The sequence below is a fragment of the Lactuca serriola genome, chromosome 3 (assembly GCF_051521515.1).
Source record: "Lactuca serriola cultivar US96UC23 chromosome 3, Lser_US96UC23_V15, whole genome shotgun sequence".
NCBI lineage: Eukaryota > Viridiplantae > Streptophyta > Magnoliopsida > Asterales > Asteraceae > Lactuca > Lactuca serriola.
This window is the reverse complement of record NC_136410.1, coordinates 98,260,703-98,332,791: the sequence shown is the minus strand read 5'-3', so window position 1 is coordinate 98,332,791 and position 72,089 is coordinate 98,260,703. Positions and strand designations below refer to the sequence as shown.

General features: G+C 39.2%; 2 protein-coding genes across 2 annotated transcripts; both read right to left on the bottom strand.

The window, feature by feature from the left end:
* Nucleotides 1-29,852: 29,852 nt before the first annotated feature.
* LOC145092921 (uncharacterized) lies at nt 29,853-33,492 on the bottom strand. Its single transcript, XM_079030919.1, has 4 exons — nt 31,108-33,492; nt 30,717-30,946; nt 30,453-30,593; nt 29,853-30,352 (listed from the first exon to the last, which is right to left on the bottom strand). Exons 1-4 carry the CDS (start codon nt 33,467-33,469, stop codon nt 30,080-30,082), a joined length of 3,006 nt encoding a protein of 1,001 aa, XP_078887045.1. The 5' UTR covers nt 33,470-33,492; the 3' UTR covers nt 29,853-30,079.
* A 4,610-nt stretch (nt 33,493-38,102) lies between these two features.
* LOC145092920 (thioredoxin reductase NTRB-like) lies at nt 38,103-40,345 on the bottom strand. Its single transcript, XM_079030918.1, has 2 exons — nt 39,150-40,345; nt 38,103-38,392 (listed from the first exon to the last, which is right to left on the bottom strand). Exons 1-2 carry the CDS (start codon nt 40,219-40,221, stop codon nt 38,322-38,324), a joined length of 1,143 nt encoding a protein of 380 aa, XP_078887044.1. The 5' UTR covers nt 40,222-40,345; the 3' UTR covers nt 38,103-38,321.
* Nucleotides 40,346-72,089: the final 31,744 nt, after the last annotated feature.

The following is a 72,089-nucleotide window of genomic DNA, read 5'->3' as shown; positions in this document are numbered from 1 at the left end:
TATGTTGCTTCGTTCTGTTTACACCTATGGATTATGTCTAAAATATGCTCCAGGCAAGCCGTGGAGAACAAGTGTTTTTCATCAAGATAGAACACAAACTTCTGACCTTCTGCTCGTGTAAACATAACACCACGATACTTAGAATCAATCTTACCCATCTTCATCTTGGAAGCATCACATGATGTCCTAATAGGTTTGACTATTGGGCTTTTCCTCAAAACAAAAGCAATTTCCTGATCCATCTTAGCAACATCATGAATGTAGGAAGCTAGAATTCTCTTGATATGATCAATAATGGGCTTGTACTGTTGTGGATTGGAAAGCAGAATGTTGTTCATAAGGATCCAATCATGGTGATTCAGGTTCGGTAGATCGGCCAATAAGATCACATAAACCGAATCAGCTGTGCCTCGGGTCACCCTGAAACTCACGTTGACGAACGCCCCTACCGAAGTAGGCTTTAATACTTTGACGAATGTAATCTTCTGAGCACTCCACATCAAATATTGTGATTGAGAATATTTCAGATAAAAATCAATAAGATCTCGATCAACCTTTGGGTCTGGCGAAGGAATATTCACTATCGCATCAAAACAGTGAAACACAAATGCCTTTCGGGTGATAGGCATATCAAATTGTGATTCCTTGGTATTATCACAATCAAAAGATGTAATTGGTTCCAGCCAATGAGTGTTGGGAGACTCAATCTCTTCTTTGATCAGCTTCTCTAGAGTCCATAAACGAAATAGAGCTTTCCTGCACTCCAACGTATCATGAGCCTCTTTTTTTCCTTTTCTCTCTTTCTTCTTCTTCTCTTGCCACTTTGATAGTTTCATCAAGCTCTTTATCTCCCTTCTTTCTTTTCAATAATTCTTCCTTAGTTTCTTCTTCCTCATCACTTTGACCCATTAGACCCTTTTTCTTATCCAACACACTAGAACCCGAAGCTTCATTACCATTCGGTTTAGTGGTGACTTTCGGCTAATTTGTTGTGTTGCCAGCAGACTCTTTTGTAGGAGGTTGAATGGGAGGATCTTGACTAACATCTCCCCCTTGTTGCGGAGTAGCAATTGGCTCCGTAACACCCTCAATCCGACTTAACATCTCCAGAGCTGGAAGAAGTTTATCCGTTAGATGGCGTCGAACAGAAATAGTAGGATCCGAATCATGTGCCTCTAAAAGATTCGAAAGAAGAGAGTGCACATCGTTCACACAACTTTTGATGATTGCGCGTTCGGTCCGGGGGGATTCAATTTCCTTATTCACTTGGAAAAATCCAAGGAAAGAGTGGAAAATTGGGTTTGTGATAGATCGAGATCTTCCCTGACCTTGTTATCCAAGGCAAGATCGGTTTTTAAGTTGGTGAGACTTGTATTAACAGAAAAAAGAAGAATAGTTCTGTCAGCTTGTAGACTTTGGAGAATCACTTCAAATTTTTCCCTCTCAGCCTTAAGAGATTTAGAAAAAGATGCAATGGCTTCATTTGATTTGTTGGTATTACCGTCTGCAGTGTTTTGAAAAGATTCCATGAAAAGCTATGAATCGGAAATGATAGATTTGACCTCACCAATGGCATTGTTGCAAGAGAGAGTGGAGGCGTCCACAGCTTGATTTGCTTTGTAAATGGATTGATTGTGTTGTTTGATCAAAGTTTCAATTAGAGCCTTCGTGGCAGCATCAAAATATGCTGAAGTGGAGGGAGTAGCAGAAGAAGCAAGTAAGTGATCAAGCTTGGCATTGAGATCCTTCAAGTGACGCTGGGTGATTGGAGCATCATCATCTTCTTCACTTTGAACTTGATAAGGACTATAGTAGAATCACTCAAAGTCTATGTTAGCTCCATCGAGAATAGGGCCAGATTTGGTTGAGGGTGATGGTGAAGGAGGTGGATTGGTAACAACAGTGTTGGTTCCTGAGGTAAGTGCCCCCGTATCAGATACGTTGACACGAACCAAAGGTTCGGTGGTGGTGGTGGTTGTTGAAGTTTCTTGAGTAATGATACCACGATCTTCTGAAACGGCGCCTAAAAAAGCACGATTTGACAGTTGTGTTTCCCTATGAAGACGTCATTAGGCGCGATGGTAGTTACCGCTTCAAATTCACGCGCCCAATTCAATTCTTATCCGGTGAGTCGGTTTGAATTCTTATCTAGTTACCGCCTCTGTAACTCTGAAAACTGTTCAAATTCTTTGACCAACTGTGACCCAGCCATTCACATTAATTAAGGTTCATAGCATTCGGTCTTTAAGAAAATACACCATGATAGCATATGTAACTGAACCAGCAAATCTGAAAATAGCCATTAGTACCACGAACTAGACTTGTAAGAATCACGGGGATTCTCGTGCAAGAGGGGGACAATAAAAAGAAATAAAGCAATGTATTTGTGGGATTTAAGTGATGTCTATTTAGACACGAAACCATGGACCCCGGGCACGAATCTCTTCCTTCAAAGTCAAGAGAGACTTAGAAGTGTCTGTGTGGTTTCCTGATGAAGTACGATCAAAAGTTTGTTAAGAAACATTTAAAAGGCAATTCTCAAAATAAGGCTTTAATGGGTAGGTTTGCTTCAACCGAATTTCAGTACTTAATATAAGACCGAAAGTTAGATGAAGTACTTGTGGGATCAGTGTAGCCTATTAAACAAGTAGGTATGATAGGATATTTAGTGAGTTGATGAGATTCATTTGGAAATCCAAAAAAAATTAAAATATGGATCTTTTGGGAAGAAACGTCTTCGTGTTAGACAATTTCATAAAGACCACGCAAAAATAAGAAGGATTTCACCGTCAAACTGGCTTCGTTAATTCATGGGTGAAATGCTAGAGCTTTTGATTGTTCACCGTCAATTCATTTAAGGTCTTGGATTGCGGGTATCACTTAGCACGTGGTAAAACGAAACTAAGATCATCGACGCAGGTGTTGTATGACCATAAACCTCAGTGGTTGATGCTGAGAGTCTTAAGGGTTACGATTGTGAACCGAAAGGAGATGGAGGAATGAGTATAGGTGGTTAAAGAGCCGAAAGTACCTCTGCTGAAAAATTTGGACCAAGCAGATAACTCTTAACTTAATGTGAGAAGTGTAAGGTAGCTCATAACTTTAGTGATTTTGACAGCCTACTTGGGAAGAACCAATGGGTATAAATCGGATCATTAAGGCTTCACTCAGAGTTAAGGAGGCTTCAGTCTACATACAACAACATGCTTCTAGGGACACCTAACTAGTACTAAGATAAAGAGATATATACTGATAAGTTAAAAACTAACTTGAAGATCGATTAGATTTTTATGACAGGTAAAATAATAAACAAGAAAACGTAAGAATACAAGAATGGATCAAAGTGTGTCGAATGATTGATTCAACAATCCTCAGCAGAGCTTGATAAAGAACTTCCGCTGTAGAGGATTTAGGGTTTACAAGAACGATGATAAAACTTCTAAATTATTCTCTGATCAGATCTGCTCAATTGTTAACCTAATATGCATGCAAGCATATATATTTATACTAAACCCTATCAGCTCTCGGTTGGACAGGCCCAAACCGGAGTAACAAAACATGGACTAATAAACGAGCCCAATAGACGCAATACATAACAAAACCGCTACTCAACAATCTCCCCCTTTGCGTCAAATTGGAGCGAGATTACTTCTTCTTCTTGCTTGGGCCAGCAGCGGGAACTTTCTTCTTTACAGTTTCAAACAGACGTGAGATAAGCGCCAGGATCGTCTGTCTGAACCGAATGTACCATTGTATCATATCGTCAAAATACTTGATATCATCCGCTGTATTTTCGTTGCACCTATGGATGATCCCCAACACATGCTCTAGGCAAGCAGTGGTATACAAATGTTTATCAGCTAAGGCAAAAAGACATTTCTGTCCTTCATTCCTAGTGAACATGACTGAGTTTCGCCTCGCGTCAATTTTGCCCATCTGCATTTGGTTCAGATCACTGGCCGAGCCAATAGGAGAGATCGTTGGTTTCTTCTTGAAGACGCTTGCAATCTCCTGATCCATCAGTGCAACTTCCATGATGTAGCACACCAGCATCCTCTTGAGATGGTCGATGATCGAACCATATTCAGCTTCGTTGGTCAATAGGATGTTGTGCAAGATGATCCAGTCATGGGGATTGAGGTTCGGTAGATCTGCTAAAGAAATGGCATGTTCGGTTTTGGCAGATCCCCTGAGCACCTTGAACCGAACGTTGATAAACTTCCCTTCAGTGTACGGTTTCAAGACCCGAACGTTGATGATCTTCTGAGCGCTCCAGGTTTGATATTGAGGTTGAGCAGCCTTCAGATAGAAATCAATCAATTCCCGATCAACCTGCGGATGAGGATGAGGGAACTCGGCAACGTTAGAGAAGGCGTGAAAGATGAACGCCTTTCGGGTCAGTGGCATGTCGAACTGAGAGTCGACAGTATTGGAGCAGTCGAAAGAAATAACTGGTTCCAGCCACAAGATGCTCGGAGTGTCAATTGCTTCCTTTATCATCCTCTCGAGAGTCTAAGAAGGAAAAAGAGTTTTCCTACTCTCGAGAAGGTCGTGGGCTTCCTTCTGTCTTCGTTCAGCTTCTTCAGCTTCTCTTGCCACACGAGCACTATCATCAGCCTCATTACGTCGACTTTTACGTTTCAACAAGTCGGCAATGGTTTCTTTGTCTTCTTCCTCTTCTTCCTCAGCAAGCTTCTTGCCTTTATCCTTCACACCCGAACCGGAGGCTTGGCCTACATGAGGAGGTTCGGTTGTGTGAGTTGCCTTTGAGGAATGAGGTGGTTGAGATCCAAACTCCTTTTCTCCCCCTTGTTTCGGAATGGACACGAAATCGGGTAGCCCTTCAATTTTGCTTAACAGGTCTAGGGCAGGAGCAAGCTTCTCTGCAAGGGTACGCCTCACAGAATGGTTAAGAATCGGATCATGTGCTTCGAGGATGTTGGAGATGGCTGAGTGGACATCCAAAACACACGATTTAATGACCTCCCATTCGGACCGAAGAGTGTCAATCTGTTGTTGAGAATGGGAAAGTTGAGCACTCTTGACCTTCAGGGCAGTGGTCTTCTTTGCCAAGACATCCATCAACGAGTTCTCAGCAGCCAAATCTTCTTGGAGTTTTGAGAGACGCTCGTCAATAGAAGCACGGAAGGCTGAGTTGTCGTCTGTGAGCGATTGACGAAGTGAAGCAAAAGACTTCAACTCAGTAGAGACAAACGTGGCCAACTATTGAACAATTGGTTCCAACGTAGTCTTGGTTGCATCAGCACTCTCCTGTAAAGACTGTAACAGGGCAGAGGCATCAGAAAATAGTTTATCGACTTTTTCGGTCGCAGCCTGGCAGGCTTTTGTTGAGGCATCGATGACGGAGGTTGCAGAAGCGATAGAGTCTTGCTGAGCCCTTGAGAAAGCATCAACAATCTTCTGAATAGCAGCTTCAGAGAGTGATGATTGAGACACAGAAGAAGAGGCAATGAGCAAGTCGACCTTGTCATGGAGCTCCTTAAGATGTTTCTTTGTGACCGGAGCGTCATCATCATCATCGCTCTGTACTTGAAACGGACTGTAGTAGACCGAATCAAACGTCATGTTTTCCCCGCCAAGGAAAGTGTCGTCTCCGTTAGAGGCATGACCGGGAGATGGTGGTGGTGGTGAAGCTGGTGGTTCAGTGGTAGGGGTAGGTTCGGGTTGGGTTGTTTCGGGTGTAGGTGTAGGGGTAGGTTCGGTGGTGTTTATGGTTTCGGGTGCTTGTGGAGGTTCGGTTGCATCAGTATGAACCCCCGTATCAGATATGTTGGTTGTAACTTTTGCAGTGGATTTTGTTGTTGCATCGGTGAAGATGGGTGGTGGCATTGGGATTGAAGTGTTTGGAATGTGGGTAAAGGGGTTTATGGTGGGAATGGAAGTAGGAATAGTTTGAGGAGGAGAGGGAATTGGAGAAGGAGGGATTTGAATCTCAGGGGTAGGAGATCTGGGTGGTGTGTTGCCTCTTGGAGACTCGTCAGAATCCGAACTCTCACCCTCTGACTCGCTGGAGGAGGAAGCGATAATCAGCTTTCTCCTGGGTTGTGTCTTTCGCCTCTTCTGCTACGGAGACTGAGCAGCTTTTGTGGGTTTCCTCTTCTTAGGAGAAGGGCCTTTAGCCCCTTTGGCCACCTGTTTCCCTTTGTCAGCCTTCTTGCCTCTTGGAGCAGGCTTGTCGGCGTCGTGAATCGATTTCAACATCTCCGGTGTGAGATCCCTCGGACCAGAACGCTTGAATTCTTTGTAGGTTCTGATAATCCGGCTGTCAGCTGGAACGTCGGCATACATGGATTCCGGAATGGAACCATTGAAGGGGAATTTGGAAGCATCTGAGACGATGATCTTCGTGGTATGGAATGTACCAATCGAAGACATCGGTGCACCGGCGACAATGGGGATGTTGTACTTGTCCATCACCCACTTCGTAATCAGGGTCCAAAACCTAGCATAAGATACCTTTGAATTCCGTGAAGAAGAGGAGAGACTCTGGATGAGTTGTTGCCAAAGAACAAACCCATAATCGACATTGATGCCATTGTAGACACCATACAAGATCGATAGAAACAGCCGACTGGAGCCATCAGAGCCAGAACTCCGTTCAGAAAGGCCTTTGAATAACACAGTGAACATCCCGTTCCACTGTGGCGGCAAGCACGACTTCTTGAATTTGGCGACGGAAGTAAGCACCTCCGTATAACCCATATTGTAAAACATATTGAACAGGTGCCCCATAGGAATCGTCTCTGGATTAACCCTCGTAGGGTCAGCTTCAAACCCTAACAGGGAGCAAAATCGTTGCTTGGAGATGGACGCTTTGTGATGAAGAACGTCAAAGAATATCCTGTCAACCACTTTGTCGTAATGAGCAGTCGCATAGATTTGCGACAGGAACTCCATTGGAACGGATTCCGCCCTTGAAAGTGCAGGAGCAATCGGCGAAAACTTCAAACACTCGATAATTGGGAACATGTAGGAATCATAAGCATGAGGAGTTAAATCAATGATGAGGCATTGTTGAGGGCGAATGGGAAGTATGTGGGATGTTGCGTGAACAGAAGATGAATCTGCCATTGTTGAAGAGAGTAAAGAAGATGATGAACAGTTAGGGTTCAAGGATTTCTTGCGCTCTGGGAATTTTGATTGCAGTAAAGGGGTAAATGCTAGATGATGTCACCTTTTATACTGGGGTTTAAGGAGAGAGAAAGATCTTCCCAAATCTTCTATCGAAATACGAAGGGTTTTCTGGAGTTTGACTGATGCGTGACAGTTAGGGTAACCGATGATCACGCATGAGAGAGAGTGTCAAATCCCGAAGAACACGCCTCCCATCAAGCGCCGTTTGAAGATAAACCGTTTCAGATTCACACGCGCCCTTTCTACGCCATTTGGAGAAGAACCGTTTCAAATTCACACACGCGTCTGCAACGTCATTTGGAGATTAGACGTTTCAAAACCGCACGCGTTCCCTTTTACGCCGTTTGAAATCAAATCAATTAGACTCCCGCCTGAGTCAGCAACTCTTCATCTTATCCCTTTAAAGTGTAACGGCATCTTTTGAATAATACGCCCACGTGGATTAAAATTGACCACAGCTTATAATCAACCACCAATCCAATGAAAAAGCCTGTAATTATTAGAACCAGAATTTTGGAAAATCAAAGATTTTCGTGCTAAGGGTGTAAAAGAAAAGAAATAAAGAAATCCTTTTTAGGAAAAATTGTGATGTCAATAAAGATATGAAAAAAATGATCCCGGGCACGAATCTCTTCCTTCAAAGTCAAAAGAGACCTTAAAGTGTCAGTGTGGTTTCCCGTTGAATAACGATCAAACACTTATTAAGAAGTGTTGAAAGGATTCTTTTAATTAGGCTTCTTAGGGTGGCTTTTGCTTTGATTCAACAGTTTTAATCTTGAAATAAGATAGAAAGTGAACAAAGTACCTGTGAGACCGGTGTAGTCTGTTGAACAAGTAGGTTGGTAATAATTTTAAAGTGGCTGGGAAATATAAAATCTCAACAAAAATTAAAAACTGGATCCCAAGGGAAGAAATGTTATGGTTTTTAACAATTTCATAGGAATCACACAAAATAAAAATTTGAGATTTCATGAAGATACGTCCGTCAATTCATTAGTGAAAACTAGAGCAAATTAATTGTTCACCGTCAATTCAGATTGGGTATTGAATTTTGGGTTTCACTCAGCTCGTAGTGGCACGAAACTAAGATCATGAACACAATTTTTGAGTAACTATAAACCTCAGTGGTAATATCTGAGAGTCTCAAGGGTTACGTTTGTGAAACAAATTTAATGGAGAAATGCAATAGAGATGGTGGAAGAAATCAAAGTACATCTGCTGTGAAAAATAGGACCAAGCAGAAAACTCTTATCTCATGTGAGAAGAGAGTTAGGTAGCTCACGATTAGAATAAATGTGATAGCCTAACTGGGAAGACAAGGTTTGTGTATACCAAGTCATTAAGGCTATTATTCAGAATCTGATGATGCTTTGGGCACATACAGCAGCATGCTTCTAGGGACACTTAACTAATTCAACAATTTTCCCATAAACCCACAAATAAAATTAAAGCCAAAAAGTAAATAAAGAACAAAATATTTTTGGAGTTTTTGATATTTAGAAGAAAAGAAATATTTTTGGAATTTTTGATATAAAAAAAATAAATGATAAAAAATAATAATAAAAGTAAAAAATAAAAATAAAAAATAAGACTGAGAAAGAAAATAAAAAGATAAAAAAAAAAAAAAACTTTGGAACCGAACCCGAGCATTCGGTCTATTTCGGTTGAGAAAAATTTTGAAAAACTGAACCCGAGCGTTCGGTTGATTTCGGTTTTGAAAAATTTTGAAAAACCGAACCCGAGCGTTCGGCTGATTTCGGTTTTGAAAAACCGAACCCGAGCGTTCGGTTGGTTTCGGTTTTGAAAATTTTTGGAAAACCGAACCCGAGCGTTCGGTTGATTTCGGTTTTGAAAAATTTTGAAAAACCGAACCCAAGCGTTCGGTTGATTTCGGTTTTGAAAAATTTTGAAAAACCGAACCCGAGCGTTCGGTTGATTTCGGTTTTGAAAAATTTTGGAAAACCGAAGAAATTAGATTTTCAAAAAGGAAATACTTTTGACACTAAGATAAATTATTTTGGAACAAATGTACATGAAATTTACAACCAAGAAAACTACCTTTAATTGATGAGCGAAAGGCATATTATCCAACCGAACCCGAACGTTCGGTCTATTTCGCTTCTTACGTTTGAGTTTGAGAGGTAGTTTGTGGTACTGACTCTGATTCCATCATACCTAGCCCTTGTAGAATTTTGTTGAACAGCGCTTCAGGAAGGGCTTTGGTGAAGACATCAACCAGTTGATCAGTGGTTCTAACATAGTGAATTTCAACGTTTCCATCTTCCACATGATCTTTAATGAAGTGATACCTCAGTGCTATGTGCTTAGTCTTGGAGTGTTGCACTGGGTTATGACAGATCCTAATTGCACTTTCAGAGTCACAATATAGTGAGATCTTTTTTCATATTGAGTCCATAGTCTCGGAGTTGACTCTGGATCCAAATCACTTGAGAAGTGCAGGAGGCAGCTGCAATGTATTCTGCTTCAGCTGTAGACAAAGACACACAGGTTTGTTTCTTTAATTGCCAGCTAACCAACTTCCCGTCAAGGAATTGGCAGCCGCTGGTGGTGCTTTTCCTGTCTAGTCCACAACCTCCAAGGTCTGCATCTGAGTAGGCTTGAACAAAGAAGCCTGAGTTGGAAGGATACCATAGACCTAAAGAGGTAGTTCGCTTGAGATATCGTAGAATGTTCTTCACTGCAAGCATATGAGGTTCGCGTGGGTTCGCCTGAAATCTACCATAGTAACAAACGGAGAACATTATGTCAGGCCTGCTAGCAGTAAGATACATCAGAGAACCAATCATCTGGCGATATTGCGTAATATCAACTGCCAATTTATCCAAGGATGGAGTGAGCTTGGTGCCGAATGCCATGGGAACTTTGACTTTTGAATCTCCCATCATGCCAAATTTTGCAAGGAGAGTCTTCGTGTAATCTTCCTGATTAATAAAGATGCCTTCGGGTCCCTGTCTAATATTTAAACCAAGGAAAAAGTTAATTGGACCCATTGAGCTCATTTCAAATGTAGTCTCCATCAGCTTTCTGAATTCAGCCGTTAAGCTAGGATTCGTTGAGCCAAAGATGATATCATCGACGTAAATTTGAACAATCATAAGGTGGTTACCTTCCTTCTTTCGAAAGAAGGTTGGGTCAACCGAACCATGTTTGAATTTGGACATCTTTAAAAACTTTGTCAGCGTTTCATATTAGGCCCTCGGAGCTTGTTTCAGTCCATACACGACTTTGTCCAAAATATAACAATGATTAGGATACCTTTCATTTACGAATCCAGGAGGTTGCTCCACGTACACTGTTTCTTCAAGTTCTCCATTGAGAAATGCACACTTGACGTCCATTTGGTAGACTTCAAAGTTTTTGTGTGCAGCATAGGCGAGAAATATTCTAACTGATTCCAGCCTAGCTACAGGAGCGAAAGTCTCTTCATAGTCAATTCCTTCCTCCTGACAGTATCCTTTCACTACCAGACGTGCTTTGTTTCGAATCACGTTCCCTTCCTTGTCCATTTTGTTCCTGAAGACCCATTTGAGACCAACAACAGAGGCATCTGGAGGAGTTGGAATGAGTCGCCAAACTTTGTTCCTTTCGAATTCATTCAGTTCGTCTTGCATAGCTTGAACCCAATCGGAGTGATCAAGAGTAGTGTTAATTGTCTTTGGTTCAACTTTTGAGACGAAGGAGTTAAACATACAGAATTCTACTTTTGAAAACAAGGAAGTCTGTTTTGCCTTGAGTTGTGATCGGGTCAGAACTTTTTCAGATACATCACCAACAACTTGAGAGACTGGATGATCTCTGGTCCATTTGACGAGAGGAGGGTAGTTTGGATCAAAGGTTGGATCCAATTCAGCGTTTACCATCTCTTTTAGTTCAGATTGGCTTTCATAGTCGTAAGACATATCAGCATGCTCCCCCTCGACAGATAAGCTTTCAGGAATGTCTTGAGTTTCTTGCGCTACAGAGGTTTCTGGTGGTGCTGAGCTTTCGGGTGTTGATACACCTTCGGGTGGTGAGGCACTTTCGGTTGGTGTGGTACTTTCGGTTGGTGAAGTGCGTTCGGGAGCAGTTTGAGAACTGTTCTCCCCCTCAACATGTGAGCTCGGCTGTGATGATGATGACGGATCCTCCCCCTCGACTGAAGCATTGTGCTGTGGAGTGTCGTCAGAACTTGATCCTCCTTCATTCATTCTCTTTGCAGCATCTTCCACCAGTTGCTTCAGATGATCTACCTTGTTGTCAGCTGTGCTGGCTTCTGAGAGAGTGGCCTTCTCTGGTTCATCAAATAGCTCAACAAACTTCTCAAATAGATTAGTGATTGAGGCTGTGACTTGGCCGGTTTGAGGAAAGATTTCTCCAGCTGTGTCTTCGTTGGCCTTTAGCTTTTTGACATAGCTATCATCAAAAGTCATGTAATAAGTTTCTTCTATTTTCCTCGAACGCTTGTTTAATACCCTGTATGCTTTAGAAGTAAGAGAATAGCCCAGAAATATCCCTTCGTCGGCTTTAACATCAAACTTGTTGCGGTGTTCTTTAGAATTGAAGATGAAACACCGTGAACCGAACACATGGAAAAACTTGACATTTGGCTTCCTGTTGTTGATGATCTCATAAAGAGTGAGAGTGAAGCGCTTATTGAGATATGACCTGTTCTGTGTAAAACAAGCAGCAGAAATAGCATCAGCCCAAAAATATAAAGGTAAGGAAGCGAAACTTAGCATGGTTTGGGCCGCTTCACACAAAGATCGGTTCCGTCTTTTGACAATTCCGTTTTGTTGAGGTGTGTAGGGAGCTGAGAAGTTGTGACTAACTCCTTTTTCTGCCAGGAAATCTTCAAATTCTTTATTTTTGAACTCCAGTCCATTGTCGCTCCTGATGTTGCGAACGACTTTCTTCAGCTGTACTTCAACCTGCTTGATGAACACCTTTAGCTTGTGAGTCGCTTCAGATTTAAGCTTCAGGAAGAACACCCATGTAAAACGCGAAAAGTCATCAACAATAACAAGAATGTACTTGCTACCACCGATACTTTCAATAGATGATGGACCACACAAATCAATATGAAGTAATTCTAGTGGTTCAACAACTTTAGTGTTTATTATAGATGGATGACTTTGACAACTCTGCTTCCCCATTTCACATGCAGCACACAAATGTTCTCTATCGTACTTGAGCAATGAAAGACCTCGAACATGACCTCCAGTGACAAGTTTGTTGATATCCTTAAAGTTGAGATGAGAGAGCCTTCGGTGCCACAACCAGCTTTCGTCAGATTGTGCCTTGGATAACAGGCAGATAGCTGGGTTCCCTTTGATAGGTTTGACGTTTAGGGGAAACATTTCACCTTTACGCTCCGATTTGAGAATAACTCTTTTCGTCTTCTTCTCAATAATTTCAGAACCCTCATCGTCGAATAAAACCTTGAGACCGGTACCTCCAACAAGTTGAGATACACTGATGAGGTTATGTTGTAGTCCTTCCATGTATGCAACCTTCCTTATCGTGAAATCACCGTTTGTAATCATTCCATAGCCTTTTATGGTGCCAAAGGAGTTGTTCCCGAACTTGACATTTCCACCGTTTGAAAGAGACCTGTATTCCCTTAGCTCTTCCTTCCTTCTTGTCATGTGACGCGAGCAGCCAACTGTCAATGTACCATTCTTCGTCAAACTGCTCGTCACTGATAACCTGCAAAAATTAAGCAGATTTAGTAACCCAAAGTTTCTTGGGTCCTCGTGAGCCTTTCACAGGAACAGGAATAGTAAGAGAGATGTCAACAAGGTATGTTCTTTTTATTAGTGTTGTTTCATCTTTCTTTTTGATGGTGAAAACCTTAATTTTATTGGGATTCGTTGCTTTTGGTTTGGACTCTGGTTTAACTGATGAAACCTTCAGTTTTCCTTTTTGTTCAGTTAATGATTGAGATTTTTGAGAGGGAACAGAATTGATTTTAGAATGGGGTTGAGAGGAATTAGAAGAGTTTGAAGAATTAGAAGAGTTAGAATGAGAGAGCTTAGACTGAGATGATTTCTTGGCTGGAGATTCTAGGTGACCCTTTTGCTTTTGATCATTAGTGTGACCGAACCTAGAATTTTGATCTCTTTTGTTCTCTGAACCGAACCTCTGCTTTCGGTTGATGTTGTTCTCTGAACCGAACCTCTGCTTTCGGTTGATGTTATTCTCTGAACCGAACCTCTGCTTTCGGTTGTTATTGCTCTCTTGTGATTCAACAGAACTTTTCTCTGACTTAAGTTCCTGTCACGATATGAGAAATAGGCATTTTGAGATTGCCAAAACTGTTTTCTTTCAGAGAGATTCTTCTTGTATCTCTGATTCCTTTGTTGTTTCTGATTTATCATCTACTTCGGTTGATGATGGATATTGGCTTTTGGTTTCTGTTTTCCTTTAGCTGGTTCACTCTGAACTGATGATGTTTCGCTTAAAGGAGTAACTTCTTTAGCAGGAATTCCTTTTTCTTGAGGAATATCTTTTGTACCACTAGTACTTGGCACATCGAAGCTATCAGGCTTATTCAAGGGTTCTGGCACATATCTGCCTTTGCTTTTCCATGAAGTCCTTTCAGATAAACCTACCGTTTCGTCAGCATTGTCGATGGGAGCTGACCAGAAGAACTCGTCGCAGCCATCAGCATTGTCTTCGTTTACAATGGCTGTGAGTTCAGCAGTCTGATGTTCGGTTACGCCTGTGACCTTATACACCTGATTTGGAGTGGTTCTTACCTTTTGGTATACTACTGCCTCTTCTGCAAGAATCAGGGACTTTTGTTGGGACAAACAAGCAAACTCCACTGAATTTTCTGAAATGAGATTCTTGTGGTTTTCGGGTTCACTCTTGACAAATTCTGAACAATCAACTGTGTCCTCTACAGAAATTTCACTCATATTGTCATCCTCATTAAGCTCATATGCATTTTCAACATCAATTTTATTTTCTGAGCTCAAGTTGGCATTCAATGAGTCAAATTTTTGTATGGTTTCGGTTCTCAGTTTCAGTTTATCATTTTCATCCAAAAGGTTTTTAAGCATGTCCTTATGGTCCTTGGACTTTATGAAAGATTCGATTTTGTCTAGTCCATACATATATGTCGGATTAACATCCTCAGATGAAATAACACTCTCACAATTATATGCTTCAGCATCAATTTCATCCTCCTTAAACTCAAGGAAGGGTAAAATCATGCGATGAATCTTTTGTCCTATTTCACAATCCAAATGAAGCTGAGTGATATTAGTGTAAAGACGTTTAGCAATCAAACAAAAAACATTTCTCTTTTTTAAAAGCTTTAAATTGTCTCTTTGCAAATAAATGTTTTCATTTTTGGTTTTGATTAACTCCGACTCCTTCAGTTCGATCCACATCCTCCGTTCCTCACTCTTCGAAGACACCCTGCTTATTTGGTCAGTTAGGTTAGAATTGGTGACTCGAGTTTGAGTTAAACTGCTGTCTAGATGAGAGATTCTTGAATTAACATTTTTTAATTCTTTTTCGTATGAGCATTGTGGGACTTTGAATGAAACAAAAACGGATTGTACCTTCTTGATCAGTTCATCAAGCTCGTTGAACTGCACGCTGAGCGGTTTAGCTGTAAAGCACATATCCTGTTGCTCCTTCGTGTCTTCATTCCCACCATCTGTGTTGTATCCCCTCATCTGAGATACATCAGATACCATCAAGCATTTTCCCCCGCTATTCTCATCTTTCGCCACATAAGCCTTTCCGTGAGAAGGCTTCTTTACTTCATCATTTTCAGAGTCGGTTGACCAGATCTCCACGCCACCGAACTCATCATTCGCTACCGAACCCTGCACAATTAAAGCATTCATAGAAGGGTTAGCAGCAGATTTCTTCTTCCTGATCTCATCCAGCTTTTTCATCAACAAAGCTTCTTCATCTTTCTCCTCATCTTTTTCTGCCATTTTCTTGAGGACACAATCTTTTGCATAGTGGTTCTTTCCTCCACAGTAATAGCAGCTCACTCCTGAATCTCCTTCATCTTTCGGTTCCTTCTTTGATTCTTCTGCCTTCGGTTCATCTTTGACCTTTTCAAAACTATAACTCCCCTGCCAATTTCGGTTCTTATTGGTGGGAAATCTTTTCTTGATGAACCTCTTGGGGTTTGACACCATCATAGCATAGTCTTCAGAAGTAAGGTCATAGTCCTCCAAGTTGAGGTCTTCTTCTTCCATCACCGCTTTGCTTTTGGACAAAAGGGCCAACGAACCCAAGCTTGAGACCATATTTTTCTACTGTAACACGATCTTTTCTTGAGATTTCAGGATGCCCACCAGTTTCGCCAAAGAGTAGGATTTGAATTGCTCATGCGCTTTAACTGTGGACACTACAGCTCTCCACTCAGACCTAAGGCCGTTCAAAAACGTAACCTTCTGCTCAATTAGCTTCCTTTCAATGTCATGTTTGATCATCTTGCTAAGAAGATGATTGAAGCGATCGAACGTTTGAGTCACGGTTTCTTCGGCTCCTTGCTTGAATTCACCAAACTCGGACAAGAGTAAGGTTTGAATGGAGTGTTCAAGATCTTCGTCCGTAGAATATAATTCTCGTAGTCTGTCCCATATTTCTTTTGCAGTTGTTCATGAACTCACCAGCCTGAAAGTATCAGATTGAAGAGCAAATCTGATTAATCTCAATGCTTTGATATTGCACTGAAATTTATCTTTTTCGTCTTGAGCAATATCTTTAACGTCTTTCAAAAGATCATTATACTCCTTCTGAGTTTTAATAATCCTTGAAGTTGCTGAATGAGCGAATGGTCCAGAAATGATTGCTTCCCAGATGAGGTATCCATTGTCCTCAAATCCTATAACATAATCTTCAAAGTGATGTGCCCAGACTTCATAATCATGGGTGTAAAGGATGGGAATCTACGTTGTTGATCCAATGTTGTTCGAAATATTAATGGGATTGGATTGCGACTCGTCCATGCTTGATCGAATAACCTGTTAAAAGATCAGACTTGTAATGTATTAAATTAGGGCAAAACAATAAATGCTGAGTTACGTCAATTATGGGATGATGGCTCAATAAATATTGATCAATGCGGAATAACCCTAATCGCAACCTTTTTCATAGAAAAGATGTGTATCAATTACACAACATCCTGCTCTGATACCAATTGATAAGTTAAAAACTAACTTGAAGATCGATTAGATCTTTATAACAGGTAAAATAATAAACAAGAAAACGTAAGAATACAAGAATGGATCAAAGTGTGTCGAATGATTGATTCAACAATCCTCAGCAGAGCTCAATAAAGAACTTCCACTGTAGAGGATTTAGGGTTTACAAGAACGATGATAAAACTTCTAAATTATTCTTTGATCAGATCTGCTTAATCGTTAACCTAATATGCATGCAAGCATATATATTTATACTAAACCCTATCAGCTCTCGGTTGGACAGGCCCAAACCGGAGTAACAAAACATGGACTAATAAACGAGCCCAATAGACGCAATACATAACAAAACCGCTACTCAACATATACCTTCCCCAGCTCAATCGTGAAAATTCCTATGTGATAAACTATTAAAACAACAAAAAAAAAAATTTTGAGTTTTGTAATTTTTCTGAAAAAGAATAATAAAAAAAAACATACTTTTCAGATAAAACATTTAGTAGGCTAAACTAAAAACTTATCAGTAAAAGGTTTAATTCGTTTTATTAAACTAGCATAACTTAAAGGACCTTTAGTGGTTAATTCTATAATACCTTAGTTTATACATCAAGGTTCTATATAATTAATATCCAATAGGCAGTTGGATGTGTGCTTTTCGCCTTACTTCCTGTTCTTTATTTGGTTGTGGGCTTAGGGCAGATTCACCCATTTAAATTGTCTGTTCGATATTAGATTATAAATAGCTAGTATAAACTAAGTGATTATAGAAAGAATTATTGTGGTTACCATTTTTACTAAAAGAAATATATGATTTACTTAAAGAATGTTTTCATCAAATATAATGAACTATTACAGTTAACTTCGTAAGTACCAAAGGAATACACTAGGGTTATATAAAATAATGATCTAACAAACAATGCGACGTGTGCTTTCTGCCTTACTTCCTGTTCCTAGTTTGGTTGTGGGCTTATGGGCAGATTCGCACAATCGATTGTCTTTTTACTCTTGATTGGATATAACTTATATCCTTTTAGTACTCATAGAAGGAATTGTAGAGTCATTTTTTCTTATCATTCACCATCATAAAATATAGGATTTTCTGGAGGAACAGGCGAAATTTTCAAAAGAACTTGCAGTTTACTTTCATAACTAAAATACTTATGAAGTCACCTGCTTAAATGCTGATCTACTCTTTCAAAATAACTTGTATTCTCAGGAAACTAGTAGACAGGTATGCGCACTGGGACGCGGAAGATGAAGTATAGTAGCTTCATGTCTTGTTTCGTTATTTACTTTTGGAGTCAATCTTTTGTGAATCATATACTTTGTAAACACTTTAATATTTATGCAATGGTTGTTTATTACTTTGATTACTATGATGCATGTGTTTTGATATTAAACATGACGTCCTATGCCCCCGAATGTTTCTGCCATTCCGGTTTGGGGTGTGACACAAATCGTCCAACCCTTCAGGTAGTACTAGAATCGGGGCCTCACATAACCTTTGCGTCAAGGTCTCGAAAGCCGACTGCTAGTCCGGGCCCCACCGAAAAGTCACATTCTTCTTGGTCAAATGGGTCAATGGCACAACAATCTTGGAGAAATCCTGGATAAATCTCCAATAATATCCTGCTAAACCCAAGAAGCTATGGATCTCAGATGCATTCTTCAGTACTTCCCACCACATTACTACCTCAACCTTGGCTAGATCAACCGAAATACCCTCCTGGTTGATAGTGTGCCCCAAAAATTGCACCTCTCGCAACCAGAAATCACACTTTGAGAACTTGGCGTATAGCTTTTCTATCCGCAGTGTCTACAGTACCTCCCTCAGATGTTGTCCATGCTGCTCCTTGGTCTTAGAATAGACCAAGATATCATCAATGAACACGATCACCGACCGATCCAGCATCGGTCTACACACCATGTTCATGAGATCCATGAATGTTGTTGGGGCATTGGTGAGCCCGAATGGCATCACCACTAACTCATAGTGCCCGTACCATGTCCTGAAAGCTATCTTTGGTATATCCTCATCCCGAATCTTCATTTGATGGTACCCTGACCAAAGATCAATCTTGGAAAACCAAGATGCATCTTGTAGCTAATCGAACAAATCATCGATCCTCAGGAGCGGATAACGATTTTCACTGTTAACTTGTTCAGCTCCCGATAATCAATACACATCCTGTGTGACCTGTCCTTATTTTTCACGAACAAGATCGGTGCTCCCCACGGGGAACTAGTTGGATGGATAAACCCTCGGTCTAGTAGCTCCTGAAGTTGCGTAGACAGCTCCTGCATTTTGGACGGAGCTAGCTGATATGGTGCTTTGGCTATCGGAGCAGAACCTGGTACCAAATCAATGTGAAACTCTACCTGCCTCGCCGTAGGCACCCCTGGAAACTCTTCGAGAAAGACATCCCGGAAATCTCGTACAAGTGGCACACTACCCAAATCTGTCGTAGGCTTAACCCTCGTATCTGATGTACGCCAAAAATCCCGAACAACCCTGATAGAGAAGTCTCCTAGCCCTCCCAGCTGAACAAAGGGTTGGCCCCTACGAGGCCCTCTCTCCATGAATAACCATTTCTCACCCACTTGGGGTTCGAACCCTCACTACCTGGCGCTCGTAATCGATAATGGCCCCATTGGCCCCCAACCAGTCCATTCTGACGATCACCTTCAGCCCTCGCAACGGTATCAAGACTAGATCAACACAAAATCTCTCCCCAAGCACATTCAGGACACAATCCCGATACACCCTCATAGCACTCACATCACAGTCATCCACAATCTCAACCTCAAGCGGGGAATCCAAAGTCCCCAGCACATCCCAGAACTTCTTGCTAAATGCAAGAGATATAAACGATCTGGTAGCACCCGAATCGAATAGAATGTGAGCCGACATACCTTTGACCAAAAAGGTCCCTATATGTGAGCACATACATACACATAATTAATACAAATCAATATCAAGCAGGAAAGATAACACACGTACCAACCACAACGTATGGCGCTGCCCGAGCCTCCTCGGTAGTCAACTGAAATGTGCGGCTCTTCACCGCTGGAGCATCAGCCTTGGCAGGGTGGCCATCTGTGATCCTAATCGTGGCGGGCATAGGCACCACCACCACTCCTCCCCCTCCCTACAACCTCGAACAACCGGCCTTTTATGGCCGGTCTGGGTGCATTGGAAACAAATCAAGCCCTTCTAGGGGCAATCCATGCTCGTGTGGCCCGGGTGACCACATATATAACATACCGGGCCCATTCCCCCAACAAGCTTCACCATGAGATCTACCACACTTGGCACACCGGCTACGGCCCTGATGTCCCTTACCGGAAGAATCCAAAGTCTTAGGCTTTTTAGCCTGACCTACTACTGTCTGTGCCTGCTCTGGTTTCCACTTGGTGCGGAACTCCAATTGCATTTCTCACTCACGGGCCTTCTCCACCATCTCGTTCAGGGTTTTGCACCCTGTAAATCTCACAAACGCCTAGATATAATCCCTTAACATGGAATAATACCTCTTCGTCTACATGTCCTCATATGTAGCATACTGTGGGATCAACAATGCGCATTCCCAAAACTTGGCGGTGATCTCTGCCACAGTCTCGGTGGTCTGCTGGAGCTCCTGGAACTCCCTCACTAATCGTTGCACCTTAATAGGTGGTGCAAACTCCAAATCAAAGAGTCTAACGAACTATGCCCATGTCATCTTTGTTGGATAAGGTTTCTAAGTCCATAACTATTTCGGGTGTGTACTTGACCCGACCCGGCATGGTCCATTTGGGTTGCATGGCACCATGCAATTGGATAGACAAAATGAGAGAAATAACACTTGGAGGTTATTAATATATTATAAGTTCTAATATATTAATAATATTATTTGATTAGTTTGATCAAAGAATTAATTTGGAATTAATTAAGTGATCAAAGGATAACTAATTAAATATATGGTTGATTATGTAAATCATTCATATCTTGTATAGTGGGCTAAGAGGCTCCATGGATTATCAAGTTGGGTTCTACCCATAGGATGCTCCATGGATGCTCCATGGGAGTTACAAACCCATGGGTCATGGAAATGAAGAGTCATGACACATTAGGGTTTACATGGTGTAACCCTAGATGTGTCAACACTATATAAGAGTCCCATTCTCCACCAAAATCGGTTAGACATAAGAAACTAGAGTGCTTGGCCGATTTGAAGAAGTGTGTGTTATCTCAAGAGTCTTTCCAAGAGCATTTGGTGTTGTGTGAAGCATTTGAGGCATCACACTTGGGGTGCTAGGCTCACAAGGTTTCAAGGAACATAAGCAACAACAAGGTAAGTTATTCTATCTATCATTCAAGTTAAAATTGTTCCCCATGTATGCTAGATAGGAATATAACCTTGGAAATTCAACTTTGCATGATAATTAGACAAACATAGATCCAAGGTTATTAGGGTTGCATGTACACTTAGGAAGTGTTAGAATGCTCAAAAACCCATCAATCTTAGCCACACTGGCTGCTCCCACCTGGTTGGTCACCTCTCCCCACCAATCCCGGGCTCGAACCCTCAACATACACGAAGCAAAACCCACTTTTGTCGCATCAGGGCAGGAGCTCGTATGTTGGGCATTATCTATGTCCACCACCCAGTGTCAGCTAATTATGGGGACCCTGACCCCGAAGAACTCCGGCGCCCCGTACTCCTTGAACTCCTTGAATGAGAGAGTTCAGGCACCGACCTAGCCCGCACCAATCTCGGTTTTGAATGCCCTAAGCCTCTCCTCCATAATCTCCATCATCCCTTCCTTGACCATCCCAAAAATCAATGGGGTAGTGTCAATAATGCCCCTCGTAACCTCGGCTGCAATAAGCTTGCGTTGCCTCTCATCAATGGGCTCAGTAGTGTCACCCGACCTTGACCCGGATCCTGATCCTAATCCTGATCCCCCTGCTCCAAACCGTGTCACCACCATTCTGATTTAAAATACCACAAGACAGAACGGTCAAAATGTCCAAAAAGGGGATCTTCCCACACCAGTTCTCTTTCGAGCTTCCAGATCTAACATTAGTTTGGGTACATGTCCTGTGCTTTCAGTATTACGGGCCCAATACTACCTTCTACACCTACCTGTACCTTCCTTAAGGCTCTACCTGATAACTCTAATTCATCCCAGAACAAAACATATCTCACAGGCTACCGCATATCTCAAATCCTAGGCTATCCTAAGATTTGCTCCATCCATATCAAACCAGAACTCAATCATAACAGGTTGCCTTAAGCATGCAAATTATACACAGAATAGGATCAAATAGACCTTCGAATAATAGATTTTACCCTAGGACCACAACCAGACAAGGAACAGGAAATAAGGCCAAATCAATCCTTCTAAATCTATAAGCTCCTAACCGTATACAATTTTAAAAGCATACACATAGCAAAATCCATCAGACTATCATAATCCAAATATCAGTATCACATGGCTAACATATTGGGGAACCACTTACTTGAGGTCGACCAATCACGCGCATTGCATTCTCCTCTTTTCCATTTTAAGAAATGCTAACTTTGATTTTTGAAATCAATTTTACCATTTCCTTAGTTTGAGTCCTGACACACCCAAGAGTGTGCCCAAATCCCTCAAGCCAAGGCTCCGATACCAACTTGTAACGACCCAAATTTTTAAACAAATTTTTCATTTTTAATTAACTAAAACATTCCCATAAAATATAAAGTAACAATGACAATTGTTTTCAAAACCCACAACATTAACATTTTATTTCAAACATCAGAGTGTCCCATTAAATCAAATGGTAAAGATTTCATGTCGCGCCATCAAACCTTGCCCTTTCCCTTAGACTCAGATGTACCTGAAACAAATCGACAAACTGTAAGCTAATGCTTAGTGAGTTCCCCAAAGCATACCCCACATAATCCACATGACCATATAAACCACATCAATCATATAAGCAACCTAAGCCATGCATAAAGACCTATAAGGATGCCATGGAAACCCTCCAAGGTCCTACTTCGGGTGCCACTGGAATGTGGTCTTAACCCACTGCCATGGGAACCCCACATGGTATTAACTGCTTGCCATGGGAACCACCGCATGGTCTTCCCTAACATATAATTATTATACAGACTAAATACACAAGCATACTAATATGCCATGGGAACCTTCCAAGGTCTTACATTGAATGCCATGGAAACCCCCGCATGGTCTTAGTCTACTGCCACAGGAACCCCCCGGGGTCTTCCATACAAATGTCCTACCGACATACCACATAATCAACTAACAATCCACATACCATATATAATGGGCCGGCCTTGGTGCCTTCGACCCATTGGTATGGTGAGGAGACTCGCCTCTCAAAAATGCTAAACTTATAAGATAAGATCAGATAAGTCCCAACGCGCAGCACCAACTCAACTGCTTACAATCATCATGTGACTGGTTTTGTCAAAATTCTGAAATACCAAAAATACCCTCAATGTCAAACTTTGTCAACCGTGGTCAAAGTCCAAGTCAACAGTCAAGGTCAACAATCCATGTTGACCCCAACTCATCGAGTGCATCTAGCAACTTGTCGAGTGCCTTCAGAGTCCAGAAAACTGGGACAAACCCTAGCCAACTCACCGAGTTGTCTCATCAACTCGTCGAGTTCACTCAATATCCAATAGACGGGGAAACCTGATCCAACTCGTCGAGTTACCAGAGCAACTCATCTAGTTTTCCCCATGTTTGCACATTCAGATGATGCGTTGATTGCAAGGACTCTAGGGCTTAGATGTGAAATCTAAAGGTGTCTAGAAGGATAAAGTTTCCAACTTTATCCCCTAGAACCACTCTGAATGCTCTGAAGCCCTTAACAAAGGTTGGAAAGCTCAAAAGCTTATCCATATGGTTCAAGACTCTAGGGATCTGGAATCCCCCCTTTCCAGAAGAGTTTCTAATCCTCAAACATTCCAAAGAGTGAGACTTTATGGACATGCATGTCCAGTGCATGTCTTGAAGTCAAAATGGCCTAAGAGGGAAAATATACCCTAAAATCCTTGCATGGCATCCATGCTTGACCAAAAGCTAGATCTGGTCCACTATGGGACCATTTTGCCCTGGAGATTCATAAAGTTGCAAACTTTACGAACCCCATGCATGCAATCAACAAGAATGATAGGAAATGAAGAGTAAACTCAAGATCTAGCCACAGTCTAAGATAAAAATTGAATCTTGAGTGCTTACAACAGTCCACAAGATGGTCAAGCTCAAGAGTGAGGGCTTTGTTTGTTAGATCTTCTCCTTCTTCTCATTATCTTCTTCTTCTTAAGCTCCACAAGTCACTCTAGCTCACAATATGAGAGATATTGGAGATTAGGGTCTTACACTGACGTTCTTAGGGTTTGGAGGCTGATGGAAGGCCGGCCTCAAGGTTTTCAGGAGATTATATAGGGTGCAAACCCTAAAAATTAGGGTTTCTCCTTTACAATGCCTACTCGTCGAGTTGGGCCTTCCAACTCGTCGAGTAGATCCTAAATTCTACGTCCCACAATTGATCTCTACTCGACGATTTGGAGCTCCCCAACTCGTCGAGTTCCACTCCAAAGCCCTAAAATTCAAAAAAGTAATTGGTACCTGAAACGAGTGTTACACAAACCTTGATTTTTCCCTTATTCATACATACAACTCTTAAATAAAATTGTTTAAAAAAGGAAAGGATAAGCACAAAGCTTAGTGAATTTCAACACAACATCATATCAAGATAATATATCTTACTTCTACCATACAAGTACATCTATCATGCTATCAAGTAATAACCTAACATACCTCACAGATAAATAAACACTTTCATACAATACATGTTAGTTTAAGAACACATCAATATACGAGCATTCCTTGAGGACTTCGTATTTCTACATTCGGTCCATAGACTCAGTGACACCACCTTCGGTCCATTGATTCGGTGTCACCGCCTTCGGTCCATTGAGTCGACACGATGGCCTTCAGTCAAACAACTCGACCTTACAACCTTCATCCCAATATACCATATATAATCAATACAAGCCATTCAATATAGTACTAATCATACATGTCCTAATAACTCACACATGCTAAAGCAAGAGTACAGAACATTAATGTCATGTAGTGAGGAACGCAACTCAAGTCACACGTGAATCACAAGAGCAAGCACCTGAGCTCCAATAATCAAAGTACTCCCTTCTTCTATATATAAGTGTTTTAAAGTGTTAATAAACACTACTTAACCCTTGAATCAACTGATACATCCCTAAGTTTGTTTTCAGCTTTTTACACAAAAACTGGAGTCTATTCAAGATCTTTTTCCCTCCCTTAATCCCTTTTAATCAAGAATATAAAGTCATATTCAGGAAGTTCACCTTATTACCTTTCTAGGGATATATTATACCCAGTCTAATTATTTTTTATATGATTAATTATTACAAAACTACATATCAATCCAGCTTATTCAAAATTGTTTGATAGTGAAAATACCAGTTAGAGTTTGTATTGTATTCCATGCCTTTATATAATACAACTGGTTTTGAACATGTACCCAAAGGACCCCTATACTATGAGAATACATACACAATACAAACAAACAAATAAATATTCTAACACTCCTCCTCAATTTGAGCGAGAGGTTCACAATGCTTAAATTGTTTCTAAAATCAAGGAATAGTTGTATGGGAAGTCCTTTGGTGAAAATGTTAGCTAACTAATGAGTGGATGTAACATGCAAAATATGAACCTGTCTAATGGTAACACGTTCCTTAACAAAGTGTAAGTCTATTTCCACAAGTTTGGAACTTTGGTGTTGAACAGGGTTAGAAGCTAGGTACATGGCACTCACATTGTCGCAGAACATAACAGTAGTTCAAATTAAGGGGAAAGAGAGTTCACAGAGGATATTGTGAAGCCATGAAACTTCAGCAGACATGAAACCTATCGTTGGATTACCTTCTATTTGTCTGCTATCGAAGGCTTTGTCAGATCTTAGTTGGCTTTGGTAACGAAGGCTTTTATACTTAAATTTCAAAAATCTTAATAAGATTATTCTAAATGATTTAGTTTGAGGCTTATAGGTTCTTAAATTCGATCTCGATTCTTTATGTGCAGCTTGTGTACAAGGAAAGCAATATCGACAAGGACATCCAGTAACCATCGACTCGAAGATTATTGAACCACTTGAGCTTTTCCATATTGATTTATGTGGACCTTCAACAATTGAATCAATTGATGAGAAGAATTATATTTTGGTTACTGTAGATGATTTCTCACGCTTTACTTCGGTTCAAGGTTTTAAAAGGCGTGAGGCGTGGCGTGGCGGCAAGGCCAAGCCTCAAGCTTAACGAGTTATGGCGAGCCATGACGTTTTTCAAGACGTGATGTAAGGCGGCGATTTTGTATTAATTTTTAATTATATTACCGCATAAATATAAATTTATATCAAATATACCTAGTTTTTAGAAGTGTTATATCAACAACTAATAACAAAAAGTTAATAAAAAACACAATACTTGTATGTCCGAATAGAAAAGGTATAAAAAAGAGCAAAAAAACGTGCCTCAAACGAAAAAACACGCGCCATAACGCGCCATGGCACGCCATATCACGTCTTGCCACGCGCACGCCTAACAGCAATGTTATGAAACTTTTCGTAACGGCGACGCCGCGCCTCACGCCATGGCGCGCCTTGGCGCCCGCCATGGCGCGCCTTTTAGAACCCTGCTTCGGTTTATTTTCTCAAGCAAAAATCAAAGCCCTTTCTTGTATGTACAATAAGAAAATTTCAGGGACCTTTTTGCAAACTATATATTTTTCCGTAACTATTAATTTATTATGATTTCATTTACAAAACAAATATTAATCATGTGAGTAATAAAGGTGTTTAATTTCATCATAAATGGGCGGTTATAGAATGTGTAGTATAATACAATCACTCTACAGCCAATTTGATGGCACTTGAGACTAGAATTCAAGAAAGAAAACCCCTCACATTCTAGTACTTTTGTCTCGTTTCTTGCTACATAGAAGGTCAAATGCAAGTCGTTCTTAGGTTCGACGATCTTGAAGAATCGTTCCAAACTGTTGTATCCTAGGAAACAAATACCCGATAGCGGACAGATTTGTTTTATGGACAATATGTTAAACACATGCCTCAGCTTTTGCTAATTTTTTGTTTCGTTTTCGTTTATCCATGTTATAGTTCCATGCATATAGAAGAAGCATCGATTGGAAACCAAATAAAACAAAACATCGTTCACAAGCTTTATGATATATCCATCAGAGGGGTTCTCAACTTGCCATCGGTGGCCATCCGAGAAAGTTCTTTGTCATCACCAGGCGTTGGGTTTGTGTTGAGTGATAAAAATGCAAGCAAACAGTGAACGGTGTAAGGGTATGGGAGTAATGTTTATTATGGGGGAGAAAGGAATGAAGGGAACATATGTCGGTGGTGAACAATAGTGGTGCACTACTAGAAACTTGGGTCTTAGAGATGGACAAATCCGTCGTTGTTCCGTCACTAAATGTTGTTTGTGATGGATCATCGACGGATATAGTCCATAGATAATTAAAACGTGGCTAATGACCTAGCGAGTGTTTTAGCGACGGATCGAATTTTCCTTGCGACAATTTTAGCGACAAAATATCCATCGCCAAATGGTCACTCCATGCATTGGCGACCAAATTTACGTCGCTGTTCTGTCGCAAATTTCCTTTTTTTCTGTAGCTAATCCCTTGCAAAATTTATACATTAATTTTTTTTCTGCCGCTGATCCGTCGCAAACTTTAGACATGATTTTTTTCGATAGCTAATCCCTCGCAAAACTCATACATTAATTTATTTTTTTTCCGTCACTGATCCGTCGCAAACTTTAGACATGAATTTTTTCATAGCTAATCCCTCGTAAAATTCATACATTAATTTATTTTTCCCTCGCTGATGCGTCGCAAACATGAAATATCATGTTTTTTTTATTTTGATTCTAAAACAAAAAATACTACAATCATCAAATTATTATACAAAAAACATCAAATAATGATACAACCAAACATTATAATATCAAAACTATAATAGTTTACCAAACTATCATTCAAAAAACACCCAAAAACAAAACTGTACACATAACATCAAACTCTCAACGGTTCAGAATATTTTAACAGCAAGAAATCCAAAGTATGCAAAAGAGGTACAAACAGTAAAAAGTTTAACCTTCAAAATAAGCATCGGGAAATGAGTTTTCACAAAACATAACTTCAAAATAACATTTAGCTTCTCTCTTCATTTCATGTTCATCCAATCATCTTCAGTTCTCATTCCTATAAAACATTATTCAAAACAATCAAAATCATCAAATACAAATGGTTACCAAGTCATTCAAAAACATCAAATACCAATGGTTAACATCATATTACCTCTAATTTTCAATTTCCCATCATATTTTGCAAGGTTGCATACATCTTCTCCATTGCTTTGTATTTTGCATCAAGTTTTTGTTGTTTGGCATCTATTTTTGCAGCTTTGGCATCCATTTCCTCACGCATTTGTTGATGTTTAGCTTCCATTTCTGCAGCTTTAGCATCCATTTCCCCACGCATCTCGTTTCGTACACATTCATAGACAACCTAAAGTACAATGCCATGATAGGAAAATTTGTAAGTAAGATACCATGATAGGAAATTTTTTTAAAGTAAAAAATTAAACGAACCTCTTGGGATGTTATTGTATTAGATGTTCCTTCCAAAAAGCTCGTTGGATCAGACACGGATCTGAATCCATATATTCTTCCTTTCTTGACTCCTCCGGAAACATCACACCATGTTTCACTGTCCAAGAGGGGGTGGCAACTAGTATCATCACCAAACTTAGCCACCATAGATCTTTCATAAGCCTCCTATTATAGCAAAAAAAAAGAAAAAAAGAAAGAAAAAACAAAAACATTAAAGAAGGATTGGAATGGTTCATTCCATTCCACTAAAATCATAATCAAGGAATGGAATGAACCACTTCATAAGCCTTCTATTAATTAATACTCAAACTTTGATAAACCATTTTTTTGATTCTTATCTAATCAAGCTTTGCATAAAGATAACTACTACTTACAAAATACTTAATTACAACTAGGCAGAGGATCTATGTTCTTGTCTCTCTGAGTATTATCTGATTAAAGAATATTGAGAGTACCACCTAAATACTTTAATCTGAAAGTGTTTAACACAATTCTCAGAATTTCCAAGCATTTCTATACCCAAATTTCTAACATGTTAATGACTATTTACCTTTCACTAGCAATGTAGCTCGATTTCGGTCTCTTTTTTGTATTAATTCATACGAAACACCCATTTGTAGTTTACCAGATTAAATTGTGTTCCATTAATATGTTAAAAAAACATCAAAACAACACCTTAGATGTTTTATTCACTGTAGGAGTCCATAAGAACATTATAACAAGGTAGTAACACAACCAGCATGAACTGCTACAAAGCAGAGTGCAACCAATATTCTAATTTTTTATCGGCTATATTCTTACTGGTTTTTAAACATATATGGTGGTTGTCGTTTAGTTAAATGGTGTGGTGATTGTATCTTGTAGGGAGTTGCATTGTGGTTCAATTTAGTTATTTTGTCTTTGTTTCATTTGGATTAGAACACTTGTAGCTATTAAGCACATAGTTAAATTGCTTGTTTTGGAAGTTAATATATGTGTTAATTCAATGATGCTCATCTGAACAAGATTTCTTTGTTTTTTATGATATGTTAATCATTTATCAGCCTCATTGTGTTAATGAAATCATTCGGATAATTAGTTATAAGGGAGATTGTTGAGTGTACCCCATATGAAAATAAATATAATAAAGAAATTTAGAAAATAAAGCTATGGCTAAAATTATCATTTTACTAAGGGTCAAACCCATATGAAAATAAATATAATAAAGAAATTTAGAAAATAAAGCTATGACTAAAATTATCATTTTACTGAGGGTCAATCGAATCTTTCAAACGACATACAACTTAGGGGTGGAAATCAAAAAAAAAAAAATGGAACATCCAAATGAAAAAAGAACAACAGATATGAAACTTGCAAATCGGCTCAAATCCATAAACCAGACCGACCATCCAAATAAAAAAAGAACGATAGGATGAAACTTGCAAATTGCCTCAAATTACATGGATGATTTATGTAATAGAAAACATGATCAGTCACTAAACCAAAAAACGGAACATTTCTCATGTTTGGTTAACCAAAAAAAATCAAAATATACAAAAGGAAACTATTTGCAGGAAATTAACTATTGACCACCAATGCATTGCACAGATTTACATTTAATATATACATAGCAAAGTATATAGCAAATCATCGAAAAGAAAATTATTCAATGTTTGCTAATTGGAGGTTCTTTATATGTTGCTTTAATTTCGATGTTTGCTAATTTGGAGGTTCTTTATATGTTGCTTTAATTGTTTGTAGGTTCGATTTTCGGAGAGAATTAACAAACAAATGGTAAATTATATTTTCCAATATATTGTGTTTTACTTGTAACATAACATGTTTCCAAAATGAAACGAATTGCCGAAAAAAACTATTTCGTCATCACCGTTTTGCACGGGTACAAATTTATAGTTGAATTACATAATAAAAAATTTAGAGTTGCCTGAATCGGATCGGCGTCAGCAACCGATTATTTAGAATGGAGAAACAATCACATCCAACTTAAGTTGTGCATACGAACTTCTAGCGTTTTTTAACACCCTTAACAACTGCACCAGGTGAGGCATGTATTCCACTATCGGCTTCAATGACAGGATAAGCAGCGAATTGTGCTATGCCGCACATTCCCTTCTTGTCAGGAATTCCACGGTGTAGTTTGTAGTATCCTTTGTCTCCCCACTCTTCTCCCCACGAGTTCTTCAATATCCAGTACTTGGTTCCATCCGGGTCTGTACCATATCCAACTGCTAGCGTTGAATGCAAAACTGTCGTCTCGCATGGTCCTTGCACAATTCCCTGTTAAATTATTTAGCTTAGTTACCTTATCATACATATATATATATATAGTGAAATATGAAAGAATGTAGAATTTGTTTTTAAAGTAATAATAAGTTACCTCTTTATATAACGCTAAATTATCTCCCCATGACGTTGAAACAGCTACAGGTTGGTGTGCAACTGCTTTCAATAGATGCTCATCAGTTTCGTCCCTAGGGACGTCTTGATATCCATGAATTTCTACGGCGATATCTTTCGCCTGTCATAATTGGAAAAGTTGACACAAACACATGCATATGCATGCAAATTTTAATTAATCCCTCGATATAATTAATAAATGCACGTGAAATAAACAATTAATTAATTAATATCGATGCATTACCTTTTGTAATGTGCAAGTCTCAACTACAGGTTTGTAAGGGTAGTTCTTCTCGGTAGTTAGACCTCCATTATTGGCGATGTATTTGAAAGAATCTTGAGGTGAGCCTCCGTTACATCCGCCCACATTTGCACAGTCGATAATTTCTTTTGGTGATAATTCTATTAACTCGCCATTTATGATTGAATGTATTCCTTCTACGGAATCCACTGTTGGAAAAGCATAGCAACTCCCTGCATGCAGTACGTATGTTTAATATTACAAATTTCAACGATGCATCGATCAAATCCTTAATTAATTATCTTGCTTTTTTTTTAATTGAAAAGAACCATGCACGTTTGTTTATATAAGTTGCAAAAAGAATTAAAAAAAAGTGTAGGCCGGTGTTACGTACCACACATTCCTTGATTCTTGACACGGGTAACTGCATTATGGTTTCTCCAGTCCATCTCGGCAGGGACGTCAGTGACGTTACGATACTTGAAATCCCAATAAAAGGTGTCCTTGCTTGGAGTAGCCTCTCTCCCGTCTTTTGCCGGGCAACCGCCATCTTTTGCCGGGCAACCGCCATCCTTCGCCGGGCAACTGCCACCGGGGCAACCACCACCTGGACAACCACCGTCCTTCGCCGGGCAACTGCCGCCCGGGCAACCGCCGTCCTTCGCCGGGCAACCGCCACCAGGACAACCACCGTCCTTCGCCGGGCAACCACCGCCCGAGCAACCATCGTCCTTCGCCGGGCAACCGCCACCCGAGCAACCACCGTCCTTTGCCGGGCAACCGCCGCCCGAACAACCGCCATCCTTCGCCGGGCAACCGCCGCCCGAACAACCATCGTCCTTCGCCGGGCAACCGCCGCCCGAACAACCATCGTCCTTCGCCGGGCAACCGCCGCCCGAGCAACCACCGTCCTTCGCCGGGCAACCGCCGTCCTTTGCCGGGCAACCGCCACCCGAACAACCACCGTCCTTCGCCGGGCAACCGCCACCCGAGCAACCACCGTCCTTTGCCGGGCAACCGCCGCCCGAGCAACCACCGTCCTTCGCCGGGCAACCGCCGCCCGAGCAACCACCGTCCTTCGCCGGGCAACCGCCGCCCGAGCAACCACCGTCCTTCGCCGGGCAACCGCCACCCGAGCAACCACCGTCCTTCGCCGGGCAACCGCCACCAGAACAACCACCGTCCTTTGCCGGGCAACTGCCGCCTGGGCAACCTCCGTCCGCCGCCGGGCAACCACCGCCTGAGCAGCCTCCGTCCTTTGCCGGGCAACCGCCGCCGGGGCAACCGCCATCTTTCGCCGGGCAACCTCCGCCTGAGCAACCGCCGTCCTTCGCCGGGCAACCACCGTCGGGGCAACCACCGTCTGTGTTATCTATTGGTTTGAAAATAGTGTCTGTATCTTTTGCCGGGCAACCGCCTCCGGGGCAACCGCCACCCGCACAACCGCTGTCCTTTGCTGGGCAACCGCCGTCCTTAGCCGGGCAACCACCGCCCGGGCAGCAACCACTGTCCGCTGGACAACCACCGGCTGGGCAACCACCGTCTTTTGCCGGGCAACCACCGCCCGGGCAGCAACCACTGTCTGCTGGGCAACCACCGGCCGGGCAACCGCCGTCTTTTGCTGGGCAACCACCGCCCGGGCAGCAACCACTATCCGCTGGGCAACCACCGGCCGGGCAACCACCGCCAGGGCAGCAACCACTGTCCGCTGGGCAACCACCGCCAGGGCAACAACCACTATCCGCTGGGCAACCACCGGCGGGGCAACCGCCGTCCTTTGCCGGGCAACCACCGCCCGGGCAGCAACCACTATCCGCTGGGCAACCACCTGCGGGGCAACCGCCGTCCTTTGCCGGGCAACCACCGCCCGGGCAGCAACCACTGTCCGCTGGGCAACCACCGGCGGGGCAACCGCCGTCCTTTGCCGGGCAACCACCGCCCGGGCAGCAACCACTGTCCGCTGGGCAACCACCGGCGGGGCAACCGCCGTCCTTTGCCGGGCAACCACCGCCCGGGCAGCAACCACTGTCCGCTGGGCAACCACCGGCCGGGCAACCGCCGTCCTTTGCCGGGCAACCACCGCCCGGGCAGCAACCACTGTCCGCTGGGCAACCACCGGCCGGGCAACCGCCGTCCTTTGTTGGGCAACCACCGCCAGGGCAGCAACCACTGTCCGCTGGGCAACCGCCGTCCTTTGCTGGGCAACCACCACCCGGGCAGCAACCACTGTCCGCTGGACAACCACCGGCCGGGCAACCGCCGTCCTTTGCCGGGCAACCACCGCCTGGGCAGCAACCACTGTTCGCTGGGCAACCACCACCCGGGCAACCGCCGTCCTTTGCCGGGCAACCACCGCCAGGGCAGCAACCACTGTCCGCTGGGCAACCACCTCCCGGACAACCGCCATCCTTTGCCGGGCAAGGATTGGGAGGGGCACCCTTAAATCCTGTAAACTTGCTCTGTATCTCCTCGCGAGTCATCCCTGCAAACCTGTTCAGCTCTAATTTAAATCCCAAGTTGGCCTTGTTTGTCTTGTGAACATGTTCTAGTCTAGACTTGAACGTGTTGTACTGTTTCCTTTTCGCTTCAAGGCTTATTTCCTCCAACTTGTGGTGGCTCCTCCATCTTTCAAACATAGCCTCCCTGCCCTCTTCCGTATGAACCTCCTTGTCGTCATATGTGAACCCCTGCACAACCCCCAAACAACAAACCAATGTAACTACGATTGAAATCAAAATTAATTTGCTCCTTTCCATTTCTTGCTTCTCTAACTTTGGAGTCGAAGTTAATTATGAGATTAAGAATGGCATGCAACTCGGATTTTATAGCTACACAGCTTCAGTGGATGAGAGGTCACAAATACAGTATACCCATGAAACACGTACGGTCAATTAACAATAACAAATCTGGTCATACAACTACCATACACGTGGCGTTTCGTGATACTTTTTAGTGCATATATACCTAGTCAAATCCAAATTAAATCATTTGTTATGAATTTTTTTTTTCTTTTCCGAAAACTTTCCGGCATTTATTGTTCAAAAGGCAAGCAAGATGCTAGGCTTGAGGGGCGGATCTGTAGTTTAATAAAAGGCATGCATGAATACCCTTAAACTTTTACAAGAAGTGTTATTCAATATTTTAAATAATTAGTAAATACTAATTTTGCATACCTTCGTCTAAATACTTGTATACCCTAAGTGGAAATTGTTAGTTTATATCAATATATTCTAGAACCTATACGGCACCATTCAAGATATCAAAATTTTGAAGTCTAGATTGTTATATCGAAAATTTGAAGTCTTTCCATCTAGAGATACAGATTTTAATTTTAATTGTTAAAATCTCGATTGGAGTATATTTTAATATCAAAAAGCTAACAATGATAAAACCAAACAAATAAATTTAAAGTTTATCTCATTGGAGTATCGTATAAAATCGTCTCCAAAATTCTCTCAAGCTATACCAGATATGTTTTGCGATCGATTATTTTGCATGTTCAAAATATTTTCATTAACGGAAGGCAAATAATAAACGTGCCACTTATCATTTATTAGAAAATTGCTTCAAGCAAAGCTAAAAATATAAAATAAAAACGTTTGTTCTCAAGGTAGATATCAAAGTATAAATAACACTTAGAAATGAAGTTTGGTATGTTTTTGGACTGTTGGGCATGTCATAGGTTATGCTAGGGTTCTCTGAAGAAATATTTGGTCATCCATAAAATATGCATTAACTTTTTTATCCGGACTCCAAACCATGCTCAATTATTGCCTACATTCATGTTTTGACATGAAGAAAACATTAAAATAATATAATTTAAGATTTAGGAAAGAGATTAATAAGTGACTTAATGGATCACTTAATATGATTTCAATACACCTTTTGATGCTTTTAGGTAATACTTGAGTTCCAAAATCATTCTTGAAGAGGAAGAACAATGTTAGAGTTACAAGCTTTTATATACCTTAATTAAGGTGAGTTACAAAGAACACACATCCCTACTTACTACTTTCCATGTTTTTAAAAGCTGCTTCTTATATGACTTGATTTCTAGTTGTTTATATATGCATACTTGTTACATTCATGAAAACAAGTTTTTAAAAGTTTTGATAGCAAAAGCCGGTCAATGTTTTAAAAGTGGTTTTGGCATCCTACTTGAACATAGACATGTTTGACCACTCATCAAAAGATATAGAAATGCCATGTGAATACTATGTATCTCAAATGGTGTTAAGTCATTCTCAATATCTCTTAGAGTGTGCATGGTATGGGTCGAAAGTTACTCGTTATGGGCTGATGTGCCAGGCCATAACGTCGTTGTAACGGGGACCCCCCCTCCTCGTTGCATCTCGTTATGGCATCACTCGTGGTCGTTACCACAAATTGAAACGGGTGAAAATTTGAACGTTTAATTATTCGACCGTTTGCAAATGGTGAAAACTTAAATTAAAAAAAATTACTTTTTTATCTTTATAAATACTATTTTTTACCCATTTTTTTAAACTTTTCCCTCATTCTCTCTATATCTTATACACATACTTTCTTTAAATTTTTAAAAAATGTAGCAAAACCTAAACACCCCCCCCCCCCCTCCATCATCAAACCCAAACACACAACGAAACACATCCTCACCTCTCGGATTTGCGAGTTATGAAAATTATTTCAACCTTTTATCATCTTAAAGTTCACCACAAATCTCATACCGAGGCGCCGCTTTCAATCTCGCTTCACCGCCACTGCAATTTCCCAACTGATCACCTTACCTTCACCAAAATTTATTTGATCGAAACCCAAATTTACAACAAAATATTTTCCCTACTTTTACTTCGATGCAATAACCAACCAACCAACCATCGCCTACAACACAACCATCGGTTGAAGTGGAAGCGGGAGGTAGTAGGAGAGGGAAAGGGAAAGGAAAATCGAAAGAGAAATCGATAGCGATTGAAGTAGAAAATGCAGAAGTTCTATAATGGTGGACACCGGAGGAGGAATATTCTTTGATGGCGACTTGGTGTGCTACTTCAAAAGACGAACTCCGCAGAAATAGAATGAAGAAAGGAGCTTATTGGGGGGGGGGGGGGGTGCGATACGTTTTCATGCTATTTTGAAGAAAAATCTGTATCGCAACAATGACATGTTGAGCAGCAAATGGAGCCAAATAACTGAGCGGAGCAGCAAATTCAACGATATTTACAATCGGCTTGAGGCGCGACAACAAAGCGGAACCAACGACTTCGATTTGTTCAAATCTGCAAAAGAACAATATCGGGTCGAAATGGGACATGTTTTCGAGTTTGAAAAATCATGGGAGTTGTGGCGAGTGGATCCAAAGTAGTATAAAACGCCTACATCGTTGGAGGTTCAATCCAAAAGGTCTCGCAATTCTAGCTCGGTCGACGTGTCGGACGCATGGACTCATATCGACCTAAACGCCGACACCGATGAGATCTCGGATGATATCAAGGAGATATCCCCCATCACGACGACCTCTTGGACGCGACAAAGCGAGGTGCGCTGCAAAGCATGCGGTGGTTGAAGAGAAAGCAAAAGAGGTGACGGAAATGATAACGAAATTCGATGAGCACAATTTATTGATAAAAGAAAAAAATGACTTGAAACATCGTCATTTGGAGTTCTTAAAAAGGCAGGCACGGGAGAAGCAGGAGCAAAAAGAGGGGGAACTAATGACACATTAGTTGTCAATTCTTCGGACGAGCGAGGAGGATTTGGCGCCTGCTGGTCTAGCGGTAGCCCTGTTGAAAATACCCGATACCCGAATTACCCGCCCGATTTTTTCGGGTATCGGGTAAAACGGGTCGGATAAATCGGGTATCGGGTAAATTTTTCCGGGTAATCAGGTTACCCGAAATTTTTTCGGGTCGGGTAAAGGGTATATTTTTTGGGTTTCGGGTATACCCGAATTACCCAAATTATTTTAAAATTTTTTTGTAGAGCTTGTACTACATAACAGGTATTTGATCACGCTTAAACTAACTATCATTATTGTAAAACATAAATATATTTATTATGACAATACGACACTAACAATATTAAAAGTAATTTTTATATATCATCACGTTCTTTAAAATTTAACTGTTTTCTTGATTATAGTTTTTATTACAACTAACAAACTCATTATCTTGACGAAACTTTAGAACATGGCAAAACTTATGACTACATTTATCTTAAACATTTTAAACTTTTAAATTAAGATCTTTAGGTATTTGTTTTTTTAACATCTTATTAGATTAGATTAAGTCGTTAAAAAATTACTTGATATCTCATGTATTATTGAGTAGAAAATCTCAATGTTCAAAGCTTGAGTCACTTCGTTTATGTCTCGTTTGTTTATATAAACAAGACTAATAAAGCACGACGTATTTATTTCATTAAATTTATTTTTAGGTGAAATTAAAAAAAAAATCATATATTTCGGGTAATACCCGAATTACCCAAACCCGACCCAATACCCGAATTACCCGAATTTAGTTTGGGTAAGGTAGCGGGTAATTTTTCTAACATGAAAAACCCGAATTACCCGACCCGAATTATCCGAAACCCGAAAAAATTACTCGTTCAACACCCCTATCTAGCGGTGCTACAAGCGATGAAGGAACAAATTAGAAAGAAATATTTGGGTTAATTATGATTGTTGTGTGGTTTTAGAAGTAATTTGATTGGTATTTTAGTTATGATTTTAGGTTTAAAGTTATGTTTTTTTTAATGTAATCATAATTCTAGATTTTAAATATTATGTCTTTTTTTGTTTTTAAGACTTCATGTTTTATAAAAATATATTCATTCTAGTGATTAAAAAACATTAAAAAAAACAAAAAGGAAAAATAAAAAATAAAAAAGAAAAAAAACAAATTCAAAAAAAAAATCAAAAATAATACATATTTATTTTCAGAAAGTTGTTGCATCTTGTTGTTCATTTTCCCCTTGGTGTTATAACACAATTTATTTATGTAGTATGTAAAATGGCACAAATATATTGCATCTTGTACATTCATCTAGTAGAACACTTCTTGCTTTCGTGTGCATTTTTTATTGCATTTATCATTTCATGAAATTGTGGATTACACAAAATAATAAACAGAATCTCATTTGCACGTAGAACCCTCACAGTTTTTAAAACAAACAGCACTTCTCTCCATTATAGCAAAAGATTGATCTATCGTTTTCTTAAAGCTCAAATTATGTTTTTTTGTAAAAACATAACTATTAAATTGGAACATCAATTTAATAATCGACTACAACACCATTTAATATTGAAGATCATTCACCATTGAATATTGAAGATCATTCATTCAAAATTGTTTCGATCAATTTTGATAGAAACAAGAGTATAATGTTATAACCTTATGATCCTGGCATAAATAGTAGAAGCGAAACAATATAAATTTTGAGCATTTTCAACAACATATGATCCATCATCAACTAAATAGTTTCTTAAAGCAAACAAATATGATAAATAAATTAATTATTGGCATATTCCAGCCAATAAAATATTAAATACCAATATTCTTAAATGTTGTAAAGCCATACATGAATCAGCTTTTTATAAAATTTTCTTTTTTGGCAATTTGAGTCTTGATATCATCAATCACTCTTCCCTTGCTGGGATCCAATTTCCTGCAGATAATGTTCTGCATCTAAAGCTGCCATGCACCCTTCATCACAAAAACAAATTATATTAATATTAGAAAGGGCATTTCAGTCATTTATACAAATGAAGGAAGTTTTGAATTGAGTACATGCATCTAGAGTGTAGTAGTGGTTGCCAAGCTTTATGTGTAAATATTAAATGATAATATAATACTTTCATGTCTTTTTTAATCATACATGTGTGAGATAAGTAATAATATTCCATTGCTTTTTTCTAAAATCACATGGTATGAAAACTTTGTTGCATTTATTTGATTAGTTGAATATATATATATATATATATATATATATATATATATATATATATATATATATATATATATATATCATCATAAATCTTTGTAGATCTTGCAATGATTCATAAACAACTAAAGAATCACATTCCATGAGGAATGATCCATTCCATTCCTATGTAGCAAAATCAAACAAGATTTTTCATTCCATCATAATGTCCAATTCTATTCCCTCTTCAACTACTGCATACCAAACACTACTTTAAAGTATACAACATTAAGTTAACCAATCCATAGAGCTTATTCCATGATAAACTTTCAATGAATCATTAACAAAACAATATATATATATATATATATATATATATATATATATATATATATATATATATATATATATATATATATATATATATATATATAGACGAATGCATCTATCAAAACCTTGTGTGAAGTATATAAGCGAATTAGTAATCAAATTCATTCATTTAAAGATAAATTGTTGAACAAAGAGTGACAAGAAACTTACCAGAACCAGCAGCAGTGATAGCTTGTCTGTACTTCTTGTCCTGAACATCTCCGGCAGCAAAGACACCCTTTACACTGGTGATGGTGGTTCCCGGCTTAGTCACAACATAACCATCGGAATCAAGCTCCAGCTGCCCATCCAAGAACTTAGTAGCTGGTTCATGCCCAATTGCGAAGAACAAACCAGAAACCTGCAAATCTGAAATCTCACCATTGACTACATTCTTCACTTTCAATCCTCCTAGAAGAGATTTCCCTTCTGCACCATAAGCTTCCTCCACCGCTGAGTTCCATATAACCTCGATTTTAGGGTTATTCATGGCTCTCTGTTGCATGATTTTCGAAGCCCTGAACTCACCTCTCCTGTGAATGATGTAAACCTTTGATCCGTATTTAGTTAAGTAATTGGCTTCTTCCATGGCAGAATCACCTCCACCAATCACTGCTAGCGGTTTACCTCTGAAGATCGGAGCAGCACCATCGCAAACGGCACAAGCTGAAATACCTTTGTTCCAAAACCCTGATTTTCCCTCACCGGAGCCGGGGAAAGTTAACCGCCTCGCGACGGCGCCGGTAGCGACAATAACCGAATCGGCAATAACAGATTTCGAATCGGTGAATATTTTGAAAGGAGATGATGAGAAATCAACTTTAGTAACAGTTTCGGAGAAGATTTCAGTACCAAACCTAATCGATTGACTTTTACATCGTTCCATGAGTTCAAACCCTAGAATGCCTTCTGGAAACCCCGGAAAGTTCTCCACGTCTGTTGTCGTGGTGAGCTGACCACCAGCAGCTATGTCATTAGCCATCCATCCTTCGAAGAGGAGAGGTTTGATCTCCGCGCGGGCGGCATAGATGGCGGCGGTATGGGCAGCGGGACCACTACCAATGATGCAGAGTCGGGTTTTTAGGGTTTGGAGATCATCCATAGCGGCGGCGGAAGTAGAGAACTTTGGAGATGATGTAATTGCAGCGGAGGCAGCGGCGGAGGAAGAACCGATGGTCGCAACTCCGATTAAATTGCGAGCTTTATAGAGAAGGTTTAGAAGTTTAGGTAAACAGGGTTCCATTTATTCTAGAATTCGGCTTTTCTGCGTAAAGTTAAAAACCGGTGGCGCGTTAATTTTCAAGGGATTTGACCTCAATTTTTTAAGGCGGGAAAAGTGGCCGCCGGTGGATACTAGATAGGAAGACAACCACGTCGCCGATTGCCATAACAAATGACGAAATTTAAATGGGAAATAATTTGATACTTTCCCACATCGATATCAATCGAATTTCGCTTTCCCCAATCAATAAACAAAACATAACTTTTTGTTTCTAGAACCCAAAGCAACCATCATATCATATATGATATCATGATTTGATGTAAATTTACTAATTCGTAGAAACTTTGATTAAGAACTAACGATTGTTGGATTTGTGATATTTATAAAACGCCTCATGATTGATCTTTTTTGGGAAATGAATTCAATAAATTGCATACCTTTCTACATAAAACTCCATTTGGACATGTGAAATTTCATTGTGTCTACATTAGTCATGAGTCATATTAGTCATATTGTAATAAGGTGTAACCTATTTTTTTTCTACAAAATTACATTCAATCATATGATTATCTTTTTCCTTTTAATAATAACTAATTTTAGTGTTAATATATTATGTTTAATGTCATCTCTTTATGTAGGACTTATTCCTAGTTTACTTCAGGTATGTTCGTATATTTCTATGATCTTTATTATTGATAGAATATAAATATGATCTCAACTTTGAATTTTGAGGTGAAATGGTCTAATCTTCAATTTTATTCATTAATGATTCTACATATAAGTGCTTTAACCAAATCACATGAAAACAAAATCTGTCAAAACAATGTATACTCTTTATTTTGTATTGCTCTATTAAGTTGAGGAATTTGACAAAAATTTTGCAAAATTCTCTATCATGTTTGACTCTAAAATCTGTCAAAACAATGTATAATCTGGATTAATTGATTATGCTTCTAATTTTAAAAAAACAACTTCTCCGTATTAAGTTTTTTTCATATGAATTTCATTAAAATATATTGTTGTGTTTACTTTCCCATTTATATATTCGTTTTTTGTTGTATGATTGTAGGCTTTGGTTGGTGTGTTCATTTATGAGAGTCTACAACGACTTGCTTACAACTATTTGCATATTATAGCATCATAGTTTCGTTGTAGTAATACTTGTAAGTCTCTTTTTCCCGGTTGTAGTAATATAGTTGTAGTATACAACAAGTTGCTTACAACTATTTGCGTAATATTGCATCATAGTTTCATATTTTTGTATTACAAAGATTTTTTTTTCATTTTAAGACATTGGTTCAGTTAATAAATCAATTTATAAAGTTCAGGCCTATAATAAAAAATAATTTTATAAAGAATATGGAATTGATAGGAAAAACTGGAAGTGGAATAGTAAAAAGTATTAAAAATTTATGTATGACATCCCTAAGAAATAAGTAGAAATACAAAAAATGAATAGTATAAGTAAGCAAATAGTAGAGGTAATATTGTACCTTTTTAATTTAAAAATGCAAAAATTATGTTAAATGTAATCACCGTCACACCAATTTAATGTAATATATTAGTAAATATAAAAACTACACCGTTTTTCTATTGAAGCTAAAACGAAAAATGAAAGTACAATGATATGGTTAAAAAACAATTAGCATTGTTTGATTACATAAACCAACTATAGTTGGATTGAATCTGGAGTTTTATTTTAAAAATAAAAATAAAAAAAAATAAAAAATAAAAAAAAAATAATGATTTCTTTAATGGCAAAAAAAGGAAAATTATGTCATTTTCTATTAATTTTTTATTTCTTAATAGACAAAAAAAAAAGTCTCTTTCATTCATATGTTAAATAGACATTCAAATCTTAAATAGACATTCAGTTTTTATTTTAATATGTATAGCTTATTTTCAAAGCAAAATAGTTTCATGACCAAGAAATTAATAAACGAATAATTGAAATATATTTTCCAAGTATTTGTAGGCTTGTAGTATGTTTTGAGATAACTATTCTAATAAATGAAAATCTTTTTGCCACATGTCACATTCTTATTGATTTGGTCACATGTCATTTTATGGTTGTTTTCAATTAAATGAATATTTAGAATTTCATATTTAATTTTCCTTTTAAATGAATCCATGTAATACATGGGTTTTACGTGTGTTTATAAAACAAACATAAATTTACAAAGAAAATTGTTGGGCTTATAGTGTTGCGTCATGGGCTCGGTCCTTAGCCCAATTTTGATTGCCGGTTTGGGCCTGTCCAACCGTGCATGTTTTTCTTGTAGGGTTTTAGTATTTAAGGTGCATGCATGCATCCTTTGTTAGTAACGCTTTAATCATTTTCTCATACGCGTATTGTAAACCCTAGCTCGCCTCTACAGTGGAAGTTTTTCATCGAGCTCTGCTGAGACGTGACTATATTTGAATCATAAGCATTACTTTGATTCTATTTTGTGTTCTTTATTCTATTGTGTTTGTTTTGTTTGTTCATCATCTTTTCCTGTGAAAGAGCTAAACGAGCTGGTTTTATTCTCATCAATTGGTATCATAGCAGGAGGTTGTGTAATTCATAAGAAGTAATTATGGTTTTTCCGCATTGATTGATATTAGTTGAGCCGTCATTCCATATTGGCGATCTCGTTAATTGTCGATCTTACTCTAACGATAAAATTATAAGTCTGATCTTAAACAAGTAATCGATCAAACGTCATCACAATGTCCATGGATGATTCTCAAACCAATCCAATCAACATCTCCAACAACATTGGTTCAACAACAAGGATTCCAATCTTGTATACACAGGATTATGAAGTTTGGACGCATCACTTTGAGGATTATGTGATCGAATCAGAAGATAATGGGTACTTGATATGGAAAGCTATCACTGTTGACCCATTCGCTCACTCAAGCACCTCAAAGATTGTCAAAACTCAAAAGGAGTACAATCAGCTTGTGAATGATGTGAAAGATATTCCTCGATGCGAGAAGGAGAAGTTTCAATGCAACATCAAGGCCTTAAGAATGATTAGGTTTGCTCTGCAGTCAAATACGTTTCGTTTGGTGAGCTCTTGCACTAAAGCTAAAGAGATATGGGACAGGCTGAAAGAATTGTATTCGACTGATGAAGATCTGGAACAATCGATACAAACTTTGTTGCTTTCTGAATTTGGTGACTTCAAACAGAAGCCCGAAGAGAAACTTGTTCAGGCTTTTGATCGTTTTAATCATCTTTTAAGTAAGATGATAAAGCATGGGATCGAAAGGAAGGTCATTGAACAGAAGGTCACATTCATGAACAGTCTAAGATCTGAATGGATGGCAGTTGTGTCCACAGTTAAGGCACATGAACAGTTTAAATCGTACTCTCTAGCGAAACTGGTGGGAATTATGAAGCCCCATGAAAGTGCACTGTCTAAGGAAACGAACGTGGTTTCCAATTTGGGTTTGTTAGCCCTTGTGTCTAAAGGAAAAAGTTATGTTGAAGAAGAAGAAGAATTGGATCTTGCTGACTATGATCTAACCGGTGAAGAGTATGCCCTGATGGTGTCCAATCCTAGAAAATTCATCAAAAGAAAGTTCCCAGCCAATAAGAACCGAAACTGACAGGGAAGTTACAGTTCTGATGAGGTGAAGGAGGAACCGAAGATAGGTTCGAAGTTAGAAGAATCCAAGAAAGAGGCGAAGATCAGTGGTGACTCAGGATTTGATTGTCACTATTGTGGAGGCAATAATCATTTCGCCAAGGATTGTATGTTGAAGAAACAGGCAAAAAAGATAGACGAGGAAGATGAGGAAGCGAGCCTCCTGAGACGATTGGAGGAAATCAAGAAAAGAAAATCAACAGCTAACAATAAAACCATGAATGCTTTGATTGTACAGGATACAGGTATAAGTGACGAATTCGGTGGAGTGGAAGTGTGGTCCACGGATTCAAAGGACGAAGAAGTAAGAAAACTCACTCATGGCAAGGCGATGTTGGTGAAAGAAGAACCTGCACCAGGAAGGTGTTTGATGGTGACCAAAGGAGTATCTCATATGAGAGGATATACAACTGATGGTGGGCTAGAAGTTGAGAAGGAGCGAGAGGACAGGTGTTTTGCTGCGAAACATGTCAGTGCACAGATCAACGAATGTGATGAGTTGATCAAGAAGGTACAAAACATTCTTACTTCTCTGAAAATACCTATTACTAACTATGAAAAGGAACTAAATAGCTTAAAATCAAAATTTTCTAGTATAAGTAGTAGTCTCACCCAAACTCGTGTCACAAACTCTAACCTGACTGATCAAATTAGCAGGATATCGTCGAAGAGTGAGTAAAGGAGGATGTGGATTGACCAAAAGGAGAAGGAGTTAATTAGATCTAAGGATGAATCTATCTATTTACAACGAGACAATCTTAAGCTTTTAAAACAGCAAAATATTTTTTGTTTAATTGCTAAGAGACTTTATTTTAATATCACTCAATTACATCTCGATTGTGAAATAGGAAAGAAGATACATCGCATGATTTTACCCTTCCTTGAGTTAAAGGAGGATGAAGTCGATGTCGAAGCTTCCAACTGTGAAAATGTTGTATCTTTTTATGAAGTCTCTCCTGCCTACAAAATTGGTCTTGACAAAATAGAGTCCTATATAAAGTCCAAAGACCATAAGGTCATGCTAAAAAATCTATTAGATGAAAATGATAGATTGAAATTAAGAACCGAAACTGTACAGAAATTTGACTCATTGAATGCCAAATTAAGTTCAGAAAATAAAATTGATGTTGAAAATGCATCTGAACTCAATGAGGACGATGATCTGAGTAAGATCTCTGTAGAGGACGTGGTGGACTGCTCAGAATTTGTCAAAAGTGAACACGAAGCTCACAAAAATATGATTTCTGAAAACTCCGTTGAGTTCGCTCGTTCATCGACAGACAAGACCAAAATTCTCAAGGCAAAGGTTGTTGTGTATCAAAAGGTTCAAACCACTCCCAATCAGGTTTACACAATTCAAGGAGTCACTCCTCAACAAACAGCAGAACTGACTGCTATGGTAGAAGAAGATAATGCAACTGGATGTGAAGAGTTCTTCTGGTCAGCACCGATAGACAATGCTGATGAGACAAAAGGTCTGTCTCAGAAAACCTCATGGAGAGTGAAGGGTAGGTACGTGCCCGAACCACTTAATGAGCCTGCAAAATATGATGTGCCAAGCACTAGTGGCACCAAAACGTCTTTGGACGAACCAATGCTCACTACCAGTGAAACATCTTCGTCTAAGAGCGAAAGCTATGCTCGTGTTCCGAAGAAAAAGGCTAACATCCACAAAAATCCAAAGCAGGTGGCAGATCAAAAACACCAACGAAATCTGAGATACAAGAAGAATCTCTCAGAAAGAAAACAATTTTGGAGATCACAAAATCCTCATTATGTCAGGTACGAAAGGACGCATAAGTCTCGAGAAGAATCAAGAAACGACCGAAAGGATATTTTCGGTCCTTCAAATACAAGGAACCAAAAGGAGAGCTTCGGTCCTCAGAACATCAGCAACCGAAAGAACGGTTTCGGTCCTCAGAACATCAGCAACCGAAAGGAAGGCTTTGGTCCACACAGAGTGAACAACCGAAAAGAGAGCTTCGATCCTCACAGAGTAAGCAACCGAAAGGATGGGTTCGGTTCCAAGTTCAATCAGACGAACATAAGATCCAATGTCACTTCTAAACCTAACTCTTCTCATTCTAATTCTTATCCTTCGAAAGATTTAAAGGGGAAAGGAAAGCTCTTCCCAGAAGATAACAGATGCCCAAAAGAGATCCAAAAGAATGCAGACGTCAACACCTCAAACCCTACGTCTATTGAATCTAAGCTAAACAAAATTAAAGTTTTCACAATAAATAGAAAAGATGAAAAAACCTAAATTAAAAGAACTTATTTGGTTGATATTTCTCTTACTATTCCTTGTCCTGTAAAAGGCTCACAAGGACCCAAGAAACTTTGGGTTCCTAAATCTGCTTAATGTTTTGCAGGTTATACGTGACGAGCAGTTTGATGAAGAATGGTATATTGATAGTGGCTGCTCGCGTCACATGACAGGTAGAAAGGAAGAACTGAGGGAGTTTCGGTCTCTCAAGGATGGTGGAATCGTGAAGTATGGTAACAACTCATTTGGGACTATCAAAGGCTATGGAATGATTACGAATGGTGATTTCTCAATTAGAAAGGTCGCATACATCGAAGGATTGCATCACAACCTTATCAGTGTATCACAGCTGGTGGTTGGGACCAGATTGAAAGTCTCATTTGATGATGAAGGCTCAGAGATTGTTGAGAAGAATTCAAATAACATTCTATTGAAATCAAAGAGAAAGGGGAAATGTATCCTTTAAACCTCAATCCAATTCAAGGGAAACTAGCAGTCTGTCTGCTAATGAAGGCTCACTCAGACGAAAGCTGGTTATGACATCGAAGACTTTCTCATCTTAACTTCAAGGATATCAACAAGCTTTTTTTGGGAGATTATGTTCGAGGTCTTCCAGTTCTCAAATTCGACAGAGAACATCTTTGTGTAGCCTGTGAAATGGGAAAGCAGAGTAGACAAAGTCATCCCTCTATTATCAATACAAAGGTGATAGAACCATTGGAGCTTTTGCACATCGATCTGTGTGGCCCCTATTCTATTGAAAGCATTGGTGAGAACAAGTATATTCTGGTCATAGTGGACGACTTCTCTTGGTTCACATGGGTGTTTTTATTAAAGCAAAAACCAGAAGCTACTCCTAAGCTCAAGCTCTTCATAAAGAAAGCTGAGGTTCAACTGAGGAAGGTTGTTCGTAACGTAAGAAGTGACAATGGATTTGAATTCAAGAACAAGGATTTCGAAGATTTTCTTGCTGATAAGGGAACAACTCATAATTTCTCGGCTCCATATACTCCACAGCAGAATGGTATCGTTGAAAGGCGAAATCGATCTCTATGTGAGGCAGCCCGAACGATGTTATGCTTCACTTCCTTGCCTTTATATTTCTGGGCTGATGCTATCGCTGCTGCTTGTTATACTCAGAACAAATCATCTTTAAACAAACGATTCTCTATCACTCCTTACGAGATCTTGAACAATCGTAAACTGAATGTGAAATTCTTCCACGTGTTCGGTTCAAGATGCTTCATCTTCAACTCTAAAGAGAATCGAAACAAGTTTGATGCTAAAGCTGATGAAGGAATATTCTTAGGTTACTCCCTGCACTCTAAGGCATATAGAGTTCTAAACAAGCGCTCTAAGAAGACTGAAGAAACATAATATGTCACTTTTGACGATAGCTATGTTAAGAAGATGAAGACAACCGAAGGTGCTATGCAGGAAATCTTTCCAAAGACCAGTCAAGTTACAGCTTCTATCTCAAATCTTTTCGAGCAATATATGCTTCTTTTTGATGAGCCTCAAACAACAATCAATTCTGAATCAACGGCGAAAGACAACAAGGTTGATAGCCTAAAGCAAATCGTCGACGATGCTACACAGAAGATGGCTGTTGATCTACCTAAAGCAACTTAGCAACCGAAAGGCCAGACTTAAGCGAACCTTTGAATGACCTTCCTTCTGTCCAGGGGAGGTTTCGTCTCTGCGAAAAGATCAAGGTGCTTCATTCCAGGGGGAGAATTCAACGTCACAATCATCAAGCTCAACTGAAATTCAAAACGAAGGGGAACATTCTGATCTAGATATTGAACAAGTGTCATCACTCGAGGGGGAGAACACACATGTCAATGATGACGACGTACTATCAGAATTGGAAGAAGAAATCAACGCAGAACTGGATCCCTCTTGTGATCCAAATTACCCACCTCTTATTAAATGGACCAAAGATCATCCACAAAGTCAAATCATTGGGGAATCTTCAGAAAAGGTGTTAACTCGATCGCAGATCAAAGCGAAACAAGTTGCACTCTTCTCTCAAGTGTAGTTTTGCATGTTCAACTCCTTTGTCTCCAAGGTTGAACCGAAGACTGTAAATTCGGTTCTTGATCACTCTGATTGGGTTCAAGCCATGCAAGATGAGTTGAATGAGTTTGAAAGAAACAAAGTATGGTGCCTTATTCCAACACCAAATGATGCTTCAGTTGTCAGTTTCAAATGGGTATTCAGAAATAAAATGGATAAGGAAGGGAATGTGATCCGTAACAAGGCTCAGTTGGTTGTAAAAGGCTACTGTCAAGAAGAAGGTATCGATTATGAAGAGACCTTCGCTCCTGTTGCAAGATTAGAGTCTGTTCGTGTAACATCCCAAAAATACAGGCCAAAAATTTCATTTTTAAATACGTCATTATAAAATCAACAGTGTAATAAAACATCCGTAATATCATGTCATGTCAAAACCAAAGTAGAAATAATCAAATGTGTTATCATAAATAATATCAGAATGTAATCCCAAAGATCTCATGTGCGGAAAACCATAGTGTGATGTGTTGCGATCAAGCCGGCTCCTTTCCTTTAAACACGAAGTACCTGAAACCAAAACGGAAATCCGTAAGCACGAAGCTTAGTGAGTTCCCCCATCATACCGCATACCATACAATCACATAACATACATATATTGTCAGGCATATCTGGGTGCCCAACCTACCCCTTCGGTCCTCTCGACCGGATACAGACTAGTCTATCTGGGAGCTGGCCTCCCCTTCGGTCCTCTCGACCGGATACTGACTAGAATATCTGGGTGCTAGTCTCCCTTTCGGTCCTCTCGACCGGATACTGACTAGCATGTATGGGAGGTGGCCTCCCCTTCGGTCCTCTTGACCAGATACTGACTAGCATATCTGGGAGCTGGCCTCCCCTTCGATCCTCTCGATCGGATATTGGGGACTATTTCATCCCCTACTACTACCACATAACACATATATCACATAATCTATCTAGCATGGTTGGGCATGACCGCCCCTTCGGCCCTATCGACCGGTATTCTGGGAGACTATCTCCCCCCTACTGTCACTAGCACATAGCATCATATCATACTAGCACAATAACATATCACAGGTAGTAGCAACCCTAGATGAATATCACATAGACAAATATCTATCATACAATTCCTACTGGTGGGTCGGCATTGTGGCCGTAGACCCACCGCTACTGGAAGGTAACTCACCTCACACCGCTGAAGTCCTGAAGACACAATCCCACACTTGCTGAAGTCCCGCAAACTCGACCCCAGCTGCTGGCTGACAGATTCCCGAACTGTCAACACCAAAATCGCACCCAATTAATAATTGGGTCCCAATACATAACCATAAGTACATTCTTTGGGTAATTACTACATTACCCCCAGCTTGGCTTATTCAAGCCCAAGGCCCAATCCATAGGCCCAAACTCGACTAGGAATCAAAGCCCAACACATGGCCCAATTTTCCAAATTGGGCCTAGGCCTATACATGGTCTCATTCTAAGGCCCAACATCATATAATCATTAAGGCCCAATTATGGCCCATCTATGGCCTAATTTTCCAAATTGGGCCCAAGCCCCTTACATGGGCCTTACCCCAGGCCCATTAAATTATTCTAGTCTAATTGTTTGACTTTGGATGGCCCATTAATAACCCGATCATTAAGGCCCAAAAGGAAGGCCCAACAATAAACCCAAGTGAAATTAGGGTTTCACATAAAATGATGATTAGGGTTAAGTTTCCTACTTAACCCATTAAGGACTTAATCCATTAAGTCCATTATCGCTTAGATTAATCTTTGTCAAAGTTTATTATTTAATATCTCAAGTTATTAAATAATTCTCGTGTGCGTCCCGATTAATTCTCAAAAATTAGGGTTTAATTGGCATTAGTGTTTTCCAACCCAAAGACTAACCCATTTATTAACTTGTTGGGCTTCTAGATCAATTAGGGCTTTATTGGGCCTACTAGGCCCACTAGAATGTCATTAAGCCCATTAGGGTTTTATTAGGGTCCATTAAGGTTTTATTAAGCCCATTAAGTCTTATTGGGCCCATTAGAGCTCCTTTGAGCCCATTAGGGTTTCAAGCATCCCTAATCAAGTCGACTCACAAGACAAGCACACCGCCACCCGACACGGCGGCCGGTGGCGGCAACCACCACCTTAGGGTGGTGGTTCTCGGTTTTTCTTTCATTAATCCAATTTGCTACAGTTACAATGCCCATCCGATCAACACACACACACACACCCTAATCACAAACACATACACACGAAAATACACCCACCCATGGTGGTACACGGCGGCAGCCACCATGGCTGGTGGCCATGGTGGTTTCTTGACAACTCCGACCAACAAAAAATGACCATACATCCGATCACACACTTATGACAGTGACAACAGCGGACTTGGGATGGCAGCCACAGTTAATCGACATGTGGACGGTAGTAGCCACCATGGCCGGCTGCCATGGTGGTTCTTCACAACCCTACTCGACCGACAGTCTACACACACGAACACAACAACATTTTGAGATGGCAAATGGTGACCAGAGCAACGGAAACGTGTCAAGTGGCGGCGACGGCGACAACACTGAGATCGGCGGAGACAAGATGCAACTGTGGAGGTGGTGCTTTGACGATCTGAGGAAGAAGGAAACGTGAAGCGAAGCAGCAGCTATGGGTGAGGAAGGCAACGACGCTAGGAGACTCCATGACGGCGAAGTAGCAGTGACCAGGTGGCGATCGCCTCGCCAGTGCGGTGGCTGGAGGGTCATGGTGGTTCACATCATCAGCGGAAGAGCATAGCGACGGCTCGGTGGTCGGATTCGGTGGAGGAATCGATGGCCGGAGAGGGTTCCATTGGTGGTGGCGGCGCCGGAAATAATGGAAAGGGGAAGTGGCGGCTGTGCTCTTGTACTAGGGTTAGGGTTCCTTATGCACCAAGTATATATATGGAGGCTGCATGAGGTGTACCCGTGTTCCACCAAACTTCTGCCCGTTTTAACAATATCGGCCCCTCCCCACCAGATCTTTTTCGATTTAAACCCAAATGTAACCTTTTAGCCCTTAGCTCACAACATCTCTTCATATTAAGTCCCAATAATTACTCAATAGTCCTTGCCTTCATAATTATTTACAAAACCAATCCAAAACATGCGCTTTTAACCCTCGACTTCTAAAATTGTGGCAATTAACTCCCCGAACCCAACACCTTACATATATAATTATTTATTTTAGGGCTACGATTCCTTCATTTATTTATTTATTTATTTAATAAATAAACGGGTGTTATAGTTCGTATATTTCTTGCTTATGCTGCACACAAAAACTTTGAAGTCTATCAGATGGACGTAAAGTGTGTCTTTCTTAACGGAGAACTTGAAGAAACTGTGTATGTTGAGCAACCACCAGGCTTCGTGAACGAGAAGTACCCAGATCACTATTACATACTTGACAAAGCGGTATATGGCCTAAAGCAGGCTCCTAGAGCATGGTATGAAACTCTCACTCGATTCTTAAAAATGTCTAAATTTAAACAAGGTTCGGTTGGCCCAACCTTATTTCATAAGAGAGAGGGTAACCACCTTATGATAGTCCAAATTTACGTTGATGACATCATCTTCGACTCCACAAATCCCAGTTTAACAGCTGAATTAGGAAGTTAATGGAAACTAAATTTGAGATGAGCTCAATGGGTCCAATTAACTTTTTCCTTGGCTTAAACATTAGACAGGGACCCGAAGGCATTTTTATCAATCAAGAGGCATACACCAAGACACTGCTTGCCAAGTTTGGCATGATGGGAGACTCCAAAGTGAAAGTTCCAATGTCTTTTGGGGCAAAGCTTACACCTTCGTTGGAGAAGCCAGCCGCTGACATAACACTCTATCGACAAATGATTGGGACGTTAATGTATCTAACAGCCAGCAAACCTGACATCATGTTCTCAGTCTGCTACTGTGCTAGATTCCAGGCTAACCCGCGCGAACCTCACATGCTAGCCGTGAAGAATATTTTTCGCTATCTGAAGCGAACCTCCTCTCTCGATTTATGGTACCCAACAAACTTAGGATTCTTTGTTCAAGCTTTCTCAGATGCCGACTTAGGTGGTTGTAGATTGGATCGCAAAAGCACCACTGGAGGATGCCAATTTCTCGATGGCAAATTGGTCAGCTGGCAATCAAAGAAACAAACATGTGTTTCTCTCTCCACTGCAGAAGCTGAATACATTGTTGCCGCTTCATGCACATCTCAGGTTGTATGGATACAGAGTCAACTTAGAGATTATGGGCTGAACATGAAGAAAATCCCACTATATTGTGACTCTGAAAGTGCAATTGGGATTTGTCATAACCTAGTGCAACACTCGAAAACAAAGCACATAGCACTGAGGTATCACTTTATCAAAGATCACGTGGAAGATGGCAACGTAGAGATTCACTTCGTGAGGACGACTGATCAACTGGCCGATATATTCACTAAGGCTTTACCTGAAGCAAGTTTCAACAAAATTTTACAAGGCCTAGGAATGATGGAAGCAGAATCAATGCCAAAATTGCCTTCACTTCAATAAAGGTATGAAGCGAAATAGAGCAAACCGAAATGAACCGAACGTTCGGTCTATTTTGGGTTCGGTCTATTTCGGGTTCGGTTCAACCAAGAACCGAAATGAACCGAACGCTCGGTCTATTTCGGGTTCGGTTGTTCTAAACTCGTTCGTTTCTTTTTCATCACAAGGCAGTTTGGGTGTATTCTTTTGTACATTTTTTTAAGTATTCTTTTTATGTTTCTTTTATTTTTTTTATTATTTTATTTTCATACAATCCAAAAATATTTTTTTCTTTCTTTTTCGTTTTATTTAAAATTTTCAAAATACAAAAATATCGTTTATTTTATTTTATTTTCATCTAATGTTTTTCTTTGTGTAAGTGTTATTCTCTATGGTGAAGCTCAAACATGTATATTCTCTTTTCTATAAATTAGTTAGGTGTCCCTAGAAGCATGCTGCTGCATGTTGACTAAAGTCTCTACAGATTTTGAGTGAAGCCTTAATAACATGATATATACAAATCATGTTTTCCCCAACCAGGCTGTCACATTCACTCTAATCATGAGCTACCTTACTCTTCTCATATTGAGTTCAGAGTTTTCTGCTTGGTCCTTCCTTTATAGCAGAGGTACATTCGCTTCTTATACCACCTATATCATTTTTCTTCATTACACTTCATCTCACCAAAGTAACCCTTGAGACTCTCAGCATTTACCATTGAGGTTTAAGGTTATACAAAATTTTGTGTTTATGATCTTAGTTTCGTGTCACTACGTACTAAGTGAAACCCACAATTCAACACCTTTAATAAATTGACAGTATATGATTACTATGATACAATTCTTGAATGAAATCAATTTTTTTTAGTTTAAGTGATCCTTCTGAAAATGTCTATTACCAAGACTTTTCTTCCCCAAGGATCCAGTTAATTTTTTTTTATGATTTCATCTTTATCAACAAGTCACAGAAAATTTTACATACCTACTTGTTTATCAGACCACATTGGTCTCACAAGTACTTCATTCAGGTGCGGTCTTATATCAAGTATCAAATTTATGAATTGAAGCGAAAAGCCACCCTTTATTGCTTTAATTAAAAAGATGCCTTTCAATACTTCTTAAAAAGTACTTGATCGTTATTTCATGGGAAACCACAAAAGCACTTTGAAGTCTCTCTTGACTTTGAAGGAAGAGATTCGTGCCCAGAATCAGTTGCTTTATGTCTTTCCAAGACATCACAAATTATCAGAATTTGTGGGTAACGTTTAGGATAAAGTTAACACTGAGTCAACAGTTACCCAATCGTTTTGACGATTTGAAAAAGCGTTTTTTATGGAATGACGTGTAAAAAGGAAACATCCTTTCTCTTTCCTTCGTCATTATCGGGTATGACAACTGTTCCTCCGTCACATCAGACACGGTTTCAAATTAACCCAAGATATCGGCCAAAATTTCTCTCTCCTACTTACGTATAAAAGGATTTGGCAAGCTCCTCTTTACCCTTTTATCAATTACAAACTCTCTCAAAGCATAAGGGCAATTTCTCTCACTGTTCATCTTCTTCCTCTCAAAGCTTCAACAATGGCAGAATCCTCTTCAGTTCACGACACATCTGTTCAATCCAACCTTCTCACCATTAAACCTCAACAAAACCTCATCATAGATCTTACTCCCTTCATCTATGAAGCCTACATGTTGTATGTCGTTGAATGTCTCAAATACTCGCCTCTTGTCGATGCTCTGTTAAAGGTCGAAGTTGTTCCCATGTCCTGCCTCTCACACATCTATTCAACTACTTACTACGACAAGGTTGCTGAGAGGATTCACTTTGAAATCCACAATGAGAAGACCCCTATCTCGAAGAACCATTTCTGTGCCCTAATGGGTCTCGCTCATGAACCTACTCTGGTAAACCCTGATTCGATCACTACTGGTCAACTGTTCTCTATGTTCTATCAAATGGGGTACACTGAAACCCTAACCACGATTACCAAGTTCAAAAAGTCCTGCCTTCCTCCTCAATGGAACGACCTCTTCACTTTACTGTTCAAAGGACTCTCTGAGCGAAGCGCCGGCTCAGATGGAGCAAGCAAGTCATTCATGACTGTTCTTTATGGGTTGTATCACAGGATTAATTTGGACTATGGGACTGTTATCTGGCAACAACTGGTTCAAAGCTTATACTCTTCATCCTGACATTCATAAATTTCATGTGGAAGGTACTGGTCCATCATTAAAAAGTGGGCATTGGATCGTCTCCACGTTCCAATCATGGCGAACTCTCTTCTCTCCTCTATTTCCACCTTTCACAACATAAAGATTATCGTCACGGATCCAACCAAATACTCCTTCATTGGCTCAATCCCCGAAGCCATGTATGCCTGCGTGTATGATGCAAGCAACGTTATTCAATAGTACAAGAAGCATCCTTCTTCAGGACCAAGGGAACTCACACCAGCTATGGTTCGCTCTATTGAAGAGGCTGACAAGCCAGCCAAGAGGGGAAAGAAATCAGATACACAGAAGGAGGCGAACGTCGCTAAATCAACCAAGGGTCAAACACCTAAAAAGCGAAAGTCTGACAAGGCTGCTCCTTCACAGCCTAAACCGAAGAAGCAAAAGAAGCCTGCTCGGATACTAATTCTTCAATCCTCAAGCGATTCAGACTCTAAGTATGTTCCTCCTATTACCAAACCTTCTACTCACTCAGACTCAGAGAGCGAAAGCTCTGACGAGGAGGCTTCGGGTCATGGTGGAACCCCCCTCGCTTGCCTACCCCAGAAATACCTGTTCGCTCCCAACCCCCTTCTCCTCCACCTGTTTCTGTACCTATATCTATCCCTCCAATCACTACATCTCAACCAGCAACTACCATTCCCATCCCTGATCCAATCTTCACTGAAGCAACAACAACCACTACCACTGGAGTTCAAACCAACGTATCTGATACGGGGGCTCGTTCTTCAGCAACCGAACCACCAGTTACAACCGAACCTCCCGTCACTACAAAACCTTTATCACCTACCCAATCCACTGACACCACACCAGTTCTTGGAGGTGAGGAATTGGAGTTTGATTCCACTTACTTCAGTCCTTACCGTGTACAGAATGACGACAACAAAGATGCTCCTATCACCGGACGACATCTCAAGGCTGTTAATGACAAGCTTGATCAGTTGCTTTCCTCCTCTTCCACTGGTGCCTATTTAGACGCTGCTCTCAAAGCTTTGTTTTCCTCGGTTGTCCAAGAACATAATGCCTCTCTCACTGCTGCGGCTAAGGCTATTGATGCCTCTACTTCCCAATGCCAGAAGGCCTCCCTTGCCGTTGAGGCTTCAACTAAGGAATGTAAAGAAGCGACCGCAAAAGTCGATAAACTAATTTCCGAGGCTCATTTGTTTTTAGATTCTCTGCAGGCAGCTGCTCAGAATAACTCTCAGACAGTGAACGCTTCGGTTGATAATCTTCAACGTTCTCTACAGGCTGAGAGATCCAATCTTGAAGCTGCTCGTCAAGCCATCGAAGCTGCCAATGCCACTCTACATGATAATGTCAATGATCGTTTGACTCAACTGGAGGCAGAGTTGGCTATGGAAAATCGTATCATGGATGAGCTAGACAAACGAACGTCTCAGCTAAAGATGCAGAACCTCAAGATTTGCACTGCAACAACCGAGCTCAATGACTTAAAGTCTGAAATGGAGGTAATTCGAAGCTCTCTTGGTGATGTCCATTCCATTTTGCTTCACCTCATTGATTCCTACGATCCCATCATGACCATTACCATCAGACGACATTTGGCTGAAAAGCTACGACCAGCATTGGACATCCTTAGTCGCATAAAGGGTGTTCCGGTGACTGATGTCCAGCCGAAACAAGGGGGAGATAAGGCGAAGGCGAAAACTCAACCTCCTCCTGAACCGAAGTCATCCACTGAACCGAAGGTTAATGAAGCTTCGGTCAGTAAAAGAGATAAGAAGAAAAAGAAGATTGGTGAAGATGCCACTGATGATGAAGATGATGTCTTTAAGGAAAATCTAGCTAAGCCTTTTCAGAAAACAAAATCTGCTGATAAAGAGCTTCAAGAAAAGTTCAAGAAACAAACGGATGAGTTAGAGAAGCAGCAGAAGGAAAAGGAGCTCTTGGAAAAGAAGAACTCCATCTTTCCAGAGTTGACTATTGACTCGCTTCAAAGAAGCGCAATAGACGAACCGAGCACTCACTGGCTCGAGCCTGTTATGTCATTTGGGCTTGAAATTTCAAAATATGAGCAGTTTAATATGCCAATCACATGAAATGCATTCATCTTTCGCTACTTCAACTCAACTGTTGCCATCCCATCTCCAGACCCGAAGGTGGATCGGGATATATTGGAGTTCTAACTGGAGTTCGCTCAACCCCAATACTTGACCTGGAGTTCGCAGAAGATCACAACTGTCTAGGTGCTGAAGCCCTATATAGCAGGGAAGTTCGTTAATGTGAAGTTCAAAGTGACTCGAGGCTCTAAGGGCTTGATTTACAACTTCTCTCTTGTTGATCTGCCGAACCTCAACCCACACGATTGGATACTTCTCAACAACATCTTACTGTCAAACCATCAGGAGTATTAGCCTATAATTGACCATATCAAGCGAATGCTTGTCAGCTACATTCACGAAGTAGCGAAGATGGACCAAGAGATCGCCTCAGTAATTCACAAGCGAACCACGATCAAACCAATGGGAAGAGCTGGGGATATTAACTCGATGCTAAAAGGCAAGATTGACTCAAAGTACCACACTGTGATGTTTATCAGAGGCGAAGGTCATCAGTTCTTGTTCGCTCTCGTTGATAAGCATCTGTTCTCAACCTCATGTTTGGAGCACATTTTGGAAATCATTCAGAGGTGTAATCAGAACTCAGCGGCCGACAAAAAGATGTTTACTGATATGCTGAGATGGTAATTCAATTTCGGCGGACTCTTCTTGCAATCATCCCTCGGCTGTTCAAGGTGGTGAAGACTGTAAAGCCTACTCAAAGGAAATGATCTCTCGCCTCATTTGACGCAAAGGGGGAGATTGTTGGGCTTATAGTGTTGGGTCATGGGCTCGGTCCTTAGCCCAGTTTTGATTGCCGGTTTGGGCCTGTCCAACCGTGCATGTTTTTCTTCTAGGGTTTTAGTATTTAAGGTGCATGCATGCATCCTTTGTTAGTAACGCTTTAATCATTTTCTCACACAAGTATTGTAAACCCTAGCTCGCCTCTACAGTGGAAGTTCTTCATCGAGCTCTGCTGAGGCGTGCCTATATTTGAATCATAAGCATTAATTTGATTCTATTATGTGTTCTTTATTCTATTGTGTTTGTTTTGTTTGTTCATCATCTTTACCTGTGAAAGATCTAAACGATCTGAGTTTTATTCTCATCAAAAACTTAAGATCAATTCAGTCATACGTCATTATTTACTTTCCAAATCTTTTTATTGATCTTTACAAACCAAAACAGAAATTGGTGATCTTATTATAAAGCGCAGAATTTTGAGTCTGATAGTTTTTGATTTCTTAAAATATCTAGAAATGCTTATTTGTAGGGATTCATTCAAACATTAATGATAAGAATTGTTGGAAATGTATTTTGTTGCTCATTTTATTTTTTCCAAAAGTACAATGCTAATATATGCAAATTACAAATGTATTTACTTTTTTCCTCAAATAATTAACATAATGTTGTCGTGACAGCCTGACATATCCAACTGTTGAACACTTGTTCACATGGATTTGATGATAGCACTTAACCAATGCAAAACAAAACTGATAAGTTTGTGTTTTACGGCATGGTTTTTGGGTATTACTTGGAAGAAATTGCCACTATTCAACGCTTACTAACAATGATACTATCCACTTGTGATATATTGACTATTAATAATTAATAATATACATGAAATATGGACTGACTATTTAAAAAAAAGTCATGGGGTCAGTCAGTTTTACCCATCCCAACAATATTTACGTAACAAACAATGCATAATGGCAACAATATAATAATGATTTCTAAAGTTTGAAACCAAAGCTGTGTGTCCATTAAATCATAAAAAAACACCAAATATCCAAATAAAAAAACTCTAATTTGTTTGTGATATCACACCTTAAATTAAAAAAACATAAGCTGTTAATTGGAATAGTTAAATATAAATAAAAGTTAATATGGGAATCGAAATACCTTTTGAACATTATGTACAACATCATCCGATTCCAAAGGTACTTGATTTAAGGACACGGATTGAATACTTTAGAAAATAAGATGGAAATATGTAAAACGTTATGTATGTAAATAAAAAACAAATATAACTGTTGAACATTAAATGTACGTACCATAAGTTCTATTTTACTTTCCAATCAGGAAACAATGGACACATCTTCTGTAAGCTTGACATTGGTGTAAATATTATTATAGTTGTTGACATTGTAGGATGTAATATCTACAAGAAAAACAAACTTGTGGTTTTTCAAGACATTAATTTGGTTTGGAAATAGTTTCTGTCTCCGGCCTGTAAGAGGAATGTTTGATATATTAAAACAAATAAAATGTTTTTTGATTTAAAAATATGAATAACATAATATACCGCTTCATGTATTTTTTTTCAAGTGGTATGCACTTATATTAAACAGTTTCTTCGCTTCCCTATCAAAAAGACTCAATCTGATGGTGCCATTATCATCTTGTATGTTGATTGGAGTAATATACCTAAACAAAAAATATAATATTAATATTAATTTTGTTGAAAGACTGAAATGGTTAATATAAATAGAAATGTGTAGACATTGTAACTGGACGAAAATCCGAATTGTTGCAACGTGCATCTTTACACTGAATAACAACACTTTCTGAAATTTTGTCGGGGGCGGTACAGGAATGATTGGGTTTGGGCACTATGTTTATCCTTTTTCCACATTTGGAGCATGTATCGTAATACCAAGGTAGCTTTTGTCTTATATTGACGATGGAACCAACTAATAGAAATTTCATTACCTATATGAAATAAAATGTAAAAGTACAAAAAAAACATACAATGTGTAAATAAAATTAAAGGATATCAAATAATGCAATATACCTTCAATGGTTATGTGATCTCACAAATTGTTTTTAAAAGGAAATCCCCTTTAAAATCATTTATATAAGAAGAAGATTAGCTTGGGAGTGTTATGCTTTTTTCAAACATACGTCCATTGTTATCAGCTTTCAATCTGTAATGTTTAAAATTAACTTTTTACATATAAGAAATTGTCTTGGTTTTAATTACAAAACAATATAAAAAAGTTTTTTTAAAAAAGAAACTAGCTCTTTCTTGAACTAATTAATTTCGACAATGTCAGAATTAATGAACAATTTGGTTACATCGAAATAACTTTGGGTTTGACCAATTCCCGTAAAAATAAATTAGTCACTAAAAGTAATTCAAATAAAAAACATATAACGTGACTACAAACCATCCCAAATGTTAAGTTTAACAAACTGCATCACTATAACCGGGAGGGGGGGGGGGTAGTTTTGAGGTATTGTTACATCTTGTGTGCTTGAGTTCAAAATATAGTGACCTTCAGGTGTATAAACCTAAATAAAAAATGAATTTAATAAGTACGAAAAAAAATTTGATTAAAAATAATAAAGAAATAAAAGAAAGATAATCTTATTGTAAGTTGCTAATAGTCATCTTTATGTAATTCTTGGATGGGTTAGGATTTGATGTTTCAAGTGCCCAAAATGAGACAATTTGTCCAATAACATGTACACAAGTTTCATAAAATATAATAAGTAAGATTAAGTTAAATACTAACATGTATAATAAATTACACAAGCTATAAAAGTGATTAGAATAAAATTAAATAACTAACAAAAGAATGAGTCTCTTGGGCATGTTTGTTCGAGAATTAAAATCAACAAACACAAAACCATTCACCGGACTTGAAAAATCCTCATATTTTTTAGAATACTTTTCCAATTCAAAGTTATGGCACTAAAACCATTATTCACAGCTGCCATGTTGGGTTTTATAATGATATAAGTTTGGCCTTCCTTTAAAAGATCACCAATTTTGGAAAAAAATTGATTGAAAACATGAGAATAGTATTTTGTACCATATTAAATCAAATAAATAACAATTATTTTATTGCTTGAAAGATATGTAATAATGAGTGGGATATTAAAAAAAAATACTACAACAAACCTCCTAATGCATTATGATCATTTCAATTGATAAAACCACAATATTCTTTATAAAGTTCTACATCTTTAGCACCCGCACTTTGATATGTGAATCATCATCAATATGTTCAATGTTTTTTGAGGCATACTTTATTACCTATACTAGTTTATAACCCGTGAGAACCACGGTTATAAAATTAATTAAAATTTTATATTAAAAAATCAAAATTATTAATCAGTTATTTTCAAATAAAAAAATTACTTAAGAGATATTTTTTTAGTTATATAAAATTATAATCGTTGATTTAAATAAATACATGAAGTTATATCATATTATAATCTTTATTAATTTTATTTTATTTTTTAATCTAATGTTATTAATTTACTATAATTAAAGTAAAAAAATTTAGAATTTAATGTAATTAGGATGAGAAATTTAGATTTTGAAATTTGAAATGGATAATTAATATGTTTGCAAATGACATTATGAGGCACATATAATTTTAATGAGGAATTCTAATATAATGTCACTTGTCAATAGGAGATTAAACATATTCATTTATTAGAATAGGAAGATTCATTTTTTTGCAAACAATTGAAAACAGATTGAAATTGAAAGTTAAGTATATATTCCATTGATATTATACATGTTTTGATATTATTTATTATATACTAAACATAATCAATGAATTTAATAAACACTAAAACTGAAAATTTTAATAAAAGAATGATAAAAGATAAAAAAATGTCCAGTTTCAATTTAATAATTTGGAAAATAGGATCCTACTTAAAGATTAAAAGAATAAAATGGTATGTCTAAATTGCCCCTGTTAAGGTAAATGTATGAGCATGAAAAAATGTCAATTTATATTTAATGGTCCTTGTGAGAGAGTCTATTACAGAAGAGGTACTTCTATACATTTAATAAATAATAAATAAATGATAGAAATTGACAATAATATTTGAACACAAGAAATGGTAGAAATAATAGTATACTTTCATTACAGGATGAATAAGAAATGACAACATCGTTTTTTGCTCCGAATAAAAAAAACAGAAGTATACATTAGTCAATAACTAATATTCACAATATTTAAAGTTAAACATAAATGAAGTGGTTGGAAAAAAGAATATTGTTATTTCTAGATTTTTGTTAGTAATTCAATCTTGATTGATATTTCCAGACAGTAAGATTTGAACACAACAAATAGTAGAGATAACAATACTTTCATTACAGGATGAATAAGAAATAACAACATTAACTTTTGTTCCAAATAAATAAAATAGAACTATACATCGGTTAATAACTAATTTTCACAATATTTAAAGTTAAACATAAAAGAAGTGGCTGGAATAAAGAATAACAAATATGTAAAGGACTGATATCTTAATACAAAAATTGTTATCAGATGATAAAAAGTCAAACGAATGAACCACAAAATACGCATAAATTGTTGATCGTTTGCAAGTATGTTTTTTAGGTTTTCAAAATCTTTTTTATTGTTTCTGGATTTATTTTATTTATGATATTGTATTCATGTATACACAAGCTAACTATAGCAAAAAGTTTTGATTACGAGGCAAATACTAAAAAAAAGATGTTCAAAAATTACCTAATCGCGGAAATATTGACAAACTTCAGAGAAGAAAATGGAATCAAAGTGAGAACTTTATTGTCTACTACTACTATATCAATCACGCGACAATGGTAAAATACAGGAATTGTTGTCGTATATAAAACAATGAAATTGGGTCGACGTTATAAATTTTTTTAAGATAAGATAACATACGTGATTTATAGCCATATATTGCTGAAATTCAAATAACAACATCGATTGAAAAACATAATCTTCAGGAAAACATAAGATAACATACCCGATTTAAATTTCTAATTTTCAGGATTTTAATAATGCAGTCAAAGGAAAACATAATCTTGATTTAATGACCCCGATTTTTTGGTTTTTAAATGCAGAGAAAACAAGATGAGATTTTAATTAGGTGGGAGTTTAATAGAGCCGTGGGGCATTTCCGGGATTTCACATAGGGCGTGTTTGGCAAAAGTAGTTGTTAGCTGGAAGCGAGTAGCGGTTAGCTAGTAACGGGTAGCTGGTAGCGTGTAGCTGGTAGCTGGTAGCGGGAAGCTGTAGCTTTTATTTGTTACTCCCTCCGTCCCAAAATTATTGTCTACGTTTGACTTTTGAAGTCTTTCCATGTCAATTTTGACCATAAAATAACTTTATTTGTGTTATATAATTTTTTATGAAACTTATAACAATGAAAATACATTTAAAAAACAATATATTCATATATATTACATAAAAAATTATATAACAAAAAACAAATTATTTATGGTTAAAGTTGAACAAAAGAGACTTAAAAAGTCAAACGTGGACAATAATTTTGGGACGGAGGGAGTATATGAATGTTTGGCAAAAATAGCTGAAAGCTTTTGAAATATATAAAATTACATAAAAGAACAATTGATTAAAAATAAAAAATATATATAAATATATTTTAAGGGTAATTATGGAAATTGATTTTAAAAGCTCCGGAGCGTTTTGTTAAAAGCTACATGAAGTAGCTTTTAGAATCGGAGCGTTTTGTTAAAACTAAAAGTTAAACGCTCGTACTGCCAAATGAAGCTTTTTGTTTAAACTAGAGCGTTTTGTCAAAAGCTAAAAGCTAGAAGCTCCCAAACGCTTCCAAAAGTTCCGTGCCAAACATGCCCATAGTCAAATGAGTAGGAAAAAACGAATGGGGAGGCTTAGTGATGGACACCTGGCAAAATAAGTTTTATTTATTTGATTAGGGGATTGTTTCTAGTTCTTACGCATAAGTTCTAAATCTAGATTCTAAACCATTACCATTCTTTCCCTTGGTTTTTTAGTATTGCACAACTTTAAAGATTCTTTATCTATCTTCGTTAATTGTTGCTTTCTTGTAATCCAACATTTTATTATTCAAAGTTGGAACTTGTGTATACAACTTCTCCTTTGTTTAAGAATCAAGTCATATACCCGTATCTTGATTCATGTACTCATATTTGGACTCTATATTCATACTAGCATCTTTTTTATATTTCCAAGTCTCTTTCCAATGGCTTTATCCTTTCATCTATTAAATCTACACATGTTTGGTTCAAGACATGTTTATATTCTTCTTAGTTGCATTTCCCCCTTCATATTGTACTAAAGTGGCAGAAAGTTTAGCAGCATTAACAATTAATTTTTGTTTCGGTTAATGAGTAGGCATAATAGAAATGGCTAAACATCTTTTAGTCCGAAAAGTAAAATCCTAAACAAAACATAGTCATTTATTAATCGTTTAGAGTTTAGAGTTTAGTCATCGTCAACAGTTTTATTTGTGCTTAGTAGGCGAGTTGGTTTGCAGTAAATGAGTCCGACAATCCCAAAGCTATTTATTCCTCGTGTATTTGTTTTTCAACCTTTGCGATTTCGCCTTTAATTAATGGTGAAATATTTTGCATCATCATCTAAATAGTCTTCAAGCAAATGCATACTTTCAAGAATATGAGGGTGAGGTTTGTTTTTCTTGGACATATTAATCTGCCGTTAACAGAAAAAATCAGATTTTGAAGCTACGTAACAACTTATACGGTTAGTAGATCATGGATCATAACGGCTACAACCGAAAATTAAGTTTTATTTTCTTTCAACCAAGCCAAAGCATCTAAATTTCAAATTGTAGAGTTATATATACTAAAAAATTGGTTCTGATATACATCGGAGCCTTTTGCTATGGGCTACTTTGAGCCTGTTTAGTTGTTTCATTTTTCCAAGTATTGTATGGTCTAATTGTTTACTATTATCGAAGATATTGGGTGCCTCCACAATTTTATTGACTCATGTATATTTTGTTGAATCATATTTTGTTGGGTTTATAAAATTAATAGACATTTTTTTTGAGGGAATTACAAAACTTAGCCAAAAAAAAAAACGGAATTCCGGATATAGACATGCCATCCGTGGGGGTCCCCTCTACGGGCGTCACGGACTCACAAAACCCTCCGTGGAATGGGCTATTTTGTAGGGATCTCCGAGTTTGATTGGTCCGTAGAGGGGCCCGCAGACACCTCGCGGCCTTTGCGGAGTGATTGGTTCTACTCAAAAACGACCATTAGGGCCTCCGTGTAGATTGGTTGATGAGGGCTCTGCGGATTGATTAACGTCTCCATGGAATGAGTTGGTTTGGCCATTTATGTCGGTTTTTTGAAGAATTTTTCTTCTATCTTTAAAAAAGCGATCGGAAATCTTAGTTTTAGGGAGATAATTTTTATTACTTTTCAGACAAAGTATGAGTTTTGTTATTTTATATACGGGAGGGTTTTGGCAGTTGCTTAATGGAATTAACACCTACGTTAGAGCAAAGCTTAACAACTTATGTTTACTATGTTTGCCTAATTTTGACCATCAGATATTGTTTAATTTTCTTAAGAATAAGGCTAGTACGTTCAATAGTAATATATCATTGTCATTTCAACTCATGGGCATGTTATGAACATTATAGACGAAGCAAATGTTCATCAACTCATAAATGTAATGTTTGAAACGAAGGAGATTGTGCATTTATATTTGGAGGTGTTTGAAGGACAATTCGAAGAGACAACATCGGTTAACAACATTGTATCATACAATGTTGACAACACTGTATATAATGTTTACAACATTGTATCAAATAATGTTGAAGAGTGTTCACGAGAAGAAATTGTGGTAGTAAATTCGGTGGAAGAAGAAATTTTTATATGAGTTTGGAAGACTAGATGCAAAACGTTGTCAGACGATGAAAAATCAAATGAATGATGGTCAGAAGATGAGTTCACATACAGAAAAAAAAGCTTCAGACATCTTTTACGCTATGACTCCCATACCTGATTGTCCTAATCCGATTCTTGAACCTTAACCATTTCACAGTTTAAGAACAAATGATGATATGTTTGTTCGTCAAACGTATGATAATAAACAACAAATAATATTTTATCTAAGTCTTAGAGAAATTAGAGAAAGGTTTCAGTTTAAGACCAAACATTCTAACAAAACTCGTTACGAGGTATATTGAGAAATTGAGAACTGTAATTGGCATTTATATGCAAAACGCCTTGATCTGACTGACAAATTTGAAACCAGGACTTTCAGCAACGTGCACACGTGTTCGTCATTACAGATACACCCAAATCATAAGCACGTAAATAAAAAAGTTATGGGTACTATATTGCATGAGATTATGGGAAAAACTCGTTCGAAGGTTTAGAGGCCTAATGAAATATCAAGCGATATGAATGCTTTGCTAGAAATCAATGTAAGTTACAAACAAGTATGACATGCAAAATAATATGCTATGCAACTGATGTAGGGGTCCCCTGAAAAATGTTTTTCCAAACTTCTTAATTATTTTCACAACTTGAAGAATCATAATCATTGTACAGTGGCCTATATAGAAACAAATTCTAAAGATTGCTTTGAGTGTTGTTTTTACGTCATTAGGAGCACGGGAAATACAATAAATTTGAAGTTATTTAATATATACTAATTTTGTAAAAAATGTACAATGTTTATCTTTGAATATTAATTACAAACATACTGCAGATATTCAAATGTTTTTGCCGTAAAGTCATAATTATGTATGGTGCCCATTTGAAAGGAGAGGGAGGGGGGGGGGGGTTAAGGGAACGATATTACATGCAATAGATATAGATGGGAACAACCATATAGTACTCGTTGTGCACAGAATATGTGTAACATCCCAAAAATCTCAACAAAATTAAATTCTCAAAACAACCCATTTACTAATAAAAGTGTTTACAAAATCGGTATTTCCAAAACATTATTTAAAATCAGAGTCTCCCAAGATCAAGTCAGTTGAAAACTGAGGATGTGTACGGTCACGCCTTCGTTTTGCCACGTTCCACTGAAGTACCTAAAACCATAAATCAAAACTCTAAGCACAAAGCTTAGTGAGTTCCCCCAAATACCACCACACAAACAGATAACATATACAAACAACACATGCTCAAATACTCATTCCTAGCCCAATCAGCCTCGGGCTGGAATACCAGGCATGTCTACTATGGGCCCGGTCATCCTCGGGATGGAATGCCCTTGTATCATAAGTAGTTTGGTCCAATCAACCATCGGGTTGGAATACCAAACATGTCGGGTCCAATCAACTATCGGGTTGGAATACCCCAGGCCTATTGACTGACGCATAAAGCAGTCTAGTCTCACCACGTACCCTACTATCATATTGGGTCCACAACTAACAGACTGGATTATCCCTAAGCCCACATCATAAGTTTGGCTTGACCTTGAGCCCACAACTTATGTCTGGCTTGTTCCCTGACCAGATCAGTCCCTGGAATAATTACCACTAAGCCCTCAATACGATTATGGCATACCTTTTCCATCCCTTAGCTCGTATATAGAATGATCACGAACCCCCAATATGAGCCCGGAATTACCTCCTCGACCCTCAACTCATATCTGGATTGCTCCATGATTTGTTAGCTACCACACGGAGTAGTACAACCTCAACCCAACCCACACAATATGTGCCCACAGATAAACATATAAACAGTCTACAGGCAGACATGTAGATCTACAGATCACTAAGCACGATAACATACTATCACATAACATGATATCTAATCCAATGGGCCGGTCTTGGTGCCTTCGACCCGTAAATACAGTGAGGAAAACTCACCTCGCAAACTGAACAACAATTGATGAGGTCCTGACTCCGAGTCTCAGCACACAACTGATACCTATCCATCCAAAATACCAAATTCTCAAACACCAACCAAAATACCCCTTTTGGTCAAACTTGGCCAAAGTCAATGTCAATAGCCCATGTTGACCCAACATGCCTTGTTGCCCCTTGGCTACGTCGTGTTTCTCCTTTATCCACATAGGCAGGAAAACCCCAACCAACACGCCGTGTTTTCCCGAGTTCCAACAGCTTAATACATTAAGCTATTTTCTTCAACTCCAAGAGCTCCCAAGCTCAGATCCAGAACCCAATGAGACTTAGAAGGGTAAAGTTTCCAACTTTACGCATTGGGGCCACCAAAAGGTCCAAAAACCCAAACCATAAAACTTGATTATGCAAGGGCTTAACCAATAAGCACTTAATCCTTGAAGACATGGCCCCAAAACATAGATCTGACTTCCTTGAGATGGAAAACCATGTAAAGTTTCCAACTTTACATTTATGCATGCCTAAATGGAGCTCTTAAGCTTAAAAGAGACTTAATAAGTGACTTAATGCATGCATGAAACCAATTATTTCATAAAGCTTGCACCTTTATGCTCAAGGAGTCCAATACACACTTAGATCTGGAATAACAAGCCCTTAAAACGACCTCACTCTCTCATCAACCCAAAAAGGGACCAAAAGCATAACAAAGCACAATATGAGGAAATCTAAAAATTTATAAGTCAATGTTCAAAATTGATACCTTAGAAATATTGCACAAAAGAATATGATTTTGGATCCAAAGCTTTTCCACCAAGCAAGACAACTTCAAGATATCCTCTTCCTTCACAAAGGCCAAAAATGAGCACCAAGAACTTCTAACTAGCTCAAGAACACTACCAAGAGGCTTAGGGATCGACTTTAGGGTTTTAGTGGCAATGGAGGTTGGTAAGGAGACCATCCCTTGGGGCTTAAGGAGATTATATAGGGTGCAACACCCTAAAAATTAGGGTTTCCTTCCAAGCGAACACCCTAAAAATTAGGGTTCCTTTCCAAGCCGCCAACACTCCGTGTTTAGACACCAACACGCCGTGGTGACCACTATGAAAATCGCGCCTTTTCTTATCTAGAAACACTGTGTTGGTTCCTCCACGCCGTGTCCAATCCTAAAAGGGGATTTTTCCCAACAATTGCTCCTCAAGATTCCGGGTGTTACAACTCTCCTCCACTTAAATTAGATTTCATCCTCGAAATCATTCCTTACCATCCCATGCACGCTAGATAGCCTGAAGAACGTAACCACAACCCTAAGCATACAACAACATTCTCAAGGCTACCGACCCTAACCTTAGCATAAATCACCACACCCGAAGAAGACGAATCCAAAATCCAATGTAGAGAACCAACCCTACTTTACCTGAAACCTGCAATCTCGAATTGGGCTATCTCACGACTTATGGCTCCATGCATGCTGTGGTCCTCCCACATCTTTACGAACTGACCCACCCTAGTCTACTCCATCTGAAGAAATCCATGACCAATCAATAATGAATTACATATGGAAATCTAAAACCCTATACTTACCTGGCCCTACACAGATCGAACCAAACAAAAACACGAGATCCTGGTCTGCCAATCAAAACTGAAACCACCCTTTTAACCCTAAATCCTTCAGCTGATACCCTCAACATAAATATTCCTTAATTCATATCCCACTAAATTGAAGACCTTGCCCACAAATGCCCACGATTCCCGATGCAAGTTCCGACCAAGAATCATCTCGATACCCAACTTATAACCCGAGATCCAAGGATTTACACTTGGATTTCACCCGAAACTTTCTGATTCACCGCAATCCCTCACTGATCCGGGGTATAGAGATTCCCAAACCATCTCTGATTCTATCAATCCCGCACCTGGTCCAGCCACCAGGTTCCCAAGAGTCCAAAAGACAAGACTAACAACATGATCCTTCATATAATACCCCTGCATTGATCCTATCGAGAATCGGAATAACAACCGAACACAAAAATTGATAATCAAACCCCTATTAATAGCTTACGAACCAATGAAATTCTAATGCATATGTTCCACATAGACTTTCTGATACCTAACTGATACTCCCTACAACCTTTAATTATTCCCTTTTATCCAAACCAACTGATTATGTGCCTCCCAACTTCCATCAATCAACAATACCGAAAGTACCATACTCAAATGAAATTAACAATCATGATCACTCGGCCCGTAGCCTATGTATGGTATACCCTTACAAGGTCCTCAACACAGGTCTGGTGTCACACCGTGAAAATTTACAACCAATTTAAACTTTTCAAAAAAAAAAAACCACCCATAATCATTAAGTTATTACAAAAAGGTTTTCAGTTTATTTATTATCAGAGTATCCCAGAAACATCAACATAAAACTGAGGAGCGGTACGATCACGCCTTTGCCTCGCCACGGTCTCCTGAAGTACCTGAAACATCAACATAAAATTGAGGAGCGGTACGATCACGCCTTTGCCTCGCCACGGTCTCCTGAAGTACCTGAAACAATACACTAAAACTGTAAGCCCGAAAGCTTAGTGAGTTACCCCCCCCCCCCAAAATACCAACGACAATACCATACACATAACATATCACAACATAAACAGAACAACCATGCATATCGAGTCTACAATGTGACTGGTCCGCTTGCACCAGCCCTTCAGCCCACCTGGTCCACTCTCTGAGTCTACAGTATGACTGGTCCGCCCGCACCGGGTCTTCAGTCTGTCTGGTCCACTCTTTGAGCCTCGGCACGTCTGGTCCGCCCTCTTGGGGCCTTCAGCCTATCTGGACCGCTCGCCGGGCCTTCGCTCTAACCGGTCCGCCCTGGGTATGTTGGCCTACAGCACAAAGCAGGACCCGCCTCAACCCAAAACCCGTCCAACAACCATGTGCACATAAACATATAATCATATAGCAATTCGCAACTAATCATCCGATCTAGCAGATCACATAACATAGCAACATCCTAACTAGGATACCGACCTAACCGGGTCTCTAACATAGCATCATCCTGTATACCAGGATACCGACCTTAACCAGGTCTCTAACATAGCATCATCCTATATACCAGGATACCAACCTGAACCAGGTCTCTAACATAGCATCATCCTATATACCAGGATACCGACCTTAACCAGGTCTCTAACATAGCATCATCCTATATACCAGGATACCGACCTTAACCAGGTCTCTAACATAGCATCATCCTATATACCAGGATACCAACCTTAACCAGGTCTCTAACATAGCATCATCCTATATACCAGGATACAGACATAGCAAAGCAATAACATAACAAACAGCTACCCGGATTCCCATCCGATAAAGGGTCGGCCTTGGTGCCTTAGACCCTGTTGATATAGTGAGGGTAACTCACCTGCAACTGCCGACTGAAGAAATAAGACCGCGCTGCTTCGACCACTAGCACGAACTCCACCACTGATCATTACCAAATAACCAAAACCAATAAACACCAATAATTACCAAAATACCCCTAGAAGACAACTGGGCAACCCTTGGTCCAAGTCAAAGTCCTCAGTCAAAGTCAACCTTCCTGGTTGACCCTACTCGCCGAGTCAACCTGTTGACTCGTCGAGTTCCTATGCTCAGAACTCCCACGCCATGATTCAACTCGCTGAGTCGCCCCAAGACTCGTCGAGTTCAACAAGCTCTGAATCCCTTCCAGCTCAACTCACTGAGTAATCCCTTGACTCACTGATTCACATCTCAATCATAAAAGGTTAGGGTTCCATGACCATACTCGCCGAGTCCAAGAACAGACTCGCCGAGTCCAAGGCAATCTTCAACAGACTCGCCGAGTTGTTCTTCCAACTCGTCGAGTCCATGCACATATTCATACTACTCGTCGAGTTCACCCATGTGACTCGCCGAGTCTCTTCAATTCTCATTCCATACAGAGGCTTTTCAAGCCATGCAGGGACTCAAATCTATAGACCCACTCTTCTACAGCCTAGCCCTCACATAAAGTTGCAAACTTTACGTCAAACCAAGGAGATATAAGCTCAAAACACTCTAGGGCTAAAGCTAAAGACAAAAGGGCTTCACCAATAACTCTTAAACATGAACTTTATGACATATAGGACCATCACAAGCTTAGATCTGAAGTAGCATCCTTAGATCCACGCCTTCTATCTCAAATTAGTTCTCCTATCAATCACCATACATGAATCCATGAAGAAAGAGCTCAAGGAAATGGTTCCTTACCCCCGAAATGAGCCCAACCAACTGTAGATTTTTGATCTCCCCAAGCTTCCTGATATAAGCCTCCAACCTTCAAGCTTCAAATACCAAAGATCCTCCTGCAAGCTCTAATTTACTCAACAAAGGGGTTTTCCTCACGAATTAGGGTTTCTGGATCTCAAATGGGCAGCAAAGAGGCTGAGGGGAAAACATAAGGTTCTTTAAATAGGGTGCAAACCCTGAAAATAGGGTTTCTCATTCCAGCACCGAGTCTAGCCGCCG

What these genes read in the sequence shown, in the direction of transcription:
- LOC145092920 (XM_079030918.1), bottom strand. Translation starts at nt 40,221, where the DNA reads ATGGAACCCTGTTTACCTAAACTTCTAAACCTTCTCTATAAAGCTCGC. An exon ending in TATCACTGCTGCTGGTTCTG is followed by an intron (nt 38,393 to 39,149) that starts GTAAGTTTCTTG and finishes TTTGTGATGAAG; the next exon opens with GGTGCATGGCAGCTTTAGAT.
- LOC145092921 (XM_079030919.1), bottom strand. Translation starts at nt 33,469, where the DNA reads ATGGAAAGGAGCAAATTAATTTTGATTTCAATCGTAGTTACATTGGTT. An exon ending in AGACTTGCACATTACAAAAG is followed by an intron (nt 30,594 to 30,716) that starts GTAATGCATCGA and finishes CAATTATGACAG; the next exon opens with GCGAAAGATATCGCCGTAGA. An exon ending in ATTTAGCGTTATATAAAGAG is followed by an intron (nt 30,353 to 30,452) that starts GTAACTTATTAT and finishes ATAATTTAACAG; the next exon opens with GGAATTGTGCAAGGACCATG.